Source organism: Aegilops tauschii, chromosome 7 (genome assembly GCF_002575655.3).
Source record: "Aegilops tauschii subsp. strangulata cultivar AL8/78 chromosome 7, Aet v6.0, whole genome shotgun sequence".
NCBI lineage: Eukaryota > Viridiplantae > Streptophyta > Magnoliopsida > Poales > Poaceae > Aegilops > Aegilops tauschii.
In genome coordinates this window covers 122959700-123031788 of record NC_053041.3, presented here as the reverse complement: position 1 = coordinate 123031788, position 72089 = coordinate 122959700, and the positions used below count along the sequence as shown (strand labels likewise).

The 72089-nt window shown below is 45.2% G+C and overlaps 1 protein-coding gene, 1 long non-coding RNA gene and 1 pseudogene across 22 annotated transcripts; 1 reads left to right on the top strand and 2 right to left on the bottom strand.

The window, feature by feature from the left end:
* Positions 1-39496: 39496 nt before the first annotated feature.
* Positions 39497-42627, bottom strand: LOC109771110 (uncharacterized). Of its 20 annotated transcripts, none has more exons than XR_012189055.1 (8): positions 42234-42627; positions 42055-42147; positions 41671-41768; positions 41410-41501; positions 41264-41310; positions 41123-41170; positions 39977-40890; positions 39497-39880 (listed from the first exon to the last, which is right to left on the bottom strand). It is a non-coding gene; the product is annotated as an uncharacterized lncRNA (long non-coding RNA). The 20 variants fall into 20 exon arrangements; XR_012189061.1 differs by having other exon boundaries at positions 39977-40170; XR_012189054.1 differs by having other exon boundaries at positions 41410-41768.
* A 953-nt stretch (positions 42628-43580) lies between these two features.
* LOC109771113 (protein FAR1-RELATED SEQUENCE 5-like) lies at positions 43581-47269 on the top strand (annotated as a pseudogene).
* Positions 47270-66546: 19277 nt separating this feature from the next.
* Positions 66547-68746, bottom strand: LOC109771112 (uncharacterized). Of its 2 annotated transcripts, none has more exons than XM_020329817.4 (3): positions 68563-68746; positions 66915-67072; positions 66547-66838 (listed from the first exon to the last, which is right to left on the bottom strand). In XM_020329817.4, the coding sequence occupies exons 1-3, from the start codon at positions 68650-68652 to the stop codon at positions 66694-66696; spliced, it is 393 nt and encodes a 130-aa protein (XP_020185406.1). In that variant the 5' UTR covers positions 68653-68746; the 3' UTR covers positions 66547-66693. The 2 variants fall into 2 exon arrangements, with proteins under 2 accessions (XP_020185406.1, XP_020185404.1); XM_020329815.4 differs by having other exon boundaries at positions 66915-67075; positions 68563-68742.
* Between the last annotated feature and the right edge of the window lie 3343 nt (positions 68747-72089).

Sequence of the window (72089 nt, the reverse complement as noted above, 5' to 3'; positions counted from 1 at the left end):
AGGGGGCGCCCCCCCCCCTCCCTAGTCCAATTCGGACCAGATCATGGGGAGGGGTGCGGCCACCTTTTGAGGCCTTTCTCTCCTTTCCCGTATGGCCCATTAAGGCCCAATACTAATTCCCGTAACTCTCCGGTACTCCGGAAAATACCCGAATCACTCGGAACCTTTCCGATGTCTGAATATAGTCGTCCAATATATCGATCTTTACGTCTCGACCATTTTGAGACTCCTCGTCATGTCCCCGATCTCATCCGGGACTCCGAACTACCTTCGATACATAAAATCACATAACTCATAATACAAATCGTCACCGAACGTTAAGCGTGCGGACCCTACGGGTTCGAGAACTATGTAGACCTGACCGAGACACATCTCTGGTCAATAACCAATAGCGGAACCTGGATGCTCATATTGGCTTCTACATATTCTACGAAGATCTTTATTGGTCAAACCGCATAACAATATACGTTGTTCCCTTTGTTATCGGTATGTTACTTGCCCGAGATTCGATCGTCGGTATCTCAATACCTAGTTCAATCTCGTTACCGGCAAGTCTCTATACTCCTTCTGTAATACATCATCCCGCAACTAACTCATTAGTTACAATGTTTGCAAGGCTTATGGTGATGTGCATTACCGAGTGGGCCCAGAGATACCTCTCCGACAATCGGAGTAACAAATCCTAATATCGAAATACACCAACCCAACAAGTACCTTTGGAGACACCTGTAGAGTACCTTTATAATCACCCAGTTACATTGTGACGTTTGGTAGCACACAAAGTGTTCCTCCGGTAAACGGGAGTTGCATAATCTCATAGTCATAGGAACATGTATAAGTCATGAAGAAAGCAATAGCAACATACTAAACGATCAAGTGCTAAGCTAACGGAATGGGTCAAGTCAATCACATCATTCTCCTAATGATGTGATCCCGTTAATCAAATGACAACTCATGTCTATGGCTAGGAAACATAACCATCTTTGATCAACGAGCTAGTCTAGTAGAGGCATACTAGTGACACTCTGTTTGTCTATGTATTCACACATGTATCATGTTTCCGGTTAATGCAATTCTAGCATGAATAATAAGCATTTATCATGATATGAGGAAATAATAACTTTATTATTGCCTCTAGGGCATATGTCCTTCAGTCTCCCACTTGCACTAGAATCAATAATCTAGATCACATCACCATGCGATTAACATCAATACTTCACATCATCATGTGATTAACACCCATAGTTCACATCGCCATGTGACCAACACCCAAAGGGTTTACTAGAGTCAATAATCTAGTTCACGTCGCTATGTGATTATCACCCAAAGAGTACTAAGGTGTGATCATGTTTTGCTTGTAAGAGAAGTTTAGTCAACGGGTCTGCCATATTCAGATCCGTATAAATTTTGCAAATTTCTATGTCAACAATGCTCTGCACGGAGCTACTCTAGCAAATTGCTCCCACTTTCAATATGTATCCAGATTGAGACTTAGAGTCATCTGGATCAGTGTCAAAACTTGCATCAACGTAAGCCTTTACGACGAACCTTTTGTCACCTCCATAATCAAGAAACATATCCTTATTCCAGTAAGGATAATTTTGACCGTTGTTCAGTGATCTACTCCTAGATCACTATTGTACTCCCTTGCCAAACTCAGTGTAGGGTATACAATAGATCTGGTACACAGCATGGCATACTTTATAGAACCTATGGCTGAGGCATAGGGAATGACTTTCATTCTCTTTCTATCTTCTGCCGTGGTCAGGCTTTGAGTCTTACTCAACTTCACACCTCGAAACACAGGCAAGAACTCTTTCTTTGACTGTTCCATTTTGAACTACTTAAAAATCTTGTCAAGGTATGTACTCATTGATAAAATTTATCAAGCGTCTTGATCTATCTCTATAGATCTTGATGCTCAATATGTAAGTAGCTTCACCGAGGTCTTTCTTTGAAAAAACTCCTTTCAAATACTCCATTATGCTTTCCAGAAAATTCTACATCATTTCTGATCAACAATATGTCATTTACATATACTTATCAAAAAGGTTGTAGTGTTCCCACTCACTTTCTTGTAAATACAGGCTTCACCGCAAGTCTGTATAAAACTATATGCTTTGCTCAACTTATCAAAGCGTATATTCCAACTCTGAGATGCTTGCACCAGTCCATAGATGGATCGCTGGAGCTTGCACATTTTGTTAGCATTTTTAGGATCGACAAAACCTTCTGGTTGCATCATATACAACTCTTCTTCCAGAAATCCATTCAGGAATGCAGTCTTTACATCCATTTGCCAAATTTCATAATCATAAAATGCGGCAATTGCTAACATGATTCGGACGGACTTAAGCATCGCTACGGGTGAGAAGGTCTCATCATAGTCAACTCCTTGAACTTGTCGACTTTTTCGACAAGTCTAGCTTTGTAGATAGTAACACTACTATCAGCATCTGTCTTCCTCTTGAAGATCCATTTATTTTCTATGGCTTGCCGATCATCGGGCAAGTCAACCAAAGTCCATACTTTGTGCTCAAACATGGATCCCATCTCAGATTTCATGGCCTCAAACCATTTCGCGGAATCTGGGCTCATCATCGCTTCCTCATAGTTCGTAGGTTCGCCATGCTCAAGTAACATGACCTCCAGAACAGGATTACCGTACCACTCTGGTGCGGATCTTACTCTAGTTGACATACGAGGTTTGGTAGTAATTTGATCTGAAGTTACATGATCATCATCATTAGCTTCCTCATTAATTGGTGTAGGAGTCACAGGAACAGATTTCTGTGACGAACTACTTTCCAATAAGGGAGCAGGTACAGTTACCTCATCAAGTTCTGCTTTCCTCCCACTCACTTCTTTCGAGAGAACTTCCTTCTCTAGAAAGGATCCATTCTTAGCAATGAATGTCTTGCCTTTGGATTTGTGATAGAAGGTGTACCTAACTGTCTCCTTTGGGTATCCTATGAAGACACATTTCTCCGATTTGGGTTTGAGCTTATCAGGATGAAACTTTTTCACATAAGCATCACAACCCCAAACTTTAAGAAATGACAACTTGGGTTTCTTGCCAAACCACAGTTCATATGGTGTCATCTCAACGGATTTAGATGGTGCCCTATTAATCGTGAATGCAGCTGTCTCTAATGCATAACCCCAAAACGATAGTGGTAAATCGGTAAGAGACATCATAGATTGCACCATATCCAATAAAGTACGGTTACGATGTTCGTACACACCATTACGCTGTGGTGTTCCGGGTGGCGTGAGTTGCGAAACTATTCCGCATTGTTTCAAATGAAGACCAAACTCGTAACTCAAATATTCTTCTCCACGATCAGATCGTAGAAACTTTATTTTCTTGTTACGATGATTTTGCACTTCACTTTGAAATTCTTTGAACTTTTCAAATGTTTCAGACTTATGTTTCATCAAGTAGATATACCCATATCTGCTCAAATTATCTATGAAGGTAAGAAAATAACGATACTTGCCGCGAGCCTCAACACTCATCGGACCGCACACATTAGTATGTATTATTTCCAATAAGTCAGTTGCTCGCTCCATTGTTCCGGAGAACGGAGTCTTAGTCATCTTGCCCATGAGGCATGGTTCGCCAACATCAAGTGATTCATAATCAAGTGGTTCCAAAAGCCCATCAGCATGGAGTTTCTTCATGCGCTTTACACCAATATGACCTAAACGGCAGTGCCACAAATAAGTTGCACTATCATTATTAACTTTGCATCTTTTGGTTTCAATATTATGAATATGTGTATCACTACAATCGAGATCCAACAAACCATTTTCATTGGGTGTATGACCATAGAAGGTTTTATTCATGTAAACAGAACAACAATTATTCTCTAACTTAAATGAATAACCGTATTGCAATAAACATGATCAAATCATATTCATGCTCAACACAAACACCAAATAACACTTATTTAGGTTCAACACTAATCCTGAAAGTATAGGGAGTGTGCGATGATGATCATATCAATCTTGGAACTACTTCCAACACACACCGTCACCTCGCCCTTAACTAGTTTCTGTTCATTCTGCAACTCCCATTTCGAGTTACTAATCTTAGCAACTGAACTAGTATCAAATACTGAGGGGTTGCTATAAACACTAGTAAGGTACACATCAATAACATGTATATCAAATATACCTTTGTTCTCTTTGCCATCCTTCTTATCCGCTAAATACTTGGGGCAGTTCCGCTTCCAGTGACCAGTCCCTTTGCAGTAGAAGCACTTAGTCTCAGGCTTAGGTCCAGACTTGGGCTTCTTCACTTGAGCAGCAACTTGCTTGCCGTTCTTCTTGAAGTTCCCCTTCTTCCCTTTGCCCTTTTCCTTGAAACTAGTGGTCTTGTCAACCATCAACACTTGATGTTCTTTCTTTATTTCTACCTTCATCGATTTCATCATCATGAAAAGCTCGGGAATCGTTTTCGTCATCCCTTGCATACTATAGTTCATCACGAAGTTCTACTAACTTGCTGATGGTGACTAGAGAATTCTGTCAATCACTATTTTATCTGGAAGATTAACTCCCACTTGATTCAAGCGATTGTAGTACCCGGACAATCTGAGCACATGCTCACTGCTTGAGCTATTCTCCTCCATCTTTTAGCTATAGAACTTGTTGGAGACTTCATATCTCACAACTCGGGTATTTGCTTGAAATATTAACTTCAACTCCTGGAACATCTCATATGGTCCATGACGTTCAAAACGTCTTTGAAGTCCCGATTCTAAGCCGTTTTAAGCATGGTGCACTAAACTATCAACTAGTCATTGATGTCTACTACGCAACCTTCTTCTTGTAGACGTTGTTGGGCCTCCAAGTGCAAAGGTTTGTAGGACAGTAGCAAATTTCCCTCAAGTGGATGACCTAAGGTTTATCAATCCGTGGTAGGCGTAGGATGAAGATGGTCTCTCTCAAGCAACCCTGCAACCAAATAACAAAGAGTCTCTTGTGTCCCCAACACACCCAATACAATGGTAAATTGTATAGGTGCACTAGTTCGGCGAAGAGATGGTGATACAATTGCAATATGGATGGTAGATATAGGTTTTTGTAATCTGAAAATATAAAAACAGCAAGGTAACTAATGATAAAAGTGAGCGTAAACGGTATTGCAATGCTAGGAAACAAGGCCTAGGGTTCATACTTTCACTAGTGCAAGTTCTCTCAACAATAATAACATAATTGGATCATATAACTATCCCTCAACATGCAACAAAGAGTCACTCCAAAGTCACTAATAGCGGAGAACAAACGAAGAGATTATCGTAGGGTACGAAACCACCTCAAAGTTATTCTTTCCAATCAATCCGTTGGGTTATTCCTATAAGTGTCACAAACAGCCCTAGAGTTCGTACTAGAATAACACCTTAAGACACAAATCAACCAAAACCCTAATGTCACCTAGATACTCCAATGTCACCTCAAGTATCCGCGGGTATGATTATACGATAGCATCACACAATCTCAGATTCATCTATTCAACCAACACAAAGAAGCTCAAAGAGTGCCCCAAAGTTTCTACAGGAGAATCAAGACGAAAACATGTGCCAACCCCTATGCATAAGTTCATGGGCGGAACCCGCAAGTTGATCACCAAAACATACATCAAGTGAATCACGTGATATCCCATTGTCACCACAGATACGCACGGCAAGACATACATCAAGTGTTCTCAAATAATTAAAGACTCAATCCGATAAGATTACTTTAAAGGGTAAACTCAATCCATTACAAGAGAGTAGAGGGGGAGAAGAAACATAAGATCCAACTATAATAGCAAAGCTCGCGATACATCAAGATCGTGCCAAATCAAGAACACGAGAGAGAGAGAGATCAAACACATAGCTACTGGTACATACCCTCAGCCCCGAGGGTGAACTACTCCCTCCTCGTCATGGAGAGCGCCGGGATGATGAAGATGGCCACCAGTGAGGGATCCCCCTGCGGCAGGGTGCCGGAACGGGCTCCCGAGAGGTTTTTGGTGGCTACAGAGGCTTGCGGCGGCGGAACTCTCGATCTATTCTGTTCCCCGATCGTTTTAGGGTATATGGGTATATATAGGAGGAAGAATGTAACACCCCGCATGTAACTTGCCATATTTGTAACTCCGACTCTTGCCATTTCCGGCTATGTGATATGTTTTTCCCTCCGTTGTTGGGTGTTGTCTTTCGTTTTGTATTTTGTCATGTCATGCATTTTCTTATCATGTCATCATGTGCATTGCATTCGCATACGTGTTCGTCTCATGCATCCGAGCATTTTCCCCGTTGTCCGTTTTCCAATCCGGCGCTCCTATCTCCTCCGGTGCACCCCTCTTGTTTTCTTTCATGTGCGTGTGTCAAACTTTCTCGGAATGGACCGAGGCTTGTCAAGTGGTCTTAATATACCACCCGGAGACTACCGGTCATGTTTCGTTCCATTCGGAGGTCGTTTGGTACTCCAACGGTTAACCGGGCATCCGCAAAGTCCATTTGAGTGTCCAGCTAAAACCCCCTCTAAATCCAGCCCAAAACCCACCAAACTCTCTTCCATGCTCTAGGTCATTCGATCACGATCGTGTGGGCGAAAACCGCACCTCATTTGGAGCCTCCTAGCTCCCTCTACCTATAAATGTGTGGGCATCCCGATTTACAAACGCGGTTTAAACCCTAGCCTTCCCCCTCCTCGCACCACCGGACGAAGCCGCCGCCGCCCGGACATGTCCGCCGCACTCAGCCGCCGCCCCCGAGTCAGTCGTTGAGCGCCACGTGGCCCCGCGCCGTCCCCGCGCCGCCGGCCCGCCGGGCCCGCGCGCCGGCCCCCGCGGCCCGAATCCCTCCGCCGCCGCCCGGGGCGCCTGCCCGCACCCGTGGTTCGCCGCCCTCGCCGCCTCGCGCCGGCGCGCCCCGCCGCCGCCTGCCCTCGCCGGCGCCGGCCGGTCCCGCCAACTCCGCCGCCGCGAGCAACTCCGCCGCCGGCCGTCGCGCCTCCCGAGGCCGCCGCCTCCTCGCCCCTCCGGTCGCCTCCTCCTCCACCTAGCGCCGCCCGCCGCCGGTGCCAAGCTCCGCCGTCGACCCACCTCGCCGGAGCTCCGTCCGGCCCGAGTTCCACGACCCCCGGCCAGATCTGGATCGCCGTGCCCGTAGGTTGACTTTCCCCGAGCCCTCTTTTTCTTCCAAGTCCTCAATTTATCTCAGCATGTGCTCCTGTTCGAGACGCGATAACTTCTTGCATGAAGCTCCGATTCACGCGTATAATATGTCAAATTGTTCGTCTCGTAGTGCTCTTCATTTTGTTCAATTGCACCATATTCATCAGAGGTCATCTTGATGCCCAAATCTTCGTTGGAAGAGGGCTAGTTGCTGTTATTCTCTGGTTCTTATCAGAACTTGGAGATTTGTCATTTTTGTATCATTTATTCTGTGCATCTTTTGAGCATGAGCTCTACATGTGTTTTGAAGTATGCCATGCCATCTTTCCAGTGGTGTAGTCCATGTATTTTTGTGATCTTTGTGGTTACTAGCACAAGCATGCAAAGTAGGCCCCGTAATATTTCTGATTTCAGGGACTTAGTGATTTCTCTAAGTCCTTGTCTGCTGTAATTTTGTTGACATGTAAACTTGATGCTACAGAGAGATCCATGCATGTTTTTGAGATGTTCAGTAAGGATGTTTTGTAGCTATAGTTGTAATTGATCCATTCCTACAATTGTTTGAAATTTTAGAGTACCATGGCATGACTGAATCTTGCTCTACTTTTGCTATAAAATATTTCTGGCAGATTCTTAACATGATATGCATTTTTGCCAAGCTTATTGTAGTTGATCCATACATGATATGCAATTGTTCTTGCGATGGATAACTTCATAAACATGCCATCTTGCTGTAGATATGCTTGGTTTGTCATGAATAGCTCTGTAGTGAGTGCATTAAGCTCACAAAGAGGCCTACATATTAATATTTCTGCCATGCTCTGTTTTCTGCTAAGTCTGAAACCTGATAACGAAACTTGCTATGTTTACATGCTTTCCATCATATCTTCTGGTCCTTTTTGGCTTATGGTCAGTAAGGGACTTTTGTCATGTACATTTAGTAGAACACTATCATGCCTTGTTTTGCTATGTTAAGTTTCTGTAGCATGTTGATTTCGTGCTCTGAACATTGCTACCTGATGCTGTTTTCTGCCATGTCCAGTTTTTCACCTAGTCTGTGAACCTGTAATCTTTTGCACTTTTGCCATGCTTGTTTGAGCTTGATATGTTGTGAACTAGCCGTAGCTCAGTGTTCATCTTTTGTCAATCATCTCCTGTAAATTACTGTCATATGCTTTGTTGCTATGTTGGGCTGCTGTAGCATTGTTACTTGTTGCATTTTAAGTGCTATCTTGCTGTTTATCGCAGATTAGTGTCATTCTTGTTTTGCTTGCCATTTGCAAACCGTGCATCCGATTCCGGTGATCTTTATATCGATTTCGACCGAAATCATCTCATCTTTCCTGTCGAGTACGCTTACGAGGATCAAGCTTTCGACAACTCTGAGAATCTTGCAGGCAAGATGACCACCCCTCGAAATCACTCCTATCTTTGCTATGCTAGTTGTTCGCTCTATTGCCATGCTCCGCTACCTATCACTTGCCATATCATGTCTCCTATTTTTATCCATGTCAGCCTCTAACCATCCTCTCCTAGCAAACCGTTGTTTGGCTAAGTTACCGCTTTTGCTCAGCCCATCTTATAGCGTTGCTAGTTGCAGATGAAGTTGAAGTTTGTTCCATGTCGGAACATGTATATGTTGGGATATCACAATATCTCTTATTTAATTAATGCATCTATATATTTTGGTAAAGGGTGGAAGGCTCGGCCTTATGCCTGGTGTTTTGTTCCACTCTTGCCGCCCTAGTTACTGTTATACCGGGATTATGTTCCTTGAGTTTGCGTTCCTTACGCGGTCGGGTGATTTATGGGACCCCCTTGACAGTTCGCCTTGAATAAAACTCCTCCAGCAAGGCCCAACCTTGGTTTTACCATTTGCGACCTATACCTTTTTCCCCCGGGTTTTCTAGAGCCCGAGGGTCATCTTTATTTTAAACCCCCGGGCCAGTGTTCCTCTGAGTGCTGGTCCAAACTAGAGCCACTTGCAGCGCCACCTTGGGGAAACTCGAGGATTGGTTTTAGCTGTACGTAGTGTTCATTCGGTGTGCCCTGAGAACGAGATATGTGCAGCTCCTATCGGGATTTGTCGGCACATTCGGGCGGCTTTGCTGGTCTTGTTTTACCATTGTCGAGATGTCTTGTAAACCGGGATTCCGAGACTGATCGGGTTTTTCCGGGAGAAGGTTTATCCTTCGTTGACCGTGAGAGCTTATGATGGGCTAAGTTGGGACACCCCTGCAGGGTATTATCTTTCGAAAGCCGTGCCCGCGGTTATGAGGCAGATGGGAATTTGTTAATGTCTGGTTGTAGATAACTTGTCACTTGACCCAATTAAAATACATCAACTGCGTGTGTAGCCGTGATGGTCTCTTCTCGGCGGAGCCCGGGAAGTGAACACGGTCTGTGTTATGTATGACGTAAGTAGGTGTTCAGGCCCTCTTCTTGGTCATTGCTAGATGACGTCCGTTCCATTGCTTCTCTTCTCGCTCTCATTTGCGCAAGTTAGCCACCATATATGCTTTTTCCGCTGCAGCTCCACCTCATTGCACCTCCCTTTCCTATAAGCTTAAATAGTCTTGATCTCGTGGGTGTGAGATTGCTGAGTCCCCGTGACTCACAGATTCTACCAAAACAGTTGCAGGTGCCGACGATGCCAGTGCAGACGATGGCGTCGATCTCAAGTGGGAGTTCGACGAGGAACGTGGTCGTTACTATGTGTCTTTTCCTGATGATCAGTAGTGGAGCCCAGTTGGGACGATTGGGGGTCTAGCATTTGGGGTTGTCTTATTTTCATCTGGATTTTGACCGTAGTCGGTCTATATGATTGTATTTTGGATGATGTATGATGATATTTATGTATTGTGTGAAGTGGCGATTGTAAGCCAACTCTTTATCCCATTCTTGTTCATTACATGGGATTGTGTGAAGATGACCCTTCTTGCGACAAAACCACTATGCGGTTATGCCTCTAAGTCGTGCCTCGACACGTGGGAGATATAGCCGCATCGTGGGCGTTACAAGTTGGTAATCAAAGCCATCCCCGACTTAGGAGCCCCCTGCTTGATCGAATCGCTGACGTTGTTGAGTCTAGAATAAAAATGTTTTGAGTCTTAGGATTATATATATCGGAGAGTAGGATTCTTTTTACTCCTCAGTCCCTTCGTCGCTCTGGTGAGGTCTCCTGACGTAGAAGTTTTGACTATTCTCTCCTCAAATTTCACTAATTTTTTTTTTTGGATCACGCGGGTATCTTGGAATCGTTCCGATCGATTTGTGACGAGAACATTGTTCTTGGTGCCTCCTGTCATTTAGGGGTTGTGGCAGTGTCCCGGGGAGTTGAGCTCCAAGGTGTTGTCGTCACAATTTTATCGTTGCAGTTCTGGAATACCTGAGTTTCGCCGACATCGAAATCTCTTTTATGCAGTTGTTGGTGAGATCACCTCGACGCCACCCAGTACTGGGGCGGGAGTTCGGGAGAATTGCCATAACTTGTATAACGGATGTTTTTCGAAGGTTGAGGTAAACGATTTCCGAAGGTTTCTTGGTTATGTGTTGACGGATGGATACAGCTGGATCTAGGGATTGCTAGTTTGGGTGATATATATTTGTGTCCCCTGTATCCCCTACACCAGATTGCATAACCAGAAAGTTTCGGGAGTTTATAAGTGGGAATTCTAGTAGCCTTAGGATATCTTTCCGACAGATGCATGATATGAGATTGGGGTTCGACGTCTAGTGGTCCGCCTGTATACGGTTGATTTTACAGTGGTCTCGTTGTGTCTTAAAGAGTCCATGGCTTTGCCGACTCGGGGACGCTTCGTATGTCATGTGCACAGCCTTGTACATGATGGTGCTGTATGATTGAGCCCGTGTGGGCCCCACCACGAAAACTTCGGACGAAATATCTATCATATGTTTGTTCCGGCTTATTCTGCAAGCCAATACTTTGTTTTATTTTGTATTGTGGTATTCGAGTTACTTCGAATTCATATGTTCATCCCATATCTTTTTCAAGTGGCTTCTCAACTTATGGAAGTGTGATGTTTTACTACGGAATTCATTCGTTCATCTTCGTTCGAATGTTTATTGTGAAGACTATATGTTGCAATTTCTGTCCGTTGATTCTACTTATCTTTTGTCTATCAAGATGCTAACGGATGTCACCCTCTTCAGGATGGCTCCGCCAACGCGTCAGAATCCGGATCGCAATGAAGGGAGTCAAGCGAACCCTCCGCCACCACCTCCACCTCCGGAGGCATGGCAAGCAATCATGGCAGCCACCAACGCCAATGCTCAGATGATTCTGCAACTCTTGCAAGAACGTACTCAAGTGCAAGGCAATCAAGGCAATCAAGGTCAAGGCAACAATCAGTTCCACTTTGCCACTCTCAACCAGTTTCTCGCAAATCAGCCCAAGTCTTTCAGCTACTGTGCCGAGGCCACGGATGCCGATGATTGGCTCGTGGACATCAACAAGCATTTTGAATGTAGCAATGTCAGGCCTGAGGACTTTGTCAAGTTCGCTTCTTTCCAGCTCAAGGACCAAGCTGCTGATTGGTATCAACAATACAAAGATTCCAGAGGAGGTCGTGTGATCACTTGGACTGACTTCTGTCGGGACTTCAAAGCGCACCACATTCCACAAAGTTTTGTCGAGAGCAAGCGTGAGGAGTTCCGCAATCTCAAGCAAGGAAACATGTCTGTGTATCAATACAACATTCAGTTTCAGAAACTTGCTCGCTTCGCTAAACAAGACGTTCCTGATGAGAAGAGTATGATCTATCACTTCAGAGGTGGCCTTAAAGAGGATCTGCAGTTAGCTCTCGTTCTTGTTGAGCCTACTCAGTTTGATCAATTCTACAATATGGCACTGAAGCAAGAGGCTGCTCAGCTCAAGTGTGAGGCTTCTAAGAAAAGAGTCAGGGACGCAGTTCAGTCTTCTTCTTCCTCACTTGTGACAGCTAAGCAACAGAAGTTCTGGTTGCCTCCTCCTCCTCCTCCGTTTCGTCAGCCTTACCAGCAGAAGAACAAAGGTGGCCATGGTTCTAACAACTCTTCCAACTCTGGTTATCAGAACAAGTCTCAGAATCAAGCTCCAAAGTCCAATGCTCCTTATCACCGTCCACTCTCAGAGGTGACTTGCAACAAATGTCAGCAGAAAGGTCACTATGCTAACAAGTGCTTCAACCAGAGGCGTCTTCCTCCTCCTCCTCCTGTCAGATCTTCCAGCAATGCAGTGGTCAAGCATAATCCAAAGTTTGCAAAGGTGAACATGATGAATGCAGCTCAAGCGGAGGAATCTACTGATGTGATAATGGGTAATCTCTCAGTTAATGATATTCCTGCAAAAGTTCTTTTTGATACTGGTGCATCTCTTTCTTTCATTTCAAGACCTTTTGTTGCCAAGCATGAATTTGTGACGGAAAAGATCCCTATCCCGTTGAAGATTGTGTCTCCGGGCAAGCAAATGACTTCTAATAATTGTGTCCCGGATGTTTCCATCAAGATAGGCGACTATAAATTTCAGTCTTCTCCAATTGTTCTTGGTGACTCGGATATTGATCTTATTCTCGGGATGGACTGGCTTTCTAAGCACAAGGCTCAACTTGATTGTGCTGCCAGAGAAATTCAATTGACACACTCGTCTGAGGATGTGATTGTTTTTGCCGCTCGTGATGAAACCATTCGGTTTTTCTCTCTCAATGAGAAGGGCGAATTGGATGCCATCTCTCAAATTCCAGTCGTTTGCGAGTATCAAGATGTCTTTCCAGAAGAGCTTCCGGGTATGCCTCCGCACCGGCCAGTTGAGTTCGTTATCGAACTAGAGCCTGGTACTGTACCCGTTTGCAAGCGTCCATACAAGCTTGGACCAAACGAACTGAAGGAATTGAAGAAGCAGCTCGATGAACAAGAACGTCTGGGTTTGATCAGACCGAGTTCTTCTCCATGGGGTTGTGGTGTTCTTTTTGTCAAGAAGAAGGATGGCACGGACCGACTTTGTGTCGACTACCGTCCATTGAACAAGAAGACAATCAAGAACAAGTATCCACTTCCCAACATCAATGAGCTATTTGAGAAACTCAAAGGCGCTAAAGTATTCTCGAAGCTTGACCTTCGTATGGGTTATCATCAGATTCGCATTCGTGAAGAAGATATTCCCAAGACAGCATTCAGAACAAGCTTTGGTTCTTATGAATATATTGTCGTGTCTTTCGGCCTTGTCAATGCTCCTCCGGTGTTCTCTCGGATGATGAATTTCATCTTCAACCCCTATACCAATGAATTCGTTCTGGTGTATCTTGATGATATCTTGGTCTTCTCCAAGAATAAGCAAGATCATGCCAAACATTTGCGATTGGTGCTCGACAAGCTCAGAGAGTATCAATTCTATGCGAAGTTCTCCAAATGTGAGTTTTGGCTCGATGAAGTTCTTTTCCTTGGTCACATCATCTCTGCCAAAGGCATCGCTGTTAACCCCGAGAAGGTGTCCGCAGTTCTGGATTGGGAACCTCCTCAAAATGTCAAGCAGCTCCGCAGTTTTCTGGGTCTTGCAAGCTATTGCCGGAGATTCGTTGAGAATTTCTCCAAGATTGCAAAGCCTCTTTCCAACCTCCTACAGAAGCATGTGAAGTATGTCTGGTCTCCTGAGTGTGACGTCGCTTTCAACACTCTCAAACAGAAACTAGTCACAGCTCCTGTCTTGACTCCTCCTGATGAATCCAAGCCGTATGAAGTTTTCTGTGATGCTTCTCTCCAAGGTCTCGGTGCTGTGTTAATGCAAGAGAAGAAAGTTGTGGCTTATACCTCTCGGCAGTTGAAGCCCAACGAGAAGAACTACCCCACTCACGATCTTGAGTTGGCGGCAGTTGTCCATGCTTTGGTTACGTGGAGACATCTCTTGTTGGGAAGACAAGTGGACATTTTCACTGACCACAAGAGTCTCAAGTATATCTTCACTCAGCCCAACCTCAACCTCAGGCGGACTCGATGGGTCGAAATGATTCAAGAGTACAATCCGAGTATCGAATATACTCCAGGCAAAGCAAATGTCATTGCAGATGCTTTAAGCAGGAAAGCTTATTGCAACAGCTTAATTCTCAAGCCTTTCCAACCGGATCTTTGTGAAGCTTTCCGCAAGCTGAATCTCCAAGTTGTTCCTCAAGGCTTTCTTGCCAACCTCATTGTATCTCCTACTTTGGAACATCAAATTCGTGAGGCACAACTCCTTGATGCCATGGTGAAGAAGGTGAAACGTGGTATCGACAAGGGTCTTTCCAAATACAAGTGCTATCGCATTGATGACAGAGACACTTTGTTCTTCGAGGACCGGATTGTGGTTCCGAAAGGTGATCTAAGGAAAGTCATAATGAACGAAGCGCACAATTCTCTCCTTTCCATTCATCCTGGAAGTACGAAGATGTATCATGATGTCAAGCAGTCGTATTGGTGGACTCGAATGAAGCGAGAAATTGCTCAATTCGTGAATGAATGTGATGTCTGCCGAAGAGTGAAAGCAGAACACCAACGACCAGCTGGTCTCCTCCAACCTCTTGCTATCCCAGAATGGAAGTTTGATCATATCGAAATGGACTTCGTGACTGGATTTCCCAAGTCCAAGCGCGGAAATGACGCTATCTTCGTTGTCATTGACAAGCTCTCTAAAGTGGCTCATTTCCTTCCAATCAAAGAATCCATCACAGCAGCTCAGCTGGCAGAGCTCTACACCTCCAGAATTGTCTCCTTGCACGGCATTCCACAATTGATTTCTTTAGATCGTGGAAGCATCTTCACCTCTATGTTCTGGGACTCCTTCCAAAAGGCCATGGGCACAAACATTCGCTTCAGCACAGCTTTCCATCCTCAAACTAGTGGCCAAGTCGAGCGAGTCAATCAAATTCTTGAAGATATGCTCAGGGCTTGTGTCATTTCCTTTGGCATGAAATGGGAAGATTGTCTTCCTTATGCTGAATTCTCCTACAACAATAGCTTCCAAGCGAGTTCGGGCAAAGCCCCATTCGAGATTCTATATGGCAGAAAGTGTCGTACCCCTCTTAATTGGTCAGAGACTGGTGAACGCCAACTTCTTGGCAATGACTTAATCACTGAAGCTGAAGAAATGTGTAAAGTCATCCGTGATAATCTCAAAGCCGCGCAATCGCGTCAGAAGAGCTACTATGATAGTAAGCATCGTGATTTGGCTTTCGAGATCGGAGACCATGTCGACCTCCGCGTCTCTCCAATGAAAGGCACGCGTCGCTTCGGTATCAAAGGGAAGCTTGCACCTAGATACGTGGGTCCTTTCAAGATCATTGGCAAAAGAGGCGACCTCGCCTATCAACTTAAGCTTCCTTCCAACTTCGCGAACGTGCACGATGTGTTCCACGTGTCACAGCTCCGCAAGTGCTTCAAGACGCCTGAGCGCACTATCGACTTCGAAGAGATTGACCTCCAAGAAGATTTGTCTTATCATGAGCACCCCGTTGCTATTCTTGAAGAAACTGAGCGCAAGACTCGCAACAAGTCTATCAAATTCCTGAAAGTGAAGTGGTCGCACCATTCCGACCGGCAAGCCACCTGGGAACGCGAGGACCATCTCCGTTTCGAATATCCGGAGTTCTTTCAGTCCTAGATCTCGGGACGAGATCCTCTCGTAGTGGTGGAGTGTTGTAACACCCCGCATGTAACTTGCCATATTTGTAACTCCGACTCTTGCCATTTCCGGCTATGTAATATGTTTTTCCCTCCGTTGTTGGGTGTTGTCTTTCGTTTTGTATTTTGTCATGTCATGCATTTTCTTATCATGTCATCATGTGCATTGCATTCGCATACGTGTTCGTCTCATGCATCCGAGCATTTTCCCCGTTGTCCGTTTTCCAATCCGGCGCTCTTATCTCCTCCGGTGCACCCCTCTTGTTTTCTTTCATGTGCGTGTGTCAAACTTTCTCGGAATGGACCGAGGCTTGTCAAGTGGTCTTAATATACCACCCGGAGACTACTGGTCAAGTTTCGTTCCATTCGGAGGTCGTTTGGTACTCCAACGGTTAACCGGGCATCCGCAAAGTCCATTTGAGTGTCCAGCTAAAACCCCCTCTAAAACCAGCCCAAAACCCACCAAACTCTCTTCCATGCTCTAGGTCGTTCGATCACGATCGTGTGGGCAAAAACCGCACCTCATTTGGAGCCTCCTAGCTCCCTCTACCTATAAATGTGTGGGCATCCCGATTTACAAACGCAGTCTAAACCCTAGCCTTCCCCCTCCTCGCGCCACCGGACGAAACCGCCGCCGCCCGGACATGTCCGCCGCACTCAGCCGCCGCCCCCGAGCCAGTCGTTGAGCGCCACGTGGCCCCGCGCCGTCCCCGCGCCGGCCCCCGCGGCCCGAATCCCTCCGCCGCCGCCCGGGGCGCCTGCCCGCGCCCGTGGTTCGCCGCCCTCGCCGCCTCGCGCCGGCGCGCCCCGCCGCCGCCTGCCCTCGCCGGCGCCGGCCGGTCCCGCCAACTCCGCCGCCGCGGGCAACTCCGCCGCCGGCCGTCGCGCCTCCCGAGGCCGCCGCCTCCTCCACCTAGCGCCGCCCGCCGCCGGTGCCAAGCTCCGCCGTCGACCCACCTCGCCGGAGCTCCGGCTGGCCCGAGTTCCACGACCCCCGGCCAGATCTGGATCGCCGTGCCCGTAGGTTGACTTTTTCCCCGAGCCCTCTTTTTCTTCTAAGTCCTCAATTTATCTCAGCATGTGCTCCTGTTCGAGATGCGATAACTTCTTGCATGAAGCTCCGATTCACACGTATAATATGTCAAATTGTTCGTCTCGTGATGCTCTTCATTTTGTTCAATTGCACCATGTTCATCAGAGGTCATCTTGATGCCCAAATCTTCGTTGGAAGAGGGGCTAGTTGCTGTTATTCTCTGGTTCTTATCAGAACTTGGAGATTTGTCATTTTTGTATCATTTATTCTGTGCATCTTTTGAGCATGAGCTCTACATGTGTTTTGAAGTATGCCATGCCATCTTTCCATTGGTGTAGTCCATGTATTTGTGTGATCTTTGTGGTGACTAGCACAAGTATGCAAAGTAGGCCCCGTAATATTTCTGATTTCAGGGACTTAGTGATTTCTCTAAGTCCTTGTCTGCTTTAATTTTGTTGCCATGTAAACTTGATGCTACGGAGAGATCCATGCATATTTTTGAGATGTTCAGTAAGGATGTTTTGTAGCTATAGTTGTAATTGATCCATTCCAGCAATTGTTTGAAATTTTAGAGTAACATAACATGACTCAAACTTGCTCTACTTTTGCTATAAAATATTTCTGGCAGATTCTTAACATGATATGCATTTTTGCCAAGCTTATTGTAGTTGATCCATACATGGTATGCAATTGTTCTTGCCATGGATAGCTTCATAAACATGCCATCTTGCTGTAGATATGCTTGGTTTGTCATTAGTTGGTCTGTAGTGAGTGCATCAAGCTCACAAAGAGGCCTACATATTAATATTTCTGCCATGCTCTGTTTTCTGCTAAGTCTGAAACCTGATTACGAAACTTGCTATGTTTACATGCTTGCCATCATATCTTCTGGTCCTTATGGTCAGTAAGGGACTTTTGTCATGTACATTTAGTAGAACACTATCATGCCTTGTTTTGCTATGTTAAGTTTCTGTAGCATGTTGATTTCGTGCTCTGAACATTGCTACCTGATGCTGTTTTCTGCCATGTCCAGTTTTTCACCAAGTCTGTGAACCTGTAATCTTTTGCACTTTTGCCATGCTTGTTTGAGCTTGATATGTTGTGAACTAGCCGTAGCTCAGTGTTCATCTTTTGTCAAGCATCTCCTGTAGATTACTTTCATATGCTTTGTTGCTATGTTGGGCTGCTGTAGCATTGTTACTTGTTGCATTTTAAGTGCTATCTTGCTGTTTATCGCAGATTAGTGTCATTCTTGTTTTGCTTGCCATTTGCAAACCGTGCATCCGATTCCGGTGATCTTTATATCGATTTCGACCGAAATCATCTCATCTTTCCTGTCGAGTACGCTTACGAGGATCAAGCTTTCGACAACTCTGAGAATCTTGCAGGCAAGATGACCACCCCTCGAAATCACTTCTATCTTTGCTATGCTAGTTGTTCGCTCTATTGCCATGCTCCGCTACCTATCACTTGCCATATCATGTCTCCTATTTTTAGCCATGTCAGCCTCTAACCATCCTCTCCTAGCAAACCGTTGTTTGGCTAAGTTACCGCTTTTGCTCAGCCCCTCTTATAGCGTTGCTAGTTGCAGATGAAGTTGAAGTTTGTTCCATGTCGGAACATGTATATGTTGGGATATCACAATATCTCTTATTTAATTAATGCATCTATATATTTTGGTAAAGGGTGGAAGGCTCAGCCTTATGCCTGGTGTTTTGTTCCACTCTTGCCGCCCTAGTTACTGTTATACCGGGATTATGTTCCTTGAGTTTGCGTTCCTTAAGCGGTCGGGTGATTTATGGGACCCCCTTGACAGTTCGCCTTGAATAAAACTCCTCCAGCAAGGCCCAACCTTGGTTTTACCATTTGCGACCTATACCTTTTTCCCCCGGGTTTTCTAGAGCCCGAGGGTCATCTTTATTTTAAACCCCCGGGCCAGTGTTCCTCTGAGTGCTGGTCCAAACTAGAGCCACTTGCAGCGCCACCTTGGGGAAACTCGAGGATTGGTTTTAGCTGTACGTAGTGTTCATCCGGTGTGCCCTGAGAACGAGATATGTGCAGCTCCTATCGGGATTTGTTGGCACATTCGGGCGGCTTTGCTGGTCTTGTTTTACCATTGTCGAGATGTCTTATAAACCGGGATTCCGAGACTGATCGGGTTTTTCCGGGAGAAGGTTTATCCTTCGTTGATCGTGAGAGCTTATGATGGGCTCATTTCCTTCCAATCAAAGAATCCATCACAGCAGCTCAGCTGGCAGAGCTCTACACCTCCAGAATTGTCTCCTTGCACGGCATTCCACAATTGATTTCTTCAGATCATGGAAGCATCTTCACCTCTAAGTTCTGGGACTCCTTCCAGAAGGCCATGGGCACAAACATTCGCTTCAGCACAGCTTTCCATCCTCAAACTAGTGGCCAAGTCGAGCGAGTCAATCAAATTCTTGAAGATATGCTCAGGGCTTGTGTCATTTCCTTTGGCATGAAATGGGAAGATTGTCTTCCTTATGCTGAATTCTCCTACAACAATAGCTTCCAAGCGAGTTCGGGCAAAGCCCCATTCGAGATTCTATATGGCAGAAAGTGACGTACCCCTCTTAATTGGTCAGAGACTGGTGAACGCCAACTTCTTGGCAATGACTTAATCACTGAAGCTGAAGAAATGTGTAAAGTCATCCGTGATAATCTCAAAGTCGCGCAATCGCGTCAGAAGAGCTACTATGATAGTAAGCATCGTGATTTGGCTTTCGAGATCGGAGACCATGTCTACCTCCGCGTCTCTCCAATGAAAGGCACTCGTCGCTTCGGTATCAAAGGGAAGCTTGCACCTAGATACGTGGGTCCTTTCAAGATCATTGGCAAAAGAGGCGACCTCGCCTATCAACTTGAGCTTCCTTCCAACTTCGCGAACGTGCACGATGTGTTCCACGTGTCACAGCTCCGCAAGTGCTTCAAGACGCCTGAGCGCACTATCGACTTCGAAGAGATTGACCTCCAAGAAGATTTGTCTTATCATGAGCACCCCGTTGCTATTCTTGAAGAAACTGAGCGCAAGACTCGCAACAAGTCTATCAAATTCCTGAAAGTGAAGTGGTCGCACCATTCCGACCGGGAAGCCACCTGGGAACGCGAGGACCATCTCCGTTTCGAATATCCGGAGTTCTTTCAGTCCTAGATCTCGGGACGAGATCCTCTCGTAGTGGTGGAGTGTTGTAACACCCCGCATGTAACTTGCCATATTTGTAACTCCGACTCTTGCCATTTCCGGCTATGTGATATGTTTTTCCCTCCGTTGTTGGGTGTTGTCTTTCGTTTTGTATTTTTTCATGTCATGCATTTTCTTATCATGTCATCATGTGCATTGCATTCGCATACGTGTTCGTCTCATGCATCCGAGCATTTTCCCCGTTGTCCGTTTTCCAATCCGGCGCTCCTATCTCCTCCGGTGCACCCCTCTTGTTTTCTTTCATGTGCGTGTGTCAAACTTTCTCGGAATGGACCGAGGCTTGTCAAGTGGTCTTAATATACCACCCGGAGACTACTGGTCAAGTTTCATTCCATTCGGAGGTCGTTTGGTACTCCAACGGTTAACCGGGCATCCGCAAAGTCCATTTGAGTGTCCAGCTAAAACCCCCTCTAAAACCAGCCCAAAACCCACCAAACTCTCTTCCATGCTCTAGGTCGTTCGATCACGATCGTGTGGGCGAAAACCGCACCTCATTTGGAGCCTCCTAGCTCCCTCTACCTATAAATGTGTGGGCATCCCGATTTACAAACGCAGTCTAAACCCTAGCCTTCCCCCTCCTCGCGCCACCGGACGAAGCCGCCGCCGCCCGGACATGTCCGCCGCACTCAGCCGCCGCCCCCGAGCCAGTCATTGAGCGCCACGTGGCCCCGCGCCGTCCCCGCGCCGCCGGCCCGCCGGGCCCGCGCGCCGGCCCCCGCGGCCCGAATCCCTCCGCCGTCGCCCGGGGCGCCTGCCCGCGCCCGTGGTTCGCCGCCCTCGCCGCCTCGCGCCGGCGCGCCCAACCGCCGCCTGCCCTCGCCGGCGCCGGCCGGTCCCGCCAACTCCGCCGCCGCGAGCAACTCCGCCGCCGGCCGTCGCGCCTCCCGAGGCCGCCGCCTCCTCGCCCCTCCGGTCGCCTCCTCCTCCACCTAGCGCCGCCCGCCGCCGGTGCCAAGCTCCGCCGTCGACCCACCTCGCCGGAGCTCCGGCCGGCCCTAGTTCCACGACCCCCGGCCAGATCTGGATCGCCGTGCCCGTAGGTTGACTTTTTCCCCGAGCCCTCTTTTTCTTTTAAGTCCTCAATTTATCTCAGCATGTGCTCCTGTTCGAGATGCGATAACTTCTTGCATCTAGCTCCGATTCACGCGTATAATATGTCAAATTGTTCGCCTCGTGATGCTCTTCATTTTGTTCAATTGCACCATGTTCATCAGAGGTCATCTTGATGCCCAAATCTTCGTTGTAAGAGGGCTAGTTGCTGTTATTCTCTGGTTCTTATCAGAACTTGGAGATTTGTCATTTTTGTATCATTTATTCTGTGCATCTTTTGAGCATGAGCTCTACATGTGTTTTGAAGTATGCCATGCCATCTTTCCAGTGGATAGCTTCATAAACATGTCATCTTGCTGTAGATATGCTTGGTTTGTCATGAATTGCTCTATAGTGAGTGCATCAAGCTCACAAAGAGGCCTACATATTAATATTTCTGCCATGCTCTGTTTTCTGCTAAGTCTGAAACCTGATAACGAAACTTGCTATGTTTACATGCTTGCCATCATATCTTCTGGTCCTTTTTGGCTTATGGTCAGTAAGGGACTTTTGTCATGTGCATTTAGTAGAACACTACCATGCCTTGTTTTGCTATGTTAAGTTTCTGTAACATGTTGATTTCCTGCTCTTAACATTGCTACCTGATGCTGTTTTCTGCCATGTCCAGTTTTTCACCAAGTCTGTGAACCTGTAATCTTTTGCACTTTTGCCATGCTTGTTTGAGCTTGATATGTTGTGAACTAGCCATAGCTCAGTGTTCATATTTTGTCAAGCATCTCCTGTAGATTACTGTCATATGCTTTTTTGCTATGTTGGGGTGCTATAGCATTGTTACTCGTTGCATTTTAAGTGCTATCTTGCTGTTTATCGCAGATTAGTGTCATTCTTGTTTTGCTTGCCATTTGCAAACCGTGCATCCGATTCCGGTGATCTTTATATCGATTTCGACCGAAATCATCTCATCTTTCCAGTGGCATGCTTGGTTTGCCAAGTTACTGCCATGTTCATCATTTTCCTTCCGGAGCACGCATATGCATCGCATATCATATCTTGCATATCATACATGTCTTGCATCATGTTGCTTGTGCATTTCTCGTTGTTGATTGTGGTTCCGTTTGTTTGTGTTCTTGTCTTGGGTAGAGCCGGGAGACGAGTTTGTGAACGAGGAACCTGTCGAGTACGCTTACGAGGATCAAGCTTTCGACAACTCTGAGAATCTTGCAGGCAAGATGACCACCCCTCGAAATCACTTCTATCTTTGCTATGCTAGTTGTTCGCTCTATTGCCATGCTCCGCTACCTATCACTTGCCATATCATGTCTCCTATTTTTATCCATGTCAGCCTCTAACCATCCTCTCCTAGCAAACCGTTGTTTGGCTAAGTTACCGCTTTTGCTCAGCCCCTCTTATAGCGTTGCTAGTTGCAGATGAAGTTGAAGTTTGTTCCATGTCGGAACATGTATATGTTGGGATATCACAATATCTCTTATTTAATTAATGCATCTATATATTTTGGTAATGGGTGGAAGGCTCGGCCTTATGCCTGGTGTTTTGTTCCACTCTTGCCGCCCTAGTTACTGTTATACCGGGATTATGTTCCTTGAGTTTGCGTTCCTTACGCGGTCGGGTGATTTATGGGACCCCCTTGACAGTTCGCCTTGAATAAAACTCCTCCAGCAAGGCCCAACCTTGGTTTTACCATTTGCGACCTATACCTTTTTCCCCCGGGTTTTCTAGAGCCCGAGGGTCATCTTTATTTTAAACCCCCGGGCCAGTGTTCCTTTGAGTGCTGGTCCAAACTAGAGCCACTTGCAGCGCCACCTTGGGGAAACTCGAGGATTGGTTTTAGCTGTACGTAGTGTTCATCCGGTGTGCCCTGAGAACAAGATATGTGCAGCTCCTATCGGGATTTGTCGGCACATTCGGGCGGCTTTGCTGGTCTTGTTTTACCATTGTCGAGATGTCTTGTAAACCGGGATTCCGAGACTGATCGGGTTTTTCCGGGAGAAGGTTTATCCTTCGTTGACCGTGAGAGCTTATGATGGGCTAAGTTGGGACACCCCTGCAGGGTATTATCTTTCGAAAACCGTGCCCGCGGTTATGAGGCAGATGGGAATTTGTTAATGTCCGGTTGTAGATAACTTGTCACTTGACCCAATTAAAATACATCAACTGCGTGTGTAGCCGTGATGGTCTCTTCTCGGCGGAGTCCGGGAAGTGAACACGGTCTGTGTTATGTATGACGTAAGTAGGTGTTCAGGACCTCTTCTTGGTCATTGCTAGATGACGTCCATTCCATTGCTTCTCTTCTCGCTCTCATTTGCGCAAGTTAGCCACCATATATGCTTTTGCCGCTGCAGCTCCACCTCATTGCACCTCCCTTTCCTATAAGCTTAAATAGTCTTGATCTCGCGGGTGTGAGATTGCTGAGTCCCCGTGACTCACAGATTCTACCAAAACAGTTGCAGGTGCCGACGATGCCAGTGCAGACGATGGCGTCGATCTCAAGTGGGAGTTCGACGAGGAACGTGGTCATTACTATGTGTCTTTTCCTGATGATCAGTAGTGGAGCCCAGTTGGGACGATCGGGGATCTAGCATTTGGGGTTGTCTTATTTTCATCTGGATTTTGACCGTAGTCGGTCTATATGATTGTATTTTGGATGATGATATTTATGTATTCTGTGTAGTGGCCATTGTAAGCCAACTCTTTATCCCATTCTTGTTCATTACATGGGATTGTGTGAAGATGACCCTTCTTGCGACAAAACCACTATGCGGTTATGCCTCTAAGTCGTGCCTCGACACGTGGGAGATATAGCCGCATCGTGGGCGTTACAAAGAAGTACGCCAGGGGAGCCACGAGGGGCCCACGAGGGTGGAGGGCGCGCCCCCCTACCTCGTGGCTCCCTCGTTTCTTTCCTGACGTGCACTCCAAGTCTATCGGGTTGCTTTCCTTCCAAAAATATCTTCTCCAGAAGGTTTCATTCCGTTTCGACTCCGTTTGATATTCTTTTTCTTCGAAACACTGAAACAAGGGAAAAAACAGGAACTGGCACTGGGCTCTGGGTCAATAGGTTAGTCCCAAGAATAATATAAAAGTGCATAGTAAAGCCCATAAAACATCCAAGATGGATAATATAATAGCATGGAACAATAAAAAATTATAGATACGTTGGAGGCGTATCAGCATCCCCAAGCTTAATTCCTGCTCGTCCTCGAGTAGGTAAATGATAAAAACAGAATTTTTGATGTGGAATGCTACCTAACATATTTATCAATATAATCTTCTTTATTGTGGCAAGAATATTCAGATCCATAAGATTCAAAACAAAAGTTTAATATTGACATGAAAACAATAATACTTCAAGCATACTAACAAAGCAATTATGTCTTCTCAAAATAACATGGCCAAAGAAAGCTATCCCTACAAAATCATATAGTCTGGCTATGCTCTATCTTCACCACACAAAATATTTAAATCATGCACAACCCCGACGACAAGCCAAGCAATTGTTTCATACTTTTGATGTTCTTAAACTTTTTCAATCTTCATGCAATATATGAGCGTGAGCCATGGATATAGCACTATAGGTGGAATAGAATGGTGGTTGTGGAGAAGACAAAAAGGAGAAGATAGTCTCACATCAACTAGGCGTATCAACGGGCTATGGAGATGCCCATCAATAGATATCAATGTGAGTGAGTAGGGATTTCCATGCAACGGATGCACTAGAGCTATAAGTGTATGAAAGCTCAAAAAGAAACTAAGTGGGTGTGCATCCAACTCGCTTGCTCATGAAGACCTAGGGCATTTTGAGGAAGCCCGTCATTGGAATATACAAGCCAAGTTCTATAATGTAAAATTCCCACTAGTATATGAAAGTGACAACATAGGAGACTCTCTATCATGAAGATCATGGTGCTACTTTGAAGCACAAGTGTGGTAAAATGATAGTAACATTGTCCCTTCTCTCCTTTTCTCTCATTTTTTATTTTTTTTATTTGGGCCTTTCTCTTTTTTTATGGCCTCTTTTTTCTCTCTCTCTTTTTTCGTCCGGAGTCTCCTCCTGACTTGAGGGGGAATCATAGTCTCCATCATCCTTTTCCTCACTTGGGACAATGCTCTAAAAATGAAGATCATCACACTTTTATTTTCTTACAACTCAACAATTACAACTCGATACTTAGAACAAAATATGACTCTATATGAATGCCTTCGGCGGTGTACCGGGATATGCAATGAATCAAGAGTGACATGTATGAAAGAATTATGAACGGTGGCTTTGCCACAAATACGATGTCAACTACATGATCATGCAAAGCAATATGACAATGATGAAGCGTGTCATAATAAACGGAAAAGTGGTAAGTTGCATGGCAATATATCTCGGAATGGCTATGGAAGTGCCATAATAGGTAGGTATGGTGGCTGTTTTGAGGAAGGTATATGGTGGGTGTATGATACCGGCGAAAAGTGTGCGGTATTAGAGAGGCTAGCAATGGTGGAAGGATGAGAGTGCGTATAATCCATGGACTCAACATTAGTCATAATGAACTCACATACTTATTGCAAAAATCTATTAGTTATTGAAATGAAGTACTACGCGCATGCTCCTAGGGGGATAGGTTGGTAGGAAAAGACCATCGCTCGTCCCCGACCGCCACTCATAAGGAAGACAATCAATAAATAAATCATGCTCCGACTTCATCACATAACGGTTCACCATACGTGCATGCTACGGGAATCACAAACTTTAACACAAGTATTTCTCAAATTTACAACTACTCAACTAGCATGACTCTAATATCACCATCTTCATATATCAAAACAATCATAAGGAATCAAACTTCTCATAGTATTCAATGCACTTTATATGAAAGTTTTTGTTATACCCATCTTGGATGCCCATCATATTAGGAGTAAATTCATAACCAAAGAAAATTACCATGCTGTTTAGGACTCTCAAAATAATATAAGTGAAGCATGAGAGTTCATATATTTCTTCAAAATAATTCCACCGCCGTGCTCTAAAAGATATAAGTGAAGCACTAGAGCAAACAACAAACTACTCCGAAAGATATAAGTGAAGATCGATGAGTAGTCGAATGATTATGTAACTATGTGAAGACTCTCCCATTTAATAATTTCAGATCTTATTACTTTATTCAAACAGCAATCAAAACAAAATAAAATGACATGACGCTCCAAGCAAAACACATATCATGTGGTGAATAAAAATATAGCTCCAAGTAAAGTTACCGATGGAAGTAGACGAAAGAGGGGATGCCTTCCGGGGCATCCCCAAGATTTTGCTTTTTGGTGTCCTTAGATTATCTTGGGGGTGCCATGGGCATCCCCAAGCTTAGGCTCTTGCCACTCCTTGTTCCATAATCCATCAAAATCTTTCACCCAAAACTTGAAAACTTCACAACACAAAACTCAACAGAAATCTCGTGAGCGCCGTTAGCGAAAGAAAACAAAAGACCACTTCAAGGTACTGTAATGAACTCATTCTTTATTTATATTGGTGTTAAAACTACTGTATTCCAACTTATCTATGGTTTATAAACTACTTTACTAGCCATAGATTCACCAAAATAAGCAAACAACACACGAAAAACAGAATCTGTCAAAAACAGAACAGTCTGTAGTAATCTGTAACTAACGCAAACTTATGGAACTGCAAACATTCTAAAATAAATTGGTGGACCTGAGGAATTTGTCTAGTAATCATCTGCAAAAATAATAAACTAAATAGCACTCTCCAGTAAAAAGTTTTAGCTAATCTCGTGAGCGCTAAAGTTTCTGTTTTTTTACAGCAAGATCAAAAAGACTTCACCCAAGTCTTTCCAAAGGTTCTACTTGGCACAAACACTAATTAAAACACAAAACCACATCTAAACAGAAGCTAGATGGATTACTTATTCCTAAACAGAACCAAAAAGCAAGACTAAAAATAAAATTGGGTTGCCTCCCAACAAGCGCTAACGTTTAACGCCCTTTGCTAGGCATGATGATTTCAATGATGCTCGCATAAAACATAAGAATTGAAACATAAAGAGAGCATCATGAAGAATATGACTAGCACATTTAAGTCTAACCCACTTCCTATGCATAGGGATTTTGTGAGCAAACAACTTATGGGAACAATAATCAACTAGCATAGGAAGGCAAAACAAGTATAACTTCAAAACTTTAAGCACATAGAGAGGAAACTTGATATTATTGCAATTCCTACAAGCATATATTCCTCCCTCATAATAATTTTCAGTAGCATCATGAATGAATTCAACAACATAACCAGCACCTAAAGCATTCTTTTCATGATCTACTAGCATAGAAATCTTATTACTCTCCACATAAGCAAAATTCTTCTCATTCGGAATAGTGGGAGTATCATAAGAGACTTGAATACTATAAATTGTTTCCACATTAAAAGAGTAATGTTCAGAGAAAGGGTACTCATAATCATGACAAGTTTTATAAATATAATCATCACTACTCTTTATAGCATAAGTTTCATCACAATAATCATCATAAGTAGCAACTTTGTTCTCATCATAATCAATTGAAACCTCTTCCGAAATAGTGGATACATCACTAAATAAAGTCATGACCTATCCAAATCCACTTTCATAAATATTATAAGATTCAACATCCTCCAAAATAATGGGATCATTACTTCCTAAAGTTGACACTCTTCCAAACCCACTTTCATCACTATAATCATCATAGGTAGAAGGCATGCTATTATCATAACAACTTTGCATATCAAAACTTGGGAGGCTGAAAATATCATCTTCATTGAACGTAGCATCCCCAAGCTTGGGACAAACATTAATTTCAGCAAATATATTCTCAAATATGTCATCCTCATCAAACATAGCTTCCCCAAGCTTGGGCCTTTTCATATCATAAGCATAATCACTCTCATCATTAATAGTATGGATAGCACCAATAGTATAGCAATTATCATATTCTTCCAAGCAAGTGCCAAAAAGATTTTCAAGATCATAAGAAGTATCATTATCTTCCCAATCATAATCATCACAACAAGCAATAGGCATAACGAGATCATCATCAAGTGCATCATCTTCCACAATTATTTTTGATTCATTTTCATGGGGCACAACAATAATAGGAGCAACATTATTTGGGAGGGATACCTTTTTACCTCTCTTCCTTTTTCTTTTCTTCTTCTTCACCACCTGTGTAGGTTCAATCCTCTTTTTGGAGCTCCTTATTAATGAGATTGGTTGAATAGAAGGCTCCTCCTCATCACATGATTCATCATAAGAAACAATAGGAGAATATTGGGAAGTCTCTTCCCTTTCGTTGGTATTCTCTTCATCTTCTATTTGTTTTCTTTTCTTTATGTAATTGGCAATATAAGGATTTTCAATGAAATTCACCGCACAATACATATAAATCTTCTCTAGATCAAAACCAAGAAGTTTATAACGGGCAAATTCTGGAAGATGCTTAGTTATACGTTTCATTTCTTCGTAGCCCATAAGCAAACTAAGTTCATTATAATGTGCAAGGGAAATCAAGTCATCACAATTTTTGGACACGATTAGATCGTGAAACAATTTGCATCGGATAGTTAAATGACCCCGTTCATTGCAAAGTTCACAAGTATGGCCAAGAAAATTTAAATTTTCAGCGCAAACATCTAGCCTTTCTTGCAACAATTTAGTTTCTAAATGCTTATGCCTCTTGCAATATCTATCTTCCCTATTTGGTGTGTACTTGCAAACCCAATGCACTCCACAAAAATTGACATGTTTATAGGAGGCATTTTCATCATGACTAGTGCAATCATCATTAGTACCATGGATATTCAAAGAGTTCATACTAACAACATTGCAATCATGCTCATCATTCAAAGATTTAGTGCCAAACATTTTAATGCATTCTTCTTCTAACACTTTGGCACAATTTTCCTTTCCATCATACTCACGAAAGATATTAAAAAGATGAAGCGTATGAGGTAAACTCAATTCCATTTTTTTGTAGTTTTTCTTTTATAAACTAAACTAGTGATAAAACAAGAAACTAAAAGATTCGATTGCAAGATCTAAAGATATACCTTCAAGCACTCACCTCCCCGGCAACGGCGCCAGAAACTGCTTGATGTCTACTACGCAACCTTCTTCTTGTAGACGTTGTTGGGCCTCCAAGTGCAGAGGTTTGTAGGACAGTAGCAAATTTCCCTCAAGTGGATGACCTAAGGTTTATCAATCCATGGGAGGCGTAGGATGAAGATGGTCTCTCTCAAGCAACCCTGCAACCAAATAACAAAGAGTCTCTTGTGTCCCCAACACACCCAATACAATGGTAAATTGTATAGGTCCACTAGTTCGGCGAAGAGATGGTGATACAAGTGCAATATGGATGGTAGATATAGGATTTTGTAATCTGAAAATATAAAAACAGCAAGGTAACTAATGATAAAAGTGAGCGTAAACGGTATTGCAATGCTAGGAAACAAGGCCTAGGGTTCATACTTTCACTAGTGCAAGTTCTCTCAACAATAATAACATAATTGGATCATATAACTATCCCTCAACATGGAACAAAGAGTCACTCCAAAGTCACAAATAGCGGAGAACAAACGAAGAGATTATCGTAGGGTACGAAACCACCTCAAAGTTATTCTTTCCAATCAATCCGTTGGGCTATTCCTGTAAGTGTCACAAACAGCCCTAGAGTTCGTACTAGAATAACACCTTAAGACACAAATCAACCAAAACCCTAATGTCACCTAGATACTCCAATGTCACCTCAAGTATCCGCGGGTATGATTATATGATATGCATCACACAATCTCAGATTCATCTATTCAACCAACACAAAGAACCTCAAAGAGTGCCCCAAAGTTTCTATCGGAGAATCAAGACGAAAATGTGTGCCAACCCCTATGCATAAGTTCATGGGCGGAACCCGGAAGTTGATCACCAAAACATACATCAAGTGAATCACGTGATATCCCATTGTCACCACAGATACGCACGGCAAGACATACATCAAGTGTTCTCAAATCATTAAAGACTCAATCCGATAAGATTACTTCAAAGGGTAAACTCAATCCATTACAAAAGAGTAGAGGGGGAGAAGAAACATAAGATCCAACTATAATAGCAAAGCTCGCGATACATCAAGATCGTGCCAAATCAAGAACACGAGAGAGAGAGAGATCAAACACATAGCTACTGGTACATACCCTCAGCCCCGAGGGTGAACTACTCCCTCCTCGTCATGGAGAGCGCCGGGATGATGAAGATGGCCATCGGTGAGGGATCCCCCTCCGGCAGGGTGCTGGAATGGGCTCCCGAGAGGTTTTTGGTGGCTACAGAGGCTTGCGGCGGCGGAACTCCCGATCTATTCTGTTCCCCGATCGTTTTAGGGTATATGGGTATATGTAGGAGGAAGAAGTACATCAGGGGAGCCACGAGGGGCCCACGAGGGTGGAGGGCGCGCCCCCTACCTCGTGGCTCCTTCGTTTCTTTCCTGACGTGCACTCCAAGTCTATCGGGTTGCTTTCCTTCCAAAAATAACTTCTCCAGAAGGTTTCATTCCGTTTCGACTCCGTTTGATATTCCTTTTCTTTGAAACACTGAAACAAGGGAAAAACAGGAACTGGCACTGGGCTCTGGGTCAATAGGTTAGTCCCAAAAATAATATAAAAGTGCATAGTAAAGCCCATAAAACATCCAGATGGATAATATAATAGCATGGAACAATAAAAAATTATAGATACGTTGGAGACGTATCAGTCATCATATTGAGCTAGCCAAACGTTCATAACGTCTGCATCTGCTCCTGCTATAGGTCTGTCACCTAGCGGTGCATCAAGGACATAATTCTTCTGTGCAGCAATGAGGATAAACCTCAGATCACGGACCCAGTCTGCATCATTGCTACTATCATCTTTCAACTTTGTTTTCTCTGGGAACATATATAAAACATAGGGAAGCAACAACGCGAGCTATTGATCTACAACATTATTTGCAAAATACTATCAGGACTAAGTTCATGATAAATTAAAGTTCAATTAATCATATTAGTTAAGAACTCCCACTTAGATAGACATCCCTCTAATCATCTAAGTGATCACGTGATCCAAATCAACTAAACCATGTCCGATCATCACGTGAGATGGAGTAGTTTTCAATGGTGAACATCACTATGTTGATCATATCTACTATATGATTCACGCTCGACCTTTTGGTATCAGTGTTCCGAGGCCATATCTGCATAGGCTAGGCTCGTCAAGTTTAACCTGAGTATTCCGCGTGTGCAACTGTTTTGCACCCGTTGTATTTGCGCGTAGAGCTTATCACACCCGATCATCATGTGGTGTCTCAGCACGAAGAACTTTCACAACGATGCATACTCAGGGAGAACACTTTTATCTTGAAATTAGTGAGTGATCATCTTATAATGCTACCGTCAATCAAAGCAAGATAAGATGCATAAAAGATAAACATCACATGCAATCAATATAAGTGATATGATATGGCCATCATCATCTTGTGCTTGTGATCTCCATCTCCGAAGCACCGTCATGATCACCATCGTCACCGGCGCGACACCTTGATCTCCATCGTAGCATCGTTGTCGTCTCGCCAACTTATGCTTCTACGACTATCGCTACCGCTTACTGATAAAGTAAAGCATTACAGGGCGATTGCATTGCATACAATAAAGCGACAACCATATGGCTCCTGCCAGTTGCCGATAACTCGGTTACAAAACATGATCATCTCATACAATAAAATATAGCATCATGTCTTGACCATATCACATCACAACATGCCCTACAAAAACAAGTTAGACGTCCTCTACTTTGTTGTTGCAAGTTTTACGTGGCTGCTACGGGCTGAGCAAGAACCGTTCTTACCTACGCATCAAAACCACAACGATTGTTCGTCAAGTTAGTGTTGTTTTAACCATCTCAAGGACCGGGCGTAGCCACACTCCGTTCAACTAAAGTTGGAGAAACTGACACCCACCAGCCACCTATGTGCAAAGAATGTCGGTAGAACCAGTCTCGTGTAAGCGTACGCGTAATGTCGGTCCGGGCCGCTTCATCCAACAATACCGCTGAACCAAAGTATGACATGCTGGTAAGCAGTATGACTTGTATCGCCCACAACTCACTTGTGTTCTACTCGTGCATATAACATCTACGCATAAAACCTGGCTCGGATGCCACTGTTGGGGAATGTAGTAATTTTAAAAAAATTCCTACGCACACACAGGATCATGGTGATGCATAGCAACGAGAGGGGAGAGTATGTCCGCGTACCCTCGTAGACCGAAAACGGAAGCGTTAACACAACGCGGTTGATGTAGTCGTACGTCTTCACGATCCGACCGATCCAAGTACCGAACGTACGGCACCTCCGAGTTCAGCACACGTTCAGCTCGATGACATCCCGCGGACTCTGATCCAGCAGAGCTTCACGGGAGAGTTCCGTCAGCACGACGGCGTGGTGACGGTGATGATGTTGCTACCGATGCAGGGCTTCGCCAAAGCACCGCTACGATATGACCGAGGCGGAATATGGTGGAGGAGGGCACCGCACACGGCTGGAATAGATCAACAGATCAACTTGTGTGTCTAGAGGTGCCCCCCTGCCCCCGTATATAAAGGATGGAGGAGGGGAGGCCGGCCAGCCCCTAGGGTGCGCCAGATGTGTGGAGTCCTACTGGGACTCCTTAGTCCTAGTAGGATTCCTCCTCCCACATGGAATAGGAAAAAGGGAAGGGAAAAGGAGAAGGAAGGAAGGGGGTGAAGGAAATATGCCCTAGAGGCAATAATAAAGTATTATATATTTCCTTATATCATGATAAATGTTTGTTATTCATGCTAGAATTGTATTAACCGGAAACATAATACATGTGTGAATATATAGACAAACGGAGTGTCACTAGTATGCCTCTACTTGACTAGCTCGTTAATCAAAGATGGTTATGTTTCCTAGCCATAGACATAAGTTGTCATTTGATTAACGAGATCACCTCATTAGGAGAATGACGTGATTGACTTGACCCATTCCGTTAGCTTAGCATTCGATCGTTTAGTATGTTGCTATTGCTTTCTTCATGACTTATACATGTTCCTATGACTATGAGATTATGCAACTCCCGTTTACCGGAGGAACACTTTGTGTGCTACCAAACGTCACAACGTAAATGGGTGATTATAAAGGTGCTCTACAGGTGTCTCCAAAGGTACTTGTTGGGTTGGCGTATTTCGAGATTAGGATTTGTCACTCCAATTGTCGGAGAGGTATCTCTGGGCCCACTCGGTAATGCACATCACTATAAGCCTTGCAAGCATTGTGACTAATGAGTTAGTTGCGGGATGATGTGTTGCGGAACGAGTAAAGAGACTTGCCGGTAACGAGATTGAACTAGGTATCGAGATACCGACGATCGAATCTCGGGCAAGTAACATACCGGTGACAAAGGGAACAACTTATGTTGTTATGCGGTCTGACCGATAAAGATCTTCGTAGAATATGTGGGAGCCAATATGGGCATCCAGGTCCCGCTATTGGTTATTGACCGGAGACGTGTCTCGGTCATGTCTACATAGTTCTCGAACCCGTAGGGTCCGCACGCTTAAAGTTACGATGACAGTTTTATTATGAGTTTATGTATGTTGATGTACCGAAGGAGTTCGGAGTCCCAGATGAGATCGGGGACATGACGAGGAGTCTCGAAATGGTCGAGACGTAAAGATCGATATATTGGACGACTATATTCGGACTTCGGAAAGGTTCTGAGTGATTCGGGTATTTTTCGGAGTACCGGAGAGTTACGGGAATTCGTATTGGGCCTTATTGGGCCATACGGGAAAGAAGGAAAAGGGCCTCATGGGTGGCCGCACCCCTCCCCTTGGTCTGGTCCGAATTGGACTAGGGAAGGGGGGCGCCCCCTTCCTTCCTTCTCTTTTTTCCTTCCTCTTTTCCTATTCCATATGGGAGGTGGAATCCTACTAGGACTAGGGAGTCCTAGTAGGACTCCACACTTGGTGCGCCCCCTCCTAGGGCCGGCCTCCTCCTCCCTTGCTCCTTTATATACGGGGGCAGGGGGGCACCCCATAGACACAACAATTGATCTATTGATCTCTTAACCGTGTGCGGTGCCCCCTCCACCATATTACACCTCGACAATACCGTTGCGGAGCTTAGGCGAAGCCCTGCGTCGATGGAACATCATCATCGTCACCACGCCGTCGTGCTGACGAAACTCTCCCTCAACACTCGGCTGGATCGGAGTTCGAGGGACGTCATCGAGCTGAACGTGTGTAGAACTCGGAGGTGCCGTGTGTTCGGTACTTGATCAGTCGGACCGTGAAGACGTACGACTACATCAACCGCGTTGTGTTAACGCTTCCGCTATCGGTCTACGAGGGTACGTGGACAACACTCTCCCCTCTCGTTGCTATGCATCACCATGATCTTACGTGTGCGTAGGAAATTTTTTGAAATTACTACGTTCCCCAATAGGGGGCGCCCCCCCCCCCTCCCTAGTCCAATTCGGACCAGATCATGGGGGAGGGGTGCGGCCACCTTTTGAGTCCTTTCTCTCCTTTCCTGTATGGCCCATTAAGGCCCAATACTAATTCCCGTAACTCTCCGGTACTCCGAAAAATACCCGAATCACTCGGAACCTTTCCGATGTCCGAATATAGTCATCCAATATATCGATCTTTACGTCTCGACCATTTCGAGACTTCTCGTCATGTCCCCGATCTCATCCGGGACTGCGAACTACCTTTGGTACATAAAATCACATAACTCATAATACAAATCGTTAACGAACGTTAAGCGTGCGGACCCTACGGGTTCGAGAACTATGTAGACATGACCGAGACACATCTCCGGTCAATAACCAATAGCGGAACCTGGATGCTTATATTGGCTCCTACATATTCTACGAAGATCTTTATCGGTCAAACCGCATAACAATATACGTTGTTCCCTTTGTTATCGGTATGTTACTTGCCCGAGATTCGATCATCGGTATCTCAATACCGAGTTCAATCTCATTACCGGCAAGTCTCTTTACTCGTTTCGTAATACATCATCCCGCAACTAACTCATTAGTTACAATGCTTGCAAGGCTTATGGGGATGTGCATTACCGAGTGGGCCCAGAGATTCCTCTCCGACAATCGGAGTAACAAATCCTAATCTCGAAATACGCCAACCCAACAAGTACCTTTGGAGACACCTGTAGAGTACCTTTATAATCATCCAGTTACGTTGTGACGTTTGGTAGCACACAAAGTGTTCCTCCGGTAAACGGGAGTTGCATAATCTCATAGTCATAGGAACATGTATAAGTCATGAAGAAAGCAATAGCAACATACTAAGCGATCAAGTGCTAAGCTAACGGAATGGGTCAAGTCAATCACATCATTCTCCTAATGATGTGATCCCGTTAATCAAATGACAGCTCATGTCTATGGCTAGGAAACATAACCATCTTTGATCAACGAGCTAGTCTAGTAGAGGCATACTAGTGACACTCTGTTTGTCTATGTATTCACACATGTATCATGTTTCCGGTTAATACAATTCTTGCATGAATAATAAACATTTATCATGATATGAGGAAATAATAACTTTATTATTGCCTCTAGGGCATATTTCCTTCACACATGTCTATGGTTAGGAAACTTAACCATCTTTGATTAACGAGCTAGTCAAGTAGAGGCATACTAGGGACACTTTGTTTTGTCTGTGTATTCACACATGTATCAAGTTTCCGGTTAATACAATTCTAGCATGAATAATAAACATTTATCATGATATAAGGAAATATAAAATAACAACTTTATTATTGCCTCTAGGGCGTATTTCCTTCATTTGGTGCTTAGCATTGCTAGCTATATGACTGCCGTGTGAGCCGACAACCTGTGCTACCGCTAGGCCGCTGGGGTGAGCTATGGGGCCTCAGCCATCGGATGCACCATATATAGCAGCGTAGGATCTCTCTTATTAGCAGTTGAGGGGCACCCATGGCGCCGCCTGACCGGTAGCTCAGCGGTGCTAGGTGGAAAAACACACCTTCAGTTTCAAATATCAGTGATGCAAAAGTCAAGTAGGATTACAATCTAGAAGTCATGGCAAGAAAATATCGGTTCCAATTGAAGCAACACCCACACTTCCAAGAAGGCATGACGGTGAAGCAACACACGCATCACCTACCAACCTCTGTGCCATCGCGCGCCCTCGCCTTGAATCTGATCGTGCCCCTGCCTTGAATCTGACTAACCACACAAGACTCTAGACTAGGTTTATCGCCTATCTTAGGCTGAACCCGCAAGGGAAGTCCGGCCGAAGTTTCCATCACGGCCCCAAACGTTGTGTGCAGGGTTCCCAAGTCCACCATCCAGGTGCCACTTGGTACACCGGGGCACGGTGCCTAGTCTGTGCCAAGACCACCTGTACCGGGTGCCACTTCATAGACAAATAGCACGACCTACAAACACGATAAACTAGTTGCAACTCCTGAACAGATATTAAGGTGATTAATAAGCCGAGAGGGGTCTAGTTACCGGAACCCAATGTGTGGTAGTAGCTAGTCTTGAATAACATACATAGAACTCATTTCTTAAGGACGATCTCAATGAGACAACCCACCATGTACTCCTACATGGCCTCTCATCGCTACCTTTACCAAATTGTGTTCACACACTTGGCACTTCTGAAGATGGTACTGCTCTTCACCAATGTTAACTATCGGTACGTCGTAAACGTCGGCTACCGAGAAGGAACAAACACCGACAAACAAAGAAGGAACACGATCAAGGTAATGCAAAAATATGATGCATGATCATGACATGGAAATATGCTAGTATTTGAGCTATTGCAAAATGCTACCATGTTGGTTGAAGTTCATTTGAATCAAAGGTTCAAATTCAAACTCCAAAAGAAGCATGTAAAATGCCCTTTAATTGATTTGACCTGATTAGCAGGCATAAGTTGTTCAAACATGCATAAAAATGAAATAAACATATTCTTAATATTTTTCTAATAATTTTTCATATATAAATTATTTCATTTGGAGTTACGGTTGAATTTATATTAATTTTTCAAGTTTGGAACATTTTGTGGAATTTCCAAACCATTTTTGAATTAGAAATAATCTAGAAAATGATTACTATGTCAGCATGATGTCAGCGGTCAATAGGTCGTCCAGGTCAAACCTGACCAGTGGGTCCCACTAGTCAGTGACACAGAGATTAATAAGTTAGTTTTGACACTAACTACGATTAGCAGGGGCTCTAGGCCCACATGCATGGACTATGAGCGTTAATTAAGTTTAACTAAAAGTTAGCAGGGCCCTAGGCCCACCTGCCACTGACCCGGGGTGATTAGGGTTAGTACTAATCGGTGATTAAGCCAGAGTTAAGCCGTCGGCGAGGTGCTGCGACGGTGGAGGCTGTGGGTTTCGTGTACAGGCGACGGTTTGTATGTGGAAGGGCTCTACGGAGAGTTGGGAGTGAGGCCCGTTGGGTGGTTGCAGTTACATGGTCGAAGGTGCACCGTAGCGACGACGGCGACAAGTGGAGCGGCGGCCGGAGCTATGGCTTCACGGGCACAACGCTTGTGGCTTGCAATCGTGCTGGCTAAGGGGCTAGCTAGGCTCCTGGGGATGCGGCGAGCACTAAGACGCGGTCGGGTGCAACATGCATGCGCTGCAGCTACGACGGCAACATGGACACCGGCGGTGAAGCTAGCTAGGGCTCGAGCGCGAGAAGGGGAAAACATAGAGGGGCTCATGGCGCATCCAAGTTGGCATCGTAGGCGAAGTCGGGAAAGCGTTGTGGACGACGAGTTTGATGACGACGTCCGGCGGCCGAGGCGGCAAAGACGACGATGGTGGCGCAGCTGCAGGGCATTGATACGTTCATTTTGCATCATGTTTTCGTACTGTTTTTATTGCATTTTGGACTGTTATTTCACTATATGATACTATTCTTATGCCTTTTCTCTTTTATTTGCAAGTTTCACATGAAGAGGGAGATTGTCGGCGGCTGGAATTCTGGACCAGAAAGGGGTGCAACAAAGATAGCTATTCTGCTCAACTCCAAATGACCTGAATATTTACGAAGAATTATTTTCGAATGTATTAAAAACACTGGCAAAGGAATTAATAGAAGGGGACCCACCAGGTAGCCACAAGCCTGGGGGCACGCGCCCCGAGCTTGTGGGGCCCCTGACAGGCCTCCGAGCCCCATTTTCTCCTATATGATGCCATTTGCCCTCGAAAAAATCAGAAGAAGACTTTCGAGACGAAGTGCCGCCATCTCAAGGCGAAACTTGGGCAGGAGCACTTTTGCTTCCCGGCGGAGCGATTCTGCCGAGGACACTTCCCACAAGGAGGGGGAAATCGAAACCATCGACATCACCGACAACCCTCTCATCGTGGGAGGACCAATCTTCATCAACATCTTCACCAGCACCATCTCATCTCAAACCCTAGTTCATCTCTTGTATTCAATCTCTGTCTCAAAACCTCAGATTAATACCCGTGGGTTGCTAGTAGTTTTGATTACATCTTGTAGTTGATACTAGTTGGTTTATTTGGCAGAAGATTATATATTCAGATCCTCGATGATATTCAATAGCCATGTGATCTTGAACATGAATATGATTTGTGAGTAGTTACTTTTATGCTTGAGGACATAGGAAAAGTCTTGTCATAAGTAATCATGTGAATTTGGTATTCGTTCGATATTTTGATGATATGTATATTGTTGCTTTCTTTAGTGGTGTCATGTGAACGTCGACTACATGACACTTCACCATACTTGGGCCTAAGGGAAGGCATTGTGGAGTAATAAGTAGATGATGGGTTACTAAAGTGACAGAAACTTAAACCCTAGTTTATCCGTTATTCCGTAAGGGAGTGATTTGAATCCATATGTTTCATGCTATGGCTAGATTTATCTTAATTCTTCTTTCGTAGTTCACTACTAGAAATCCATGTTTTACCTAGAGCCATATACCCTAGGTTAAAGGCAAAAAACCATAGGGAAAGCTTTTACCTAGAGATTGCCTTAGGTAAAGAACCCTAGGTATAGTATAGTCGGGAAAGAGCTCTTTCCCTAGGGTGCATGTGGCAAGCTAGGGAAACTCTGTTTACCTAGGGGGACATGCCCTAGGGAAAGCTTGTGGGGTCCATATGAATTATGCCACCCCACAACTTCCCTACAATTCTTTCCCTACCATAAGTTTGAATAATACATGATCTAGGGATACATCATATTCATATCTCCATATATAAATACACAAATTAAATTTAAATTCACATCCGACATAATTCAAATAATCAAATTTAGATCCATTATTCAAATTTATAAGTTGCATTCAAAATTCATCATACAGATGAGATTATCAATGAACACATGCAATCACACTTATGGTCAATTTTGAGCCAGAATTCCTCACAAATATACTTTAACAAGTATTCCGTACAAAAAACATATTACAAGAACTGCAGCTTAGAAGTTGTTCACATTCTGCTGAACTATGCTCACTCTGTGACACACGGAGCTAGCTTGTTGTCCATCTGCATATCATCGTCACCCTCTATCACTGTAGTTTTCGATCTCTTATGGTCAAGCTCAACATCATCTTCACGTGTGTACTTTAGCCACTCAACAGAAACTCCGGTAGCTCACAACATACATTTGATGATGAGGCCAAACCAAAGATGCCCTGTGTTGGATGTAAATTAGAGCACCAAATGAAACAGAACCATCAAGCTGAGTAAGAAAGACTGATCCCGCACCAAATACTAACATGAGCAGTTACCTTAAACCAGGCTCCTGTCCTTTTTCCATATAATGTCGGAAAGGTTTTATCGCCTTTAGATCATCTTCTTCTCTTATGTAGACAGATAATGCAGTAATGTCACGCATGGGTTTCATCGCTGGTACCAGCAGCGAGCCCCTACTCGTCAATCCTACATCAAACGAGTGTGGAACCTCGCTTCACCTAACCAAAAGCTACTCCCAATGACAGTAAGATCCTCAAACTGGTCTCATATGATAATTAGATGTTCTATACATTTATGCTTAAGATCATGTAACATTAATGCTAAAGAATTAAAGTCTAACACGCCACACACATATAGGATTGATAAATGAAAAGGAAGCACACAGCATTTACAAAAATCTGAACTGATCATACCCAAAATTAGGTTTTATATCAGAGTAAAAAGCTACCGTTTGTGAACAAGTACTTTCATTGATAGATTTTGCTGCAACTCAAATTCTTTGATCACTATGGCGTCCAAGAAATAGTAATAGGGAAAAATATGTGAACACAGGAAGACACCTCATCTCTGAGCCATTTCCATTTGGCAAATAGTAATCTTTTTCCACTTCTCTTCTGAAAACCTTTCACATTGAACAATCTTTTGCATGCCCAACAAATAGTTCAAAATGATAGTTTGCTTGAATTAAGTTACAAGGAAAACTTTCAAAAGTCATAGGTTGCACAAACAAAGCTTTTGGAAGCACATGATATTCAAAAGCCATCACTAGACACAAGTTTTATTTGGAAGTATCTCATAATAATGTCAGTCTCTGTTTCATCTATGGTGTACCGTGGAAACATCCAACGAGCATCACAAGGAACATCCAGAAGCTCCTTCCATAGTTTGCCAACTGTGGTTGAATATGAGAGGGTTCCTACCATCATATCGTTGTGAAGCATTGACCAAGCTTTTACATGTTGAAGTAAGCAATACATAAAGTGTAATTAGTTGTTACCATTTTAGTCAGAAGCAATTAAAATCATGATGAGCCTACATGTTACCATTTTAGTCAGAAGTAATTTTAAGGTCCCAAACATGATTCTCCTGTTGCTTCAATTAACACTTATGTGCTCTTTTTTATATCATGATGTCTCATAATCACATATAAACTCTATTTGTAATCATAATGTCTTATATACCTGAATGCGCCATATATTCAGCTAAAACTTTTTTGGTACTTTATTGGACTGCAAGAACATGACTGAGTTAAGCAAATTGTGATCATGATGTCTCGTAATCACATATAAACTTTCTATTTGCGATCATGATGTCTTATATACCTGAATGCGCCATATATTCAACTAAAACTTTGGTGGAAATTATTGGACTGCAAGAACATGACTGAGTTAGGCAAATTGTGTTGCAAATTTATGTCACATATGAAGGAGCTATGCAGTGAGGCCATTGGCTGAGTAAGAAAGCTCACCTTTTACTTCTGGCATTTTGCCAGCTGACTCCTTCACTCAGTGTTCAAAGACAGGTGCACGGGATTTCAGCAGCAGCAGTACCTTGTATGATCTAAACAGAAAATAAAAGGTGAATTAGATGGTCTTGGAAGGACAGTACATTTGTGTAGGCGAGGCATATTTAGTTCACCGAATTCTTCAGCCAAGAGAAAGCCAGTAAGCATATTGCAAATAAATATAGGACTGAGGGGGTAATATCATTGCTGAATTAATAGCCATACCGTTGTTCTAAGCGTGTTAAGAAATGTGCTAGGTGCCTATCAAAAAATCGCTATACTGAGATGGGTACTTGTGTATATGGTCCATGTCTTGGCCTTCACTGCACGAATATTCACAAGTCATCATTTCAACCATGCACATCCCAGATGAATATACTGTAACTGCTATATTCGTACTAAAGTGGATGTTGTAAATTTGTAGAGAAACATATAGAGAAAAATAGATGGTGTAACCGCAAATTTCGGTATAATAAGCAGTATTAGACCAAGAGGAATTCACAAGAAAAACACATAGTACACTGTATTGTTTCCTCATGTGGCACTTAATTCTGATCAAAAGTTCAAAACACGCTTTGCCCTATGAAAGAAATAGGGTAGCAATCTTACCGAACATGAAGATAAAAAAAATCGAGAAATCGAACTTTGCATTGGGAGCCGCTTCGTCCGCGAAGCGCTGGCAGCGGCGCTCCTCCCAGCAACCTAAAAAAAGAGCAGATCTTGCTTTACAATCAGCAGCAGGCTGAAATAAAGACGAGGCTTAAGACCAATCAGGCCATATGTTTCACCTTGCGACTGCGAGATCTGTTGTTGCGCGACTCGATCCGGCACTTCTTGGGAGGCCTGGCCAGCTCCTCGCCTCGGCTGCCATCGCCAGCCGCCGCTCCTTCCACTGGGGTCAGACCGAGTAGGTAGGGAGACGTGGCCCTCGGTGGTGGTGTTGGTCCGGAGTAAGCTGGGAGAGCTTGATGACGAGCTAGAGAAGGGGACGAAGAGGAAGTGCTGTAGGACGGGGAGGGGCGGCGCACGGCGGCGCATCGGACTTGGGGGGAGAAGGGGGGATTTTTGGTTCGGGCGGCGCAACGGGAGGATGAGTCCTATCTTAGCCGAAAATTTCGCCTCTTGCGTGGACGCGGAGGAATTGATCCCGAGCACACAGGCTCTCAGTATCTGTCCCCCTCGATACGGTGTAGCGATTCGCACGAACAATCGCATGTGACCCTGGCGCGGGCCCATCTGAGGACGTGGCGAAGATAAATTGAAGGAGTAATCCTTCTGGACGGTGGGCCAGAACATGATTTACATTCAAGGCCGTGGCCGATTGCCGTCAGAGCCGTGGCTCGACACGGAGGCCAATTCCTGATCTGTGGATCAGTGTGGGCTAACGTCGTCAATGGGTAGAGTAAATGAAGAACGCGGGTAGGTCGATATGGCTCGCTCTGTACGCACGCGCTTGTCGGTCGTCTTCTATCTTGGTTACTAGGCGGAGGCAGTGGCGGGCTGGCGGCTATTCTAGGGTTCCTGAATCTCTCTGCCGGCAGCCATGGAGTTCTTGATGCAGCCGTGCAACAGGTGCGGAAATCTCTCTTTTACTCTGTGCGTCCTTGATATTGATAAAGCTGGGAGATCCAAATTGACATCACTCGTTTTTGTTTGCAGTAGAACTTTGATTGAAGAGTTGACATACAGTGAATTGCCAATGCAATCGGCGCATCACCCTATTTTGTCGCCGCCCAGGGAGGAATTGGCGGCCCGCTCATGGTTCAAGTGAAGGGGGGGGAGGGGGGCGCAGATCTGTGCAGAGTCGGCCGTAGCACAGGCAAGAAGCGGAGAGAAGCAACAGGCTTCAGAAAAATCCATCGAGCAGATTGATCCGAAGACGCCTGGGTGGACACGAAGGTATGAGCGTGGAAATCACTGAACTAAGTTACGAACATGCCTAGCCTTGTGCAGCCTCGATCTGATTCGCTTGTTGTAGAATGAGTACACAAGTAAAATTGGTAAAATAATTGGAAAAGATATGTCTGCTTGTAAGTATTCAACTCTGTTGAAACAACAGGTTGTGGTTGTGCTCTGTTGTGGGCATTGAGAACAGTATAGTGAGCATAAATAGAGTGAAGGGAAATTTTTGTTTGAATTTTTTTATTTTTGTGCTCTGTTGACATTTGTGCACTGAATCATTGGCGTACGCCGGCATAATATTGTGTGTTTTCATTTTCAGAGTCAGAATTGGTGCTGTTGGGCCGGGTCGTGCCCCCTGCCCAGATAGGATGACAACATTAGAAAAATCAGTCAGGTTGTTTGTGGAATCCCAAGGGGATAATGTCATTGTATCAAAATTGGGGCTCAGTTTTGATACGTTGGGCAAGGCGTACGATTTCTACAATCTGTACTCCTGGGAGAAGGGATTCGGGATTCGTTATGGAAAGAGCAGGCTAAATGTAAATCGGACGAAATGTATGCAAGAGATAGTCTGCGGTTGCGCGGTATGACTCCGTACACACATACGTCTTTACATAAATATGCAGATCTGTTTGTAGGATATCTGATATTTGGTAGTGTGTAATGATTGCAAGGAAAACCAATAGTGGAGAATACTCGATCCTGCCGGTATGAATGTCCTGCCCTAATCCAATTGCTGCGATCGAAGGACAATGGGTGGTACATAGCAGAGCACAGGGAGCAGCACAATCATGCCTTGTCCAGCACATACGGTCAGACTTTGCACTGGCCATCACATAAACATATCAACGTATACAACAGGGATCTGGTTAAGCAGTTGCGGAAGAACAATGTGAACCTGTCAAAAGTGTATAGCATCATAGGTAGCTTTTTTGGGAAAATGGAGAATGTACTGTTCACCAAGAGAGCATTGCGGAACTTGTGTGGCAAAATCAGTTGTGACCAGGCAGAGGATGATGTCAGAAAGACAATGGAAGTGTTTCAAGAGATTGGTGCTAAGGATCAACATTTCACATACAGAGTACAAGCTGACAAAGAGGGGAGGATAAGTAGTCTTATGTGGGCGAACGGGAACAGCAGGCTTCAGTACACATTCTTTGGTGATGTGGTTACATTTGATACGACTTACATGCTAATCTGTATGATATGCCATTTGGGCTATTTGTCGGAGTGAACAACCACTTCCAGAGCATCATACTCGCCGTCGTGCTTGTCAGGGATGAGAAACAAGAAACATTTGAGTGGGTATTCTCGGATTTTGTCAGAATGATGGGCGGTACTCCACCATGGACAATACTAATGGGTAACTTCTTGCGCTTCTGTTGATAGTGCTATAACATGTGTGAACGACCTAAAATTTGTTGTTAACCTCAGCTTATGATATTAGACAAACTGTGCATTTGCAGACCAAAATCGCGCAATGGAAGTTGCCATAGAGAATGTGTTGCCAAACACAGCACACAGGTGGTGCAAGTGGCATGTTTTAAAGAAGGCGAAGGAGTTGTTGGGGCCGCTGTATTCTAAGAAGGGTGATTTCCAAGCAGAGTTCCACAAAGTTGTGAACCACATGTTAACAATTGATGAGTTTGAGAAAGCGTGGAAGATGCTCATCGAGAAGTACAGCCTGAAGACGCATAACTACATCACAAATCTATATGAGATCCGTCACAAATGGGCGAAACCATACTTCAAAGGAGTGTTCTGTGCAAAAATGACAAGCACCCAGCGGAGCGAAAGCGCAGATCACATGTTGAAGAACTATGTCCCCCCTGGGTGCCCTATGCATATATTCGTGCGCAAGTACATGCTGCTTCAGTTTGATAGAGAAGCTAAAGAAAATTATGAGGAGAAGCGAACAAGAATTGTAAGAACGGAAGTTGATATTGGAGGTGTAATTTGCTGCGTAGGCATACAGTTTCGCAGAATTGTGGCTAACATTAATTTGATTTTTGCAGGGAAGGCCTCTACTACGAGCGAACATGGCTACTGAAAGGCATGCTGGACAGATTTACACAAAGAGCAATGTTTGAACAGTTCGGACATATTGTGTACGAGTGTGGTGCATACCAAGTTATTGAGAAAGGGAAAAAATATGTTGCAATCCACATGGATGCAGCTCGCAGAGAGAAATGGTGCAGAGTTTCATATGAGGTTACAGTGGTGGATGGCGGCTAAGAGTTTGATTGCGAATGTGGCCAGTTCTCTCACATGGGGCTACTGTGCAGCCATGTTCTGAAGGTATGAGATGGTAATCTAGAAAAACGATAGAGCATATAATGCATGTCTATCTAGTGAGGCTACAAACAGATAGCTGACTATGTTGATGAACTCTGTGGTGGCTGCAGGTTTTAGACTTCATCCGCATAACAGAAATTCCGAAGAAACACATAATGAGGAGGTGGACAAGAGACGCACGGGACGTGCTTCCTGCACATCTTAGCCAGTACCAGAAAGACAATGCTGACAAGAATAACCCTTATGAAATTGTTCAAGGACTGTGCTAAAGAAATGAAGCCCTTTGAAGAGATAAGAGATGGTCTTGGTCTGGAGGACAGGATAGCTGAAAGTGGTGTGGTCGTGAACAAAGATTTTGCTGGAGCTGTTCATGCCAGGGGGAGGGGGGGAGGACCGCCGTTGTCTAGAATGGTGACGTGCATTCAGCAAATGAATCGGCTAATGGGCTTGGTGGATTGTTGCCGCATGCGAAGCTGAAGGAAATGGGGTGGCCGACAACAAGCACAGAGAAGGCGACGTACGAAGGGCTGAGTAAGAGAACAAGATTCTGTACGATTTGCCGTCGGCAGGGGCACAAGCGGACAACATGCCCGGATCATGGTGACGTGCCAAAGCAACCAAGGAAGCCAGCAAGGTGCAAAAATTGTGGTGTGGAAGGCCATAGGCGAAATAACTGCCACAAAGCTGGGCAGCTAAGGTTGGATCAATGATGTAATATCTTGTTGTGTGGCTGTGGTAGGCAGAAAGAATGATGTAAGTTGGCTTAGTAAGCCTGTATGTTTGTTAGTCTGGAGTATTCAAATTTCAAATCGCATGGGCGGGATCCCATGAGTGGCCATCTACAAAAGGGGAGTGGAGGCGTATGTGTGCATTGTCCTGAAGTAACAGCAAGACCAATTGTGAAGGAGTTGGCCGTATGGATCGACATGGTTGCCTACTCGGTGCATCAGGTCTCACCAGTTGGAAAGATTGCTCGATCGGTGGCTTGCCGGCGTCAGAGGTACAAACTGAACTTAGTCCTTGCTGCTTACATATGTAGACTTTGATATTGAGAAGCAGATCTTTTGTGCATACTAGGGAGGTGCAGCTTCAGAGTCTCCCGTCAATCAAGCTTCAGAATCTCACTTAAGCGAGCCTGAAGAATCTACCGTCTCATCCCTCTCGGAAGAAGTACAAATGGTATATGGGTTGGTCCATGCAAGCACTCATCCTTACGGATCCGTTGTGATCGATGCAGGTAGAGAAGAATCCTGAAACAGAGTGTGGAGGGGATGATAGTGGAGTCGACGCCGGCCAGCCGTCGCTGGCATATGTGAACAAGGGTTATGGCGACCATGATCCTGACGCTGAAGAAGTGCTGGAGGGCACTGTACAAACTCCAGATGGGTGGAAGATGATGTGGTTGAGGAGAGTAACTACGCCATATCAGTATCATTGCGGACCAATCCCTGCAGGGCACTAGAGGCAAGATCTCGTCATGGCCTACTGACGAGGAAGAGGCGGGCATGGCTACGAAGCTTTGGAGAGTTCTGGTGGATCTGGGAGAGCAATCGGGTGGATTGATGGAATTATGTAGAGAAGGACCGTGGTGAAGAAGATTGGTAGGTCCAACGGGTGGATGCATTGAATAAAGTATATGACGACGTTAGCCCAGAATCTCAGTCGATGCGGCTCAAAACGTGAACGTTTTCCTGATCCGCGTCGGGCGTTCCTGACGGCGTAACCAATGGGCGGCCACACATGTGGGCCAAGGGGCTTAATAAAACAACATAATCCTAGAAAACATCTAGGCCCACACTGACACCAGCACACATCGCGAGATACACAAGTGGTATAGATTCCGGGACCCTGTGAGCTCGGGCTCACATTAGTACTTTCGCTCTTGCGTGCCCTTTCTCCCTTCCCTTTCTCACTGCACAATGGGCCCCTCTTCCATGGAAGGAAATAAAAAGTGCGCATCATTTTTTTTTGACACCGATAACTGCCACACGTGTGGTGTGTCGGGTGGTTGTGCCGCACGCCCTGTGTGGCACGGAGACGACCCCGCACAGCCCGCACGTCCGGTGCAGCGCGATCGCCCCCGCACGAGCACGTCCGGGCGAGCGAGCGCGCGGCCCGCACGACCCGACTCGGCCGTCGCCCCTCCCCGCCTGCGAGCCGCACGCCCCGCGTGTCCGTAACCACGCGACCCGTCGCGATTGCCATGGTCCGGACCCTCTTCAGTTGCCATGTTGTCATGTTGTTGAACTACAGTTGCCATGTTGCTGAACTACGGTTGCCATGTCAGACAACTACAGTTGCCAGAAATACTTTACGAATTGCCACCTACTAACACTGGACAGTTGCCATGTAGCACTAAAAACATGGCAAAAAACATGTTTCGGGTAAAGAGAGAGTTGCCGTCTGCTTACAAGCACGCTAGAGGCAGTTGCCATGTACTCTGCGAAAACACATGGCAACTGATAGCTTTTGGTGTGTGGGAGAGGAGACGGGCATGTGGGCGATGGTGGTATCTTTAGGAGTTGCCACCTACTAACACTAGACAGTTGCCATGTAGCGCTACAAAAAGACGTGTCAACAATAACATGTTCGGGTGAAAGAGAGTTGCCATCTGTTTACAATCACAAATAGGGCAGTTGCCATGTACCCCTCAAAAGACATGGCAGATGACAGCTTGGGTGTGGGAGAGTGGGAGAATGGGAAGTCGTGGGAGATGGGGAACAGAAAGTGGTGCGTGGCGTGCGGGCGCGACATCAGTTTCATCGCACGCCCCGACTGGCGAACCGTTGACCGCGGAGAGAGAACGGCATGCGGGCGAACTCCCTCACACGCCACACACACGAGTTGTCCTACGTGGCACACAAATTCAGTCTTTTCATGCCAAGATTCGTGCAAAAAGCGCTGGACGGCGATGGAGGCGTGTGGGCGAGTTGGCTAACGCCCACACGTGTGGGCGTTAGACTTTTCGTTTTTTTAATCCATAAAAAGCGTGCATCTCTTCGTGCTTTTTCGGGCTTGAAGGCAGGTACGTGGTGTCAGCCCAGAATGTTCATTTTCCATTTATTTTGGCTAGAAATTCAACTTCCCCTAGGGTACACTGTTCATTGCTTTTCTATCCCTTGAGTAAGCTAATGAGCTCTAGGTAAAGGACATGGGTAAAATCGTCGATTCTAGTAGTGGTTGCGGATGCTTGCGAGAGGGGTAATCATAAGTGGAAGGCTTGTTCAAGTAAGAACAACACCCAAGCACCGGTCCATCCACATATGAAATTATCAAAGTGGTGAACGCGGATCAAACAAACATGATGAAAATGACTAGATGAAATTTTTATGTGTCCTCGAGAACACCTTGCTTATTATAAGAGACCGTTTCGGCTTGTCCTTTGCTATAAAAAGGATTGTGCCACCTTGCTGCACCTTTGTTACAATTGTTACTTGTTGCTCGTTACAAATTACCTTGCTATCAAACTATCTGTTACCAATAATTTTAGTGCTTGCAGAAAATACCTTGCTGAAAACTGCTTGTCATTTTCTTCTGCTCCTGGTTGGATTCGACAATCTTACTTATCGAAAGGACTACGATTGATCCCCTATACTTGTGGGTCGTCAAGCGTCCGGGGTCTCGATCTTTGTCTTGGAGAAGAAGTGCTCATCAGCGGAACTCTAGGACAAGGCAGTTTGGCCCCGGGACTATGGTGGACACGCAGACGACGAGCGGCAAGCTAGCGGGTGTGCTCGGGTGGCTGTTGGCGCAAGCACTAGAGATGGAGGGAGGCACCAGAGAGATGGGGGAGTGAGGGAGAAGGCGTTGGGCATCTCCGTGGTAGCGGTAGCAGGGCTAAGGAATAGCAGGCAGGCAGGGAGGAGTTGTGGCGCGGTCGGCTGTGCGCCTGGAACGCACCTACTTCTCCTCCTGGCAGGAGGAAGAAGACAACGCTACCCCTGGTGGGCTGGGCTGTCTAGCTGGGCCGCCAAGTAAGTCAGGTTAGTTTTCTCTCTATGTTTTTTGATTTCTTTCTGTTTTATTTTATTTCTTCTGTTTTGTTTTGATTTGAGCAGTCAAAACATTTTATAAAATTCTGAAAATTTATATGTAGATTATCTCAACTTGTGCAAAGACACATAACAAAATTCAAAATTACTGGATTCATAAACTATTTATTATGAATATAAATCAAATTCAAATAGCTATTGATTTAATTCGAAGACCCAAAACAAATATTTTTAAGTCTTCAAAAATATTGGTTTGAGTTTTTGCTTCGTCCAATATTTTCAGGGTTTAATAGGAACATTTTCTTGCGCTCATTTGAAGAGATTTTTAATTTGCATTTTTAAAAGTTTCCAAGGCTTGAGAATTTCCTCAATCCAAATTTCCTTTGAAATTAAACATGATGCATGGATGCTTTAGATTCTTTAGTGCAACTCTTTACAATCAATTCCAGGGCTGTGACATCAACCTACATGAACGAGACGAACTTGACACTATGAACAATCATCAGTTGATGAAAATGCAATCTAGTGTCAAGCTATCTCGTTCACACTACGAGTATTGATTGACCTATGTAACAACACAGAAACTTGTCGCCATCTGCTGGCGCGGCTATTTAAGCCGGTCGGCGTCCATCTCGCGTGGTGATGTGGGACTAAAATTTGGATGCATCGATTAGAGAGGAATGAGCTTCTATCGCTGCATGTGGGACCGCTACAACCTACAGCGGGGTCGGCAGACGCGGCTGGACGCGCTCGAGCGTTCTATATTTGGGCTGGATATGAAGGATGCCAGTCAGCCCAGACGTTTGACCTTGGTTTGTGGTGCCTGTTTGGGTCGGTTTTTTATGACCAGGCCGTCCGCCCTGCGTATGCGACGAATTTGAGAAGACCGGTTGTAGATTCTCGAAGACCTTTAAGAGATTCTATTACGGACTACATCCATAACAAAAATACAGACTACATACGAAGCGGAAAAACGCAAATTGACCTCGCGTACTACAAAGCTGCTGGCTTGTGTGTCGATCGGTGCCGCTCATGCTCACCATTGGCCCACCAGAGCAAGGGTAGTACAAGGTGGAGGAACAAAGCCAACGAACCATCTTCCACCGGGCCACCCTCTCCTGTCACTCGTCAGACATCATCCTTCGCTTCCTTTTTCTTGGCCTATCCCCGACTGAGAGTGAAATAGTACGTGTTCGACATATATAACCCATTCTCTCTCTCATGCAACCACGTCCTACCCGAAGCTGCTATACTTTACTCCAATGAACGTACGTACATCCTACCCCACGGCCTCTCTCCGAAATTTCGCCCGCGCTCGGGAGCGAAAAAAAGACACGCATGTTTTCACCTCTGTCTTTCGCAGCGCGGTCACATCCTCTTTGCATTAATTCTAAATATATTAAACCTAGCTAGGTTTGATTTACCTAGATTTTTTGACTTTTTTCTATCAATGAAAATGAGGCCAATGGGGAGGTGACACCTCATTTAGTGAGGGATCTGGCTGGGTAGGATCTGGGTGTGCCCAATGATTTTACATAAGATTGAGACATTCCGTTTGTTGTATTGTCAGTTTGTGTGTGAGTGCATGTATGTAATTTGACTACATAGATCAAATGGGTTTGGCTGACTAGCTTTTTTGGCAGTTTGTATGCAGCCCCGGCGTGGTGGTTGCGATGTGCATGCAATTTGCATGTCCAGAATTGTTGGTGTGGGCAGGTGCAGCTTTTTTCCCTCCCATGTGTTGGTTATACCTGGCGCCGCCACGTTGTATGGTACTGTAAAAAGTTTAGCACTTTTCTTCCCATCTATCCACATCTCTCTGGAAGGATCGTAGCAAAGACGTGCCGGACTGAACCACCGCTTCGCCGCCATATGAGCCCTATAAAATCTGCCCTGCTGTTTACTCCCAGCATCGCCATTCCTCGGTCCGCCGTGGAGTAGCGGTAGCCCATCCAACCCGTCTGCGCTTCAAGCTCGCGGCTGCTGCGATCGACCTCATGCTAGCCGTCGTCACCTCCACCCGCTCTCCTCTACCCCGCTTTATCTTCCGTCTTGTTTGGCCGTTCCATCCCCTGCTCCACGTCCACAGGTGTCGCGGAGTCTCAGTGACCGAGGCCGTCGGGTACGCGGTGATGGCATATGCGCGCATGCTGGCTAGGGCGGAGGCCCTGATTGCCGCTGGAGTGTGCCTTGTGGACACGGCGGCCTCCGTCGCCGCTACCTCCGACATGGTCTTCACGGTGGTCGACGATCTCCGGAAGATCATGGTCGGCAACCTCGACGACGTCCGTGCCGTCGTCGGCTGTGCCATGGCAGACCGCCCACAAGAAGGTGCCCGGAGGGAGGTGCATGCAGAATTGCAGACTATGGCGGCGGTCATGAACGCCACAATGGTGTGTGGGCACGTGAGTTTCATTGGGCTGTTGTTGCCAGACACCACCGGCATCGACTATCCTTGGAAGGCTTGCAGCATATGAACACAACCTGATGAGCTGCGGGCCTCCGGTTTCTGCCGGTAGAAGCAGAAGGGGTGCAGGGACATGGCGGTGCAGATGAGAGGTTGTGGCGTCATCTTCCCCGCGGACGCTTCGAAGACCTGCAACACGGCCGTCGGGTGTCGTCGTCTCCGCCTCACGCTCCCGTAACAAAACAGCGTCAGCGCCATGGCCCTCGACTCCGGGACCCTATGGCCCCTTCATTCTGGCCGCGACCGCCCCCTATGGCCCTCCGCATCGACGGCGGTGGATCCCGAGTGCGGACGAAGGGAACTGTGACACTGCAGGCCTCGCCACCCCAGGGCTCTTGGTCGTTTCCATGACGCCGAAGTCGCAACCGTGAGTCGCGTCATGTAGCCCCCGCCTGTACGCAACCATCTCAGGCGCGGGAAAGCACGCCGCCCAGCCGTGTCCGCGATCAGTCGCCGTGGCCGGCGCCGCGGGCTGCGTCGCCTCAGGCGCTCAGTAATCAGTGTTCGTGCGCCGCCTTGGCGGTGTTGTCCTGCAGGTTGCTCAGTATCCGTGTCTTCCTCCCTGCATCTGCCCAGATCGACGCAGCACATGCTAGCCCGGTGACAACCACGGCCAGAAGCAGCATCCAAGAGGCCAGACATGCTTGCTCTTGGCAGCCGATCGCTGGCTTGCTGCACGGCAGCACCGATACGCAGCATAGGCCACTGTCCGGGCAGCGTGTTGATCTACCCGTGCTGGGGTATTTCTTCTATGTGTTCGTTGTCAGAGACGTTGAGCAGCACGACGAAGGAGAGGCCAGAGAGCAATTTCGGTACAAGATCCACCGCGACGAATTCGTTTTGCTAAAATTTGGTTCAGTTACACGCCTAATTCATCGCTATAGCCTGACTCTGTATGTGTCGATCATGAGCAACTTGGTAAAGCTATAATGTCGTCTTTGGTTAACAATTGCACTTTTAAATTCTAAGATCAATGTAGTAAATCTAGACATGAATTGCAATCAAGATTAGTCATTAGATGTCCTCTCTTTCTTTGACCTTGATTAAGATTGTGTTATCAGGAAAAGGTAATTAGGTATCTCCCTTGCTGCATAATTTTGCAATTAGATGACATAGCTGTGTTGCTGGACATGCCTCTCAACAATACCTGCATAGGTGACCACGTTACAGCCAAGAGCAATGGCCAAGATGCCGTACTCAAATAGAGCTTCCCTTCGACGGTTTTTGAACAAGCTCTCAAATTGAAGGTGCATAGTGTTGCTCTCATCCTTTTCTGTAACTAAAACTGTGAATACTTGCATGCTTGATATAAACTATAGTTGATGTACGTGAGTGGCTCTCTGAAATGATTCCATATTATGGCAAGTTACCAATGTCAAGAGATAAGAGCCAGAACATTGGATTATTTTATCTACTTGGGCTTTAACACTTCTGATTTATTTGCTTAGAGGTGTGTAGTGTTAACCGTTCTGTTTGTATCCATGCATTTGCATGGTCATAATAAATTTAGTTATTTCCCACCTTCAACCTCTTTATGTATTGCTCTGTCTATATAAGATAGCAAGTGATTATTCATCAATCTAATGCTTAAATAGTCTTGATTAATCGACAAGTGCAGCGTGTCGCCGCGCTGGTTTAGCTAGTTGTACCTAAAGTGATCACAACCAACCATCGATACATAGCAGGGATTAGGATATCATATGTAGTAGATATACAATGCCAGGCCCACGTAATATAGGCTCATATGGACGAGGGATAATTTTTTTTGGCTCTTGGGCTCCATGGAGCCCATCCGATTTTTGTCAACATTTTATGTTTAAGACAAATCTGAAAATAAATGTACAAGTAGTTAGAGATGTATGCTACAAGCTTGTGAAATTTCATTATTAAATACGTTTTGATGTGATGTGTACAAAAATTCACGTATTTTTATAGCGAATAGTACATGTGCTATAAATACATTATTTTATTATTTTTGTGTAGCTCACATAAAAATGTATTCTGCGGTGAAACATTTACAACCATAGGTAGGTGTGTAATTTTTCCACAATTTTGTGAAACCATTTTTTTTAATTCTCCAAAAACCGAGCTCCATGTAGCCCGGGAGCTGAGTGCAATTTTGCATATGGACCTTGTATAGAAACTAGCTAATTGCACGAGCGTTGCAATGGGGCCACACTAACTTTAAGAGTTATATAATAATCATGTTAATAATACATTTAGCATACATATCAAGTGGCATTGGCAATCTTTTTTTATCATTAAATCCTCACACACACACTCTCTCCCTCGCCCTCTCCCCCCCCCCCCCCTCTCCCTCCCTCTCCCTCTCTCTCACACACACATGCATCCATTTTATTGGGTTTTGGACCATAATCCATCTATGCTATTTCCTACCTAGTGCAACCGAGTTCTCAAGACCCTTCAGCTCCATGCATCAATTAATTTGATACCCAATTATACAAATACTAATTCTCAATTGTATTTAGGAAAAATACACATACGAGCCCCTGCAGAATTTGCTCTTTTTTAGATTGACACTTTCTCATATTTGACATCCACCTTATTCGCGCTAGTACATCTTTTATTTGCGGCTGGGTCTATGCAACCGGCCGTACCGCCTCCATCCGTAACACACACAGGACAAGAACAAAAATATACTATTATTACCAACAAAAAGACGAGATGAGAGTGTTGCCATTTGCCCTCCAACACGTTGCGGCTTTTCAGTGGGCAGAGGCTTTTTCTTCTTTTCGAAACGGATGGGCAGGGGCTTTGCAATGGGCGGTGTAGGTTGTAGCGGGAGGGCGGACGTCACGTCTAGCTCGCCGAGATTAGTTTTAAAACTATTAGAAATTCACTTGTGATGGTGTGGTTCATTGGCAAGTGTGATTTGGTTTAGGGTTTAGGCAATGGCCGAGATCGTTTAGTCACTTTCGGACGCAATGCGATCAGATGGACGCCATGATCATGGTTTATGAAGGTAGGAATGAGGATAAGCAATAAAATGGATGAGGCGGTATGTTAAAATAGATAACGTGAACCTATGAAGGGGTTTTGAGTTGTGCTTATTGTGCTAGAAGCATGTGTTTTATTCTCCCGTTGTAACGCACGGGCATGTTTGCTAGTTCTTAAGAGCATCTCCACTCGTTCGGCCCCCGGGCGCTTGAAATAGCGTCGCCTGGGGGCGCGCTGGCGAAAAATCGGCGTGGGGGCAGTCGGTTTCCCAACCGCCGCCCCAAGGCCACCCCAGACGCCTTATTTTGAAAACCAAACTCGGCCAAACACAACACAAATTCGGCCAAACTAGGCGATTTCATTGATATTTGTACAAAAAACTGAAAACATAATTAAAAACTAACTAAAACGAACTACTACGCCGCCGCTGTCGCCCGCCTTCTACATGCCGAGCAGCCTATAGAACTTGGTGTAGCCGCCGCCATCATTGTCGTCGCTGTCCTGCGTGCCGCCGCCGCCCCTGCTGCACCCCTGACCAGCGTCGCCGATGCGTGGGGGGTTGGACGGCCCGGGCGCCTCCTCGTCGCTGTCGTCGAGGATGACGACAACGCCGCCCTCCTCGCGCCCACGGCGCCAAGTGGCGATCTCCTCGAGGGCGCGGCGCTGGCGCACCAATCCCTCGCGGACGTAGTCCTCCCGCACCCACTTGAGGGCGATCTCGTCATCGGCGACCATGGCCTCATGCTCCTTCTTTACGGGGAGCAGCCCCGACTCGGTTTTCGGCCGAACGAGGCGGGGAAGAGGGAGGAGAGGGGCCACGGCCGATCAACGAGGGCGCCATCACGGGTGCTACGCCCGAGCGGCGTCTCCTGCGGCTCCGGCTTGACGGGGCAGAGCACCGGTGATCCGGAGGAAAGGGATCCCGACGACGAGGAGGTCACATTCTCCATTCGCCGTGGCGTCCAGGAGCCGCCGCGGCGGCAAGAGAAGGAGGGGCGCCAGGTACTCCAAGTGCGGCGTGTTGCCGTCCTCGATGTACTCGAGGACGGCTTCGAGGGTGCGGCCGGGGACGCCCTACCATTGGTGCCGCCCCTCGGAGTTGAGGCGGCCGCACGGCTCGACGCCATTGGTGGAGGCGAGCGGCTCCTCGTGGCGGCGGTCGAAGTATGCCGTCCACAGCGTGTTGCTGTCGGGGGTGTAACTCGGCTGGTTCCGCGCCTGCTCCGGCAGCGACGACCGGATGCGCGCAATCTCGGCGCACCGGTCTGAAGGAAATATGCCCTAGAGGCAATAATAAAGTTATTATTTATTTCCTTATATCATGATAAATGTTTATTATTCATGCTAGAATTGTATTAACCGGAAACATGATACATGTGTGAATACATAGACAAACAGAGTGTCACTAGTATGCCTCTACTTGACTAGCTCGTTGATCAAAGATGGTTATGTTTCCTAGCCATAGACCTGAGTTGTCATTTGATTAACGGGATCACATCATTAGGAGAATGATGTGATTGACTTGACCCATTCCGTTAGCTTAGCACTCGATCGTTTAGTATGTTGCTATTGCTTTCTTCATGACTTATACATGTTCCTATGACTATGAGATTATGCAACTCCCGTTTACCGGAGGAACACTTTGTGTGCTACCAAACGTCACAACGTAACTGGGTGATTATAAAGGTGCTCTACAGGTGTCTCCGAAGGTACTTGTTGGGTTGGCGTATTTCGAGATTGGGATTTGTCACTCCGATTGTCGGAGAGGTATCTCTGGGCCCTCTCGGTAATGCACATCACTTAAGCCTTGCAAGCATTGCAACTAATGAGTTTGTTGCGAGATGATGTATTACGGAACGAGTAAAGAGACTTGCCGGTAACGAGATTGAACTAGGTATTAAGATACCGACGATCGAATCTCGAGCAAGTAACATACCGATGACAAAGGGAACAACGTATGTTGTTATGCGGTTTGACCGATAAAGATCTTCGTAGAATATGTGGGAGCCAATATGAGCATCCAGGTTCCGCTATTGGTTATTGACCGGAGACGTGTCTCGGTCATGTCTACATAGTTCTCGAACCCGTAGGGTCCGCACACGTAACGTTACGATGACAGTTTTATTATGAGTTTATGAGTTTTGATGTACCGAAGGAGTTCGGAGTCCCGGATGAGATCGGGGACATGACGAGGAGTCTCGAAATGGTCGAGATATAAAGATCGATATATTGGACGACTATATTCGGACATCGGAAAGGTTCCGAGTGATTCGGGTATTTTTCGGAGTACCGGAGAGTTACGGGAATTCGTATTGGGCCTTAATGGGCCATACGGGAAAGGAGAGAAAGGCCCCAAAGGGTGGCCGCACCCCTCCCCATGGACTAGTCCGAATTGGACTAGGGAGGGGGGGCGCCCCCTTCCTTCCTTCTCCTTCTCCCTTCCCTTCTCCTACTCCAACAAGGAAAGGAGGAGTCCTACTCCCGGTGGGAGTAGGACTCCCCCTTGGTGCGCCCCCTCCTAGGGCCGGCCTCCTCCTCCCTTGCTCCTTTATATACGGGGGCAAGGGGGCACCCCATAGACACAACAATTGATCTATTGATCTCTTAGCCGTGTGCGGTGCCCCCCCTCCACCATATTACACCTCGATAATATCGTAGCAGTGCTTAGGCGAAGCCCTGCGTCGGTAGAACATCATCATCGTCACCACGCCGTCGTGCTGACGAAACTCTCCCTCAACACTCGGCTGGATCGGAGTTCGAGGGACGTCATCGAGCTGAACGTGTGCTGAACTCGGAGGTGCCGTGCGTTCGGTACTTGATCGGTCGGATCGTGAAGACGTATGACTACATCAACCGCGTTGTGTTAACGCTTCCGCTTTCGGTCTACGAGGGTACGTGGACAACACTCTCCCCTCTCGTTGCTATGCATCACCATGATCTTGCGTGTGCGTAGGAAATTTTTGAAATTACTACGTTCCCCAACAGTGGTATCCGAGCCTGGTTTTATGCGTTGATGTTATGCACGAGTAGAACACAAGTGAGTTGTGGGCGATATAAGTCATACTGCTTACCAGCATGTCATACTTTGGTTCAGCGATATTGTGAGATGAAGCGGCCCGGACCAACATTACGTGTATGCTTACGCGAGACCGGTTTCACCGTTGCGAGCACTCTTTGCTTAAAGGTGACTGGCGGGTGTCTGTCTCTCTCACTTTAGTTGAACCGAGTGTGGCTACGCCCGGTTCTTGCGAAGGTTAAAACGGCACCAACTTGACAAACTATCGTTGTGGTTTTGATGCGTAGGTAAGAACGTTTCTTGTTAAGCCCGTAGCAGCCACGTAAAACTTGCAACAACAAAGTAGAGGACGTCTAACTTGTTTTTGCAAGGCATGTTGTGATGTGATATGGTCAAAGCATGATGCTAAATTTATTGTATGAGATGATCATGTTTTGTAACCGAGTTATCGGCAACTGGCAGGAGCCATATGGTTGTCGCTTTATTGTATGCAATGCAATCGCCCTGTAATGCTTTACTTTATCACTAAGTGGTAGCGATAGTCGTAGAAGCATAAGATTGGCGAGACGACAACGATGCTACGATGGAGATCAAGGTGTCGCGCCGGTGACGATGGTGATCATGACGGTGCTTCGGAGATGGAGATCACAGGCACAAGATGATGATGGCCATATCATATCACTTATATTGATTGCATGTGATGTTCATCTTTTATGCATCTTATCTTGCTTTGATTGACGGTAGCATTATAAGATGATCCCTCACTAAATTATCAAAGTATAAGTGTTCTCCCTGAGTATGCACCGTTGCGAATGTTCTTCATGCTGAGGCACCATGTGATGATCGGGTGTGATAGGCTCTACGTTCAAATACAACGGGTGCAAAACAGTTGCACACGCGGAATACTCAGGTTAAACTTGACGAGCCTAGCATATAACAGATATGGCCTCGGAACACGGAGACCGAAAGGTCGAGCGTGAATCATATAGTAGATATGATCAACATAGTGATGTTCACCATTGAAACTACTCCATCTCACGTGATGATCGGACATGGTTTAGTTGATATGGATCACGTGATCACTTAGAGGATCAGAGGGACGTCTATCTAAGTGGGAGTTCTTAAGTAATATGATTAATTGAACTTAAATTTATCATGAACTTAGTCTGATAGTATTTTGCAAATTATGTTGTAGATCAATAGCTCGCGTTGTTGCTTCCCTGTGTTTATTTTTGATATGTTCCTAGAGAAAAATTATGTTGAAAGATGTTAGTAGCAAAGATGCGGATTGGATCCATGATCTGAGATTATCCTCATTGCTGCACAGAAGAATTATGTCCTTGAAGCACCGCTAGGTGACAGACCTATTGCAGGAGCAGATGCAAACGTTATGAACGTTTGGCTAGCTCAATATGATGACTACTTGATAGTTTAGTGCACCATGCTTAACGGCTTAGAATCGGGACTTCAAAGACATTTTGAACGTCATGGACCATATGAGATGTTCCAGGAGTTGAAGTTAATATTTCAAGCAAATGCCCGAGTTGAGAGATATGAAGTCTCCAACAAGTTCTATAGCTAAAAGATGGAGGAGAATAGCTCAAGCAGTGAGCATGTGCTCAGATTGTCTGGGTACTACAATAGTTTGAATCAAGTGGGAGTTAATCTTCCAGATAAAATAGTGATTGACAGAATTCTCTAGTCACCATCACCAAAGTTAGTAGAACTTCGTGATGAACTATAGTATGTAAGGGATGACGAAAGTAATTCCCGAGCTCTTCGCGATGCTGAAATCGACGAAGGTAGAAATCAAGAAAGAGCATCAAGTGTTGATGGTTAACAAGACCACTAGTTTCAAGAAAAGGGCAAAGGGATAGAAGGGGAACTTCAAAAAGAACGGCAAGCAAGTTGCTGCTCAAGTGAAAAAGCCCAAGTCTGTACCTAAGCCTGAGACTAAGTGCTTCTACTGCAAAGGGACTGGTCACTGGAAGCGGAACTGCCCCAAGTATTTGGTGGATAAGAAGGATGGCAAAGTGAACAAAGGTATATTGAATATACATGTTATTGATGTGTACTTACTAGTGTTTATAGCAACCCCTCAGTATTTGATACTGGTTTAGTTGCTAAAGAGTAGTAACTCGAAACGGGAGTTGCATGAACATAAACTAGTTAAAGATGAAGTGACGATGTGTATTGGAAGTGGTTCCAAGATTGATATGATCATCATCACACACTCCCTATACTTTCGGGATTAGTGTTGAACCTAAATAAGTGTTATTTGGTGTTTGCGTTGAGCATGAATATGATTTGATCATGTTTGTTGCAATACGGTTATTCATTTAAATTAGAGAATAATTGTTGTTCTGTTTACATGAATAAAACCTTCTATGGTCATACACCCAATAAAATGGTTTGTTGGATCTCGATCGTAGTGATACACATATTCATAATAATGAAGCCAAAAGATGCAAAGTAAATAATGATAGTGCAACTTATTTGTGGCACTGCCGTTTAGGTCATATTGGTGTAAAGCGCATGAAGAAACTCCATACTGATGGGATTTTGGAATCACTTGATTATGAATCACTTGATGCTTGCGAACCGTGCCTCATGGGCAAGATGACTAATACGCCGTTCTCCGGAACTATGGAGAGAGGAACAGATTTTTTTGGAAATCATACATACAGATGTATGTGGTCTGATGAATATTGAGGCTCGTAGCAGGTATCATTAATTTCTGACCTTCACAGATGATTTGAGCAGATATGGGTATATCTACTTAATGAAACAGAAGTCTGAAACATTTGAAAAGTTCATATAATTTCAGAGTGAAGTGGAAAATCATCGTAACAAGAAAATAAAGTTTCTACGATCTGATCGTGGAGAAGAGTATTTGAGTTACGAGTTTGGCCTTCAGTAAAAATAATGTGAAATAGTTTCACTACTCACGCCACCTGGAACACGACAGTGTAATGGTGTGTCCGAACATCGTAACCGTACTTTATTAGATATGGTGCAATATATGATGTCTCTTACCGATCTACCACTATCGTTTTGGGGTTATGCATTAGAGATAGCTACATTCACGTTAAATAGGGTACCATCTAAATCCGTTGAGACGACATCTTATGAACTGTGGTTTGGCAAGAAACCAAAGTTGTCGTTTCTTAAAGTTTGGGGTTGCGATGCTTATGTGAAAAAGTTTCATCCTGATAAGCTCAAACCCAAATCGGAGAAATGTGTCTTCATAGGATACCCAAAGGAGACAGTTGGGTACACCTTCTATCACAGATCCGAAGGCAAGACATTCGTTGCTAAGTATGTATCCATTCTAGAGGAGGAGTTTCTCTCGAAAGAAGTGAGTGGGAGGAAAGTAGAACTTGATGAGGTAATTGTACCTGCTCCCTTATTAGAAAGTAGTTCATCGCAGAAACCAGTTTCTGTGACGCCTATACCAATTAGTGAGGAAGTTAATGATGATGATCATGGAACTTCAGATCAAGTTATTACTGAACCTCGTAGGTCAACCAGAGTAAGATCCGCTCCAGAGTGGTACGGTAATCCTGTTCTGGAGGTTATGTTACTAGACCATGACGAACCTATGAACTATGAAGAAGCGATGGTGAGCCCAGATTTCGCAAAATGGCTTGAGGCCATGAAATCTGAGATGAGATCCATGTATGAGAACAAAGTATGGACTTTGATTGACTTGCCCAATGATCGGCGAGCCATTGAGATTAAATGGATCTTCAAGAGGAAGACGGACGCTGATAGTAGTGTTACTATCTACAAAGCTAGAATTGTCGCAAAAGGTTTTCGACAAGTTTAAGGTGTTGATTACGATGAGAGTTTCTCACTCGTATCTATGCTTAAGTCTGTCCGAATCATGTTAGCAATTGCCGCATTTTATGAAATCTGGCAAATGGATAAACAAAACTGCATTCCTTAATGAATTTATTAAAGAAGAGTTGTATATGATGCAACCAGAAGGTGTTGTCAATCCTAAAGGTGCTAACAAAATATGCAAGCTCCAGTGATCCATCTATGGACTGGTGCAAGTATCTCGGAGTTGGAACATACGCTTTGATAAGTTGATCAAAGGATATAGTTTTATACAGACTTGCGGTGAAGCCTATATTTACAAGAAAGTGAGTGGGAGCACTACAACATTTCTGATAAGTATATGTGAATGACATATTGTTGATCGGAAACAATGTAGAATTATTCTGCAAAGCATAAAGGAGTGTTTAAAAGGAGTTTTTCAAAGAAAGACCTCGGTGAAGCTGCTTACATATTGAGCATCAAGATCTATAGAGATAGATCAAAACGCTTGATAAGTTTTTTCAATGAGTACATACCTTGACAAGATTTTGAAGTAGTTCAAAATGGAACAGTCAAAGAAAGAGTTCTTACCTGTATTACAAGGTATGAAATTGAGTAAGACTCAAAGCCCGACCACGGCAGAAGATAGAAAGAGAATGAAAGTCATTCCCTATGCCTCGGCCATAGGTTCTATAAAGTATGCCATGCTGTGCACAACATCTATTGTATACCCTACACTGATTTTGGCAAGGGAGTACAATAGTGATCTAGGAGTAGATCACTGGACAGCGGTCAAAATTATCCTTAGTGGAATAAGGATATGTTTCTCGATTATGGAAGTGACAAAAGGTTCGTCGTAAAGGGTTATGTCGATGCAAGTTTTGACACTAATCTAGATGACTCTAAGTCTCGGTCTAGATACATATTGAAAAGTGGGAGCAATTAGCTAGAGTAGCTCCGTGCAGAGCATTGTAGACATAGAAATTTGCAAAATACTTACGAATCTGAATGTGACATACCCGTTGACTAAAATTATCTCACAAGCAAAACATGATCACACCTTAGTACTCTTTGGGTGTTAATCACATAGCGATGTGAACTAGATTACTGACTCTAGTAAACCCTTTGGGTGTTGGTCACATGACGATGTGAACTATGGGTGTTAATCACATGGTGATGTGAACTATTGATGTTAAATCACATGGCGATGTGAACTAGATTATTGACTCTAGTGCAAGTGGGAGACTGAAGGAAATATGCCCTAGAGGCAATAATAAAGTTATTATTTATTTCCTTATATCATGATAAATGTTTATTATTCATGCTAGAATTGTATTAACCGGAAACATGATACATGTGTGAATACATAGACAAACAGAGTGTCACTAGTATGCCTCTACTTGACTAGCTCGTTGATCAAAGATGGTTATGTTTCCTAGCCATAGACATGAGTTGTCATTTGATTAATGGGATCACATCATTAGGAGAATGATGTGATTGACTTGACCCATTCCGTTAGCTTAGCACTCGATCGTTTAGTATGTTGCTATTGCTTTCTTCATGACTTATACATGTTCCTATGACTATGAGATTATGCAACTCCCGTTTACCGGAGGAACACTTTGTGTGCTACCAAACGTCACAACGTAACTGGGTGATTATAAAGGTGCTCTACAGGTGTCTCCGAAGGTACTTGTTGGGTTGGCGTATTTCAAGATTGGGATTTGTCACTCCGATTGTCGGAGAGGTATCTCTGGGCCCTCTCGGTAATGCACATCACTTAAGCCTTGCAAGCATTGCAACTAATGAGTTTGTTGCGAGATGATGTATTACGGAACGAGTAAAGAGACTTGCCGGTAACGAGATTAAACTAGGTATTAAGATACCGACGATCGAATCTCGAGCAAGTAACATACCGATGACAAAGGGAACAACGTATGTTGTTATGCGGTTTGACCGATAAAGATCTTCGTAGAATATGTGGGAGCCAATATGAGCATCCAGGTTCCGCTATTGGTTATTGACCGGAGACGTGTCTCGGTCATGTCTACATAGTTCTCGAACCCGTAGGGTCCGCACGCTTAACGTTACGATGACAATTTTATTATGAGTTTATGAGTTTTGATGTACCGAAGGAGTTCGGAGTCCCGGATGAGATCGGGGACATGACGAGGAGTCTCGAAATGGTCGAGACGTAAAGATCGATATATTGGACGACTATATTCGGACATCGGAAAGGTTCCGAGTGATTCGGGTATTTTTCGGAGTACCGGAGAGTTACGGGAATTCGTATTGGGCCTTAATGGGCCATACGGGAAAGGAGAGAAAGGCCCCAAAGGGTGGCCGCACCCCTCCCATTGGACTAGTCCGAATTGGACTAGGGAGGGGGGGGGGCGCCCCCTTCCTTCCTTCTTCTTCTCCCTTCCCTTCTCCTACTCCAACAAGGGAAGGAGGAGTCCTACTCCCGGTGGGAGTAGGACTCCCCCCTTGGCGCGCCCTCCTCCTAGGCCGGCCGCCTCCCCCCTTGCTCCTTTATATACGGGGGCAAGGGGGCACCCCATAGACACAACAATTGATCTATTGATCTCTTAGCCATGTGCGGTGCCCCCCCCCCTCCACCATATTACACCTCGATAATATCGTAGCGGTGCTTAGGCGAAGCCCTGCGTCGGTAGAACATCATCATCGTCACCACGCCGTCGTGCTGACGAAACTCTCCCTCAACACTCGGCTGGATCGGAGTTCGAGGGACGTCATCGAGCTGAACGTGTGCTGAACTCGGAGGTGCCGTGTGTTCGGTACTTGATCGGTCGGATCGTGAAGACGTATGACTACATCAACCGCGTTGTGTTAACGCTTCCGCTTTCGGTCTACTAGGGTACGTGGACAACACTCTCCCCTCTCGTTGCTATGCATCACCATGATCTTGCGTGTGCGTAGGAAATTTTTGAAATTACTACGTTCCCCAACACGATCAGCGCCGGTGGGCGTTGGAGGCACCGGGACGCCGGCGGCGCTCAGCCTCCACGAGCCCGGCACCCGCATATCCGGCGGCGCTGGGTAGTCGGCTTCGTAGAGGAGGCGTGCCTCGTCCTCGTGCAGGTGGCAGCAGCCGAAGCCGTTGGCCGCCGCACCGTCGCCTGGGTAGAGCTCGGCCATTGTCGTCGGCGGGGGAGAGAGAGGAGTGACGCGCGTCGGCGGTGAGAGGTCGAGAGGGGTGTCGGCGAGAGAGGGGGAGAGGGTTTTGTGGCGAGGGAGTGTGTGTTCACGGGCGAGGGAGGGGCTGCATTTATAGCCGTGGGTGGGCGGTGAGAGGGCGGCCGCCGTGTGTACGCATGGCGGGAGCGGGCGGGACGCACGTCGTCGCGACTTCACTGCGCCCCACGTGAGGCATCAATGAAAGGCTGACTGGCGCGGCAGCCTTCGCATTGATTCCAGCGGGAACCGAGGCGATGCGTACGACGAAGGCGCTGAGTCGCTGACTTGGCCGGTCCGCTTGTTTTCGTGCCAACAACCGTTTCCACCGGTGCCCCCGGGCGCCCCCCAGCGCGCAGGGTTCGACCTTGGTCCGCCGGCTCCAAATTCGGACCTAACAGGCGAAAAGTGGGCTTCTGGGGGCGCGACTGGGTCAATTTTTCTGCGCCAACAATAAAAAAGGGCCTTGGGCGGGGGGAGGAGGGGGGGGGCTTGTTGGGGGCGCGGCTCCAGATGCTTAAAAAAAAGAGGAAAGTAACAACTTGCAACTCGGTTAGCTGATTTGCCAAAGCCGGTTCTTTTTCTTTTTTGAGAGCGGAGATTCCAATATATGACAACAGTAACAATTTATGATTTCTGCAAGCAGTCTATGCGAGTGAAGCGAAATACTAAATCACCATTCGATTCAGTGTCATACCATGAATTATTCTATAAATTATCACAACAGATAATCCATAGATAATCACCACGCAGACCAGATTCAATTACCAAACACTAATTAACATGCCGTACTTAACAAAGCACCTGCTCCATGCAGCTTAGGGTTCGTGCCTCTCGCCGGCGCCAGCGCAGGTCCGCCTCGTCTCTGGTGGCCCTAGGGCCGTGGAGGCACGGTGGATCCTGGCAAGGGCCGGCGGGAGGGCTCTGTTTTTAGTCATTTTTTCAATTTTATTAGGGTTTGTGTCCTGCTCAGGAAGGCGAGACGGCGGCGGCTCCCTGAAGATGGAATAAAGGTCTCCCCGCCTAGCCCCCGTTTCGACGGTGCGTTTAGCATCGTTGGTGGGCTTATAGAGGTGTGTCTCCGGCAGATCTATCTTTGGTGGATTTGCTCGGATCTCGTCGTTGTTCGTCTACGTTCGTGTGTCTTCGGTTCGGATCCTTCCGGTCTACGTTATTCTTCATCGGCGGCGGTTGCTGTTCTGGGGTGCTGGTCCTATGGGACCTTAGCATGATAACTTTCCGACTGTCTACTACAACAAGTTGTGCCCGACTCCGACGATGGAGGGGCGATGACGGCGGCGCGCCTTCGGCTCGCTCAGTGCTTGTAGTCATCTCTAGATGGTCTACGGATCTGGATGTAATTTTTATTTCTAGTGTTTGTTATACTGCCATGATTGAAGATGAATAGATTGAAAGTTTTCCCGCGAACAAAAAAAACAGTAAGAGTTACATCATTACTTGCCAAAATCCACAGTATATAGCACAACAATTATTAGACAACATAAACAGGTTTTCCATACCATAGTTAGGTAACAATGTTTTACCAAGACTACCTGCTTGGTTTTACATACCATAAGCAGAGTGGACCTGCAAGCCCTACGCTATGGTTCACCAAAAATCATGGCCAGTTGCGCATAGAGGGCCCGTTCGTAACATTCCCCTCCCAGGAAGAAACCAGCAGCAGCAGATGCAATAGTGAGCAGTACCATCCGCCCGTTCCTTGTCAGCACATTGATAATCTTCTCCCTATCAAAAGGATGTGCATATTAGGATTGTTTCATTTGAGTGCAAATCAAATAAGTTGTAGCTTCCAATTATTTACCTCTCAGCTTCAGCTTTAATTCTAGCTATCTCATCATTAATAATACTAGCTATGTTGCCATCTATCTCCACTCCCTCTTCTTCTAAATTTGCCAACATATGTTCAGCCTCCTTCACCTTCATAGCAACACCAGCTCTAGCTCCATTGCCGGATCCAGCCTGCTAGGGTTAATTACAGAAATAAAGTTGAGACGGTAATGCATATATTCTAAAACAGCTATTCATGTATGTTAGTGGATGCAACCGAGAGAGCATGGCTTGCAATTGGCCAACATTGTCCTTTCAGAATCCATGCTATCAAACTTTCAAAAGTTTGACCACTTGTATGCCTAGAAGCTATCAAGATTGAGTACATGAAGTTTATATTACAGTACTTGTTTTCATAAATGATTTAACAGTACAACTTAGAACATCATTAATATAGAAGCTATAAAATAGGTTAAAGTTATATTTCGAGAAACACAAAATGTCACTAAGTTAAAATAAAACAGAAAGATGGAACAAAGGTCTTTAAAGGTAATTGCATCAAAACCCCTACAGAAACCATCTCCTAACAAGGGAACTAGAAAATTGCATCAAACATACTCCCTCCGTTCCTAAATATAAGTCTTTTTAGACATTTCAAATGGACTACAACATACGATGTATGTAGACATATTTTAGAGTATAGATTCACTCATTTTACTCCGTATGTAGTCACTAGTTGGAATCTCTAAAAAGACTTACATTTGGGAACGGAGGGAGTATATCTTTGTTATTGTCTGGGGAAAGGGCTAAGGCGCATCATATAATTTGTTGGTATATAAACCGTTTGATAGTGATACATGAGTTAAAGCAGCTATTCATGCATGTTAGTGGATGCTAACGACAGAACATGCATGGCTGCAACTGGCTAACAGTAGTCCTTCTAGAATCCATACTATCAAACTTTCAGAAGATTGGTCACCAGTATGTCTAAAGCAATCAAATTTATACTACTAGAGTGGGTTTGGGAAATGGGTTAACAACAGTACAGCAGAAGAACCACAAAAAGTCACTAAGGGAAACTAAAACGTAAGGATGGCATACTCTTCTTCACTCAAAGTAAATCAAACACCCACATATCATGGAATTAACGGTTCATCATATCTGCTGTGTAATCAATGTGCGAGCGGGGCCAGGGCCGAGCCCAACCACTACAGATTGCTTCAGTAAAAACTACTCTACTCTGCAAAAGCACCAAATTTTTCAAACTGCTCCGCAAAAGTACCAAATTTTTCATCTTAGATTTATGTCCATATAAAAGGGGTTCATCAAATCCACATTGTAGTCAATGTGCGAGCGGGGCCAGGGGCCAAGCCCAACCACTGAGTAATTATCACCACTTTTTCAAGCAAAAGTAACAAATTTAGCACATAAATCAAAGATAGACTCTGCAATCCGGCACTCATTGTACACATTTCAGTGGCAATATTCACCATTATTAGGCAAATTTATATCTTTGTTACTGTCTGGGAAAAAGGTCAGGGCGCATCATATAATTTGATTTGTTACTAGCATAAAAACCGTTTAATGGGGTTAATTTGGTGATAAAAGTCAGAACAAGGCAGTCCGGCAGCGAATTGCAGGCATAGTAGGTGGATCGAATGAACGGGGGCGGAATTAGGTACCTGAGAGGTGGGAGGCAGAGAGTCCGCCGGCGGCGAATAACGGGGTCCCAGATTCCGCCGCGAAGTGCTGGAGGGAGAGCGCAGCGCCATGGCACCAGGAGGAGGAGGCGTCGGCTAGGGTTTGGGTGCAGTCGCTTGCTTCCTCGATCGATCCGGGGCCTCGTCTGGGTTGTGGCAGCCGAGAGCCGCTGCCTTTTGTAGCTCTTCTTGGTGGACGGACTCGGATGGGCTGGCCGCCCGGCCTCTTGGGCCTGCTTCAGACCAACCAACAACAACGGACGAAAGAACGTCGTCCCGAGTGTTTTAAGGCCCACACCACAAAAGAAGCCCGAAATCCCAAAATCACTACCCAAGGAGTACTTCTTGTTTTTATAAAAAAAAAAGTACTTCTGGTAAAGATCACACCATCTTCCGAGGCTACGACAAAAGATGCACATGCAGTGAGTCACTTGTCGCAACCTGGGTGTTTTTTTTTCCTTTTTTCGTAGATTCTTTTATTCAAAGGACACCAATAACTGCCACACGTGTGGGCGTTAAGGAATCTGCCCACACGTTCTGTGTGGTGCCTAAGAGGACCATCCCACACGTCTGTGTGTGGGCAAAACAACTAGCGCCCACACGCCTCTTTTTTTCCTCCCGGTCCCTCTTACACGCGTGCGTGTGGGCGAAATAGATAACGCCCACACGCCCGGTACGTCAGGCCTCGTACCTCGTGGTCCCGCACGCCCCACGTGACACTTTACCGCGCGCCCCGCAGTTGCCATGGGCCGGACCCTCGTCCATGTTCGTTTAAGTGCAGTTGCCATGTCGCTGAACTACGGTTGCCATGTCGGACAACTACAGTTGCCATGTTTGCTCAACTGCAGTTGCCATCTCAGGTCAAAGTTCCAGATTGCCCTTTTTTGGACAACTACAGTTGTTTCCATGTGTGGTCTGGTCTACTGCAGTTGCCATGATTTCAAAAATTTAGGAGTTGCCACCTACTAACACTAGGCAGTTGCCATGTAGCGCTACAAAAAAAGGCATGACAAAAAACATGTTCGGGTAAAAGAGAGAGTTGCCATGTGCTCACAAGCACGCTAGGGCAGTTGCCATTAAAAAAAAAAGAGTTGCCATCTGCTTACGTGCACGCTAGGGCAGTTTGCCATGTACCATGCAAAACATATGGCAACTGACATGTTCGGGTAAAAAAAAGAGAGTTGCCATCTGCTTGCAATCACACTAGAGCAGTTGCCATGTACACTGCAAAACGCATGGCAACTGGCAGCTTGGGTGTGGGAGAGGAGGCGGGCGTGTGGGCGAGATGGCAAACGCCCACACACCAGCCCTTGTGCGTGACTGAAAACTGGTGTGTGGGCGAACTGCTAAACGCCCACACACCGGCCCCTCCGTGTGGTAAAACGGATGTCTGGGCGACCTCTCTCACACACCACACACGCGAGTTGTCCTACGTGGCATACAAAATCAGCTAATTCGTGCCAAGATTCGTGCAGAAGTTACTGGACGGTGATGGAGGCGTGTGGGTGAGTTGGCTAACGCCCACACATGTGGGCGTTACACTTTTCGTATTCAAAACGTTTTAATCTCTTAAACCGTGCGTCTAAATTTTGAACCATTTTCACCGTTGGATTTCTTGCGTCAAGATTTTGAACTAAATACCTTGTTAATAGGTTTTGATGGCCGTTTTCACGAAAAAACAAAGAAAAATCAGACAAAAAATTTGAATCGGAAGCAAGGTTCCGGCATAGTTGTGCCTCCCATGGAAGCAAACTTGTCCCTCCATGGGAGGCAAATATGTGCCTCTCATGGAAGCAAACTTGTCCCTCCATGGGAGGCAAATATGTGCCTCTCGCGGAAGCAAAAATACATTTTTTTTTACTTTCCTGGAAGCAAATTTGTGCCTCTCGCAGAAAAAAAGGAACATGTTTTTGTTGAAATATGCCCTAGAGGAAATTATATTGTATTATTGTATTTCCATTTTCATAATTAAGAGTTTATATTTCATGCTATAACTGCTATAATTCTGGAATATGTAATTCAATAGAAAACTCATATGCACGTGTGAAATGATAAATACTCAAGTGTTGTTGCCGACCATGTTTTTGACGTGTGAAACTCATATTAGGGAGTAGTAAATAATAGGTTCCTAGTCTTGCCTCTAAGACTGGCTCAAGTGTTGTTGACGATCATTTTTTCCAGATCTTATGATATTGTCAAGTGTAACGATATGTTGGAAATATGCCCTAGAGGTAATAAATGGTATTATTATATTTCCATTTTCACAGTTAAGAGTTTATATTTCATGTTATAACTGCTATGATAATGGAATATATATGTGATTCAGTGGAAAACTCATATGCACATGTGGAATGATAAAATAGTAAAGTATAGGTTCCCGGTCTTGCCTCTAGGACCGGCTCAAGTGTTGTTGCTAATCATGTTTTCCGAATCTTAGGATATTGTAAAGAGTAACGATAGTCCTACGACAACATTGAGAGTATGATGTTAGAAGAACGATCATATTGAATCGACCCAATCTTGTTTGTTATACTTTGAGATAATATTGGCTGAAATCAATTATTATAACACAGAGTGTTAGCATGTGTTTTTAGATCCTTGGACCATGAGAGTATCATAGTCACTTACTACCATACGGTGGACTTTGGGGTTTCTCAAATGCCATTTGTAACACGGTGATCATAACGATAACTTACGGGTTCATCGAAAAGTTTGACAAGGGACTAGATAGCTCGAGAGTGGGATTTGCTCCTCTGACGATGGAGAGATATTCTTAGCGCCCTCTCGGTGTGATGGCATCCATCATCGTCTGGCCAGACACAGATGTCTACATCACGGGGATGCCGGAACACTTCAATGAGAAAAGAGAACAAAACTGGTAACGAGGATAACGGTATAGCGAGCATGTGATGACTCGGGAGGATATCGATGCTCCCCGGGTTTTGTAAAGTACCATGAAGCAAAGGGAACATCACATGATAACCAAAGGTTCACTCGAATGGCATTCGTGCAATCATAAGGATCGATATGGACGTCCACGGTTCCTCTATCAGTCATTGAACGAAGGGGTTTCATTCATGTCTTTGATTTACCGAACCTACGGGGTAACAAGCTTAAGGTAATTACGTTCTGCTAAGTGTTAGTAGGATGAGAGTATTGAGGATTTCACTACAACTTTTGCTCTATTCAGCGACAAAACATGAACCGTCGCTTAAAACCATTTTCTATGACGGTCCACCTTCACGTGTGTTTTCCTCCTGGGGCAGCGCCCTAGCCAACTTTGGCGACGTTCTAGCCTGGTTTTCGGCGACGCATTTGGGCATCACTATGCGTGACCATTTTTTGGGACGGTTCGTAGTGTCACATAAAGTGTTTGGTGTAACAAAAATGGTTGGCTGGTTAGAAAAAATGATTTTAAAAATAGCGAGTTGGTGTTCAAACGTAGTACCTTATAATTTCTGCCATATCAGAGTTTATAACATATTAGAATCAAATTTTCAGGGTGTTAG

What these genes read in the sequence shown, in the direction of transcription:
- LOC109771112 (XM_020329815.4), bottom strand. Translation starts at nt 68,652, where the DNA reads ATGGCGCTGCGCTCTCCCTCCAGCACTTCGCGGCGGAATCTGGGACCC. An exon ending in CTCTGCCTCCCACCTCTCAG is followed by an intron (nt 67,076 to 68,562) that starts GTACCTAATTCC and finishes AATTAACCCTAG; the next exon opens with CAGGCTGGATCCGGCAATGG. An exon ending in ATTAAAGCTGAAGCTGAGAG is followed by an intron (nt 66,839 to 66,914) that starts GTAAATAATTGG and finishes TCCTTTTGATAG; the next exon opens with GGAGAAGATTATCAATGTGC.